At 36.8% G+C, this 65,214-nt stretch overlaps 2 protein-coding genes across 5 annotated transcripts; one reads left to right on the top strand and one right to left on the bottom strand.

The window, feature by feature from the left end:
- The first annotated feature begins 5,480 nt into the window (after nucleotides 1–5,480).
- On the top strand, nucleotides 5,481–58,892 carry erg (ETS transcription factor ERG). 4 transcript variants are annotated; one of them, XM_073829143.1, is made up of 10 exons: nucleotides 5,481–5,609; nucleotides 19,313–19,391; nucleotides 34,635–34,849; nucleotides 39,292–39,422; nucleotides 40,860–41,063; nucleotides 51,256–51,336; nucleotides 51,536–51,664; nucleotides 51,754–51,810; nucleotides 53,836–53,883; nucleotides 55,687–58,892. In XM_073829143.1, the coding sequence occupies exons 2-10, from the start codon at nucleotides 19,350–19,352 to the stop codon at nucleotides 56,208–56,210; spliced, it is 1,431 nt and encodes a 476-aa protein (XP_073685244.1). In that variant the 5' UTR covers nucleotides 5,481–5,609; nucleotides 19,313–19,349; the 3' UTR covers nucleotides 56,211–58,892. The 4 variants fall into 4 exon arrangements, with proteins under 4 accessions (XP_073685244.1, XP_073685246.1, XP_073685245.1 ...); XM_073829145.1 differs by lacking the exon at nucleotides 51,256–51,336; XM_073829144.1 differs by lacking the exons at nucleotides 5,481–5,609; nucleotides 19,313–19,391 and adding an exon at nucleotides 26,292–26,436.
- A 2,298-nt stretch (nucleotides 58,893–61,190) lies between these two features.
- kcnj15 (potassium inwardly rectifying channel subfamily J member 15) lies at nucleotides 61,191–62,237 on the bottom strand. The gene has a single exon (XM_073830241.1). It carries the CDS (start codon nucleotides 62,235–62,237, stop codon nucleotides 61,227–61,229), a length of 1,011 nt encoding a protein of 336 aa, XP_073686342.1. The 3' UTR covers nucleotides 61,191–61,226.
- Between the last annotated feature and the right edge of the window lie 2,977 nt (nucleotides 62,238–65,214).

Below are 65,214 nucleotides of genomic sequence, written 5' to 3'. Positions count from 1 at the left end.
CACCTTTCTTAAACATGTAAACAATATGGTAAATGCAATATTGACTTAAATGGAATGAGATGACTGGATGCTTTCAACTGATTTCCTATTGAACTGTCAGCAACTGAACTGCAACTATTTCAAATATATTGAATTAAAGGGATAGTTGACCCAAAAATGAAAATCTGATGTTTATCTGCTTACCCCCAGGGCATCCAAGATGTAGGTGACATCAATGTATCGTCACGAGCCTCAGGGTGTAATTTGGATTTGTCTGTGCATGTTTTTTTTGTTTTTTTTTACTTTTAAAGGTCTGGTGCCCATCCACTGCCATTATATGACTGACGGATTGCAGTGGTTTGAGTTAAAAATCTTGGTTTGTGTTCTGCTGAAGAAACAAAGTCACCTATATCTTGGATGCCCTGAGGGTAAGCAGATAAACATCACATTTTCATTTTTGGGTCAACTATCCCTTTAAGCTACAAACTCCATCATAATGCACAATGTTTCCTTCTAACATGTATTTTGAGCTTCAGCTTAATGGAGTGTTTTTTTACTAGTTAGCTGAAAACCTAGATTTGTTCCTAGATTTAGTTTGAATGTTATCTTCGAAATAGAAATATTCATATTTTATTGGCAAACATCAACCTTTTTCCACTAATTTAGGTTAATGTTTTAAAACTAGCAAGGTAAGCCTGTATTAGTACTGACAGTGTCGTGTAAAAATGGCTGAAGATGCCAAAAGCGGAGGAACAGACAAACTCATTCAAATTTAGGGAGTCATTTACACTGAAACCGCTCCTATTGATTCAACTTCAATCATTCAATTCTTGCGATGCAAAAATTCTTGCGAATCGCAAATCATTTGATTCAGATCAGCACTTTAGTGTGGTTTCGCGAATCATCAATCGGAACTTTGGATCGCGACACGCGAATCAATTGATTTAGATCGGGACATCAGTGTGGGTTCGCGAATCATTTGATTCAAATTGGAACTTTGGAGTGCAGATCGCGAATCATTCGATTTAAATCGGTTCTTCAGGTCGCAAATTAATTAATTAATTTGAATCAGATCGGGACTTCAGTGCGGGTTCGCGAATCATTTGATTCATATCAGAACTTCGGATCGCGAAACTCAAATCATTTGATTCAGATCAGGACTTCAGTGTGGGTTCGCGAATCATTTGATTCAGATCAGAACTTCGGATCACGACACTCAAATCATTTGATTCAGATCAGGACTTCAGTGTGGGTTCGCAAATCATTTGATTCAGATCAGGACTTCAGTGTGGGTTCGCGAATCATTTGATTCAGATCAGAACTTCAGATCGCGAAACTCAAATCATTTGATTCAGATCAGGACTTCAGTGTGGGTTCGCGAATCATTTGATTCGAATCAGAACTTCGGATCGCGACACTCAAATCATTTGATTCAGATCAGGACTTCAGTGTGGGTTTGCGAATCACTTGATTCAGATCAGGACTTCAGTGTGGGTTCGCGAATCATTTGATTTGAATCAGAACTTCGGATCGTGACACTCAAATCATTTGATTCAGATCAGGACTTCAGTGTGTGTTCGCGAATCATTTGATTCAGATCGCGACTTCAGTGTGGGTTCGCGAATCACTTGATTCAGATCAGGACTTCAGTGTGGGTTCGCGAATCATTTGATTCAAATCAGAACTTCAGATCGCGACACTCAAATCATTTGATTCAGATCAGGACTTCAGTGTGGGTTCGCAAATCATTTGATTCAGATCAGGACTTCAGTGTGTGTTCGCGAATCATTTGATTCAGATCGCGACTTCAGTGTGGGTTCGCGAATCACTTGATTCAGATCAGGACTTCAGTGTGGGTTCGCAAATCATTTTATTCGAATCAGAACTTCAGATCGCGACACTCAAATCATTTGATTCAGATCAGGACTTCAGTGTGGGTTCGCAAATCATTTGATTCGAATCGGAACTTCGGATCGCGAAACTCAAATCATTTGATTCAGATCAGGACTTCAGTGTGGGTTCGCGAATCATTTGATTCAGATCAGGACTTCAGTGTGTGTTCGCGAATCATTTGATTCAGATCAGGACTTCAGTGTGTGTTCGCGAATCATTTGATTCAGATCAGGACTTCAGTGTGTGTTCGCGAATCATTTGATTCAGATCGCGACTTCAGTGTGGGTTCGCGAATCACTTGATTCAGATCAGGACTTCAGTGTGGGTTCGCGAATCATTTGATTCAAATCAGAACTTCGGATCGTGACACTCAAATCATTTGATTCAGATCAGGACTTCAGTGTGGGTTCGCAAATCATTTTATTCGAATCAGAACTTCAGATCGTGACACTCAAATCATTTGATTCAGATCAGGACTTCAGTGTGGGTTCGCAAATCATTTGATTCGAATCGGAACTTCGGATCGCGACACTCAAATCATTTGATTCAGATCAGGACTTCAGTGTGGGTTCGCGAATCACTTGATTCAGATCAGGACTTCAGTGTGGGTTCGCGAATCATTTGATTCAGATCAGGACTTCAGTGCATTGGATTGCGACACCCGAATCATTTGATTCAGATCGCGAGTTCAGTGTGGGTTTGCGAATCTTTGATTCAGATCAGGACTTCAGTGTGGGTTCGCGAATCATTTGATTCAAATCAGAACTTCGGATCGTGACACTCAAATCATTTGATTCAGATCAGGACTTCAGTGCTTTGGATTGCGACACCCGAATCATTTGATTCAGATCGCGATTTCAGTGTGGGTTCGCAAATCATTTGATTCGAATCAGAACTTCAGATCACGACATGCAAATCAATTGATTCAGATTGAAACTTCGGATTGGGGATCACGAATCTAATTTAGATCAGCACTTTAGTGTGGTTTCACAAATCATTTGTTTTGAATCAGAACTTCGGATCGCGACACTCGAATCATTTGATTCAGATCAGGACTTCAGTGTGTGTTCGCGAATCATTTGATTCAGATCAAGACTTCAGTGCTGGTTCGCGTATCATTTGATTTAAATCGGAACTTCGGTTTGCGGATCGGGAATGATTTGGTTAATTGGGACTTTATAGTGGGTTTGCGAATATATTTGTCTGATTTCTTTTTTGTTAAACAGTACAAAACATCAAACAATTAAGGTACAGTTATAAAAGCAGGATAAAAAACAGAAAAAATAAAGAAAAAATACACAAATACAAATCCTCTAAAAAATATAACTATGGTTTTATTATAGTAAAAGTGTAGTAAGCATGTTTTTTCCACCTAGAAAGGGCACATAGAATGAATATAGAGCTTTGGTTAGTTTCCATGTACTTGTCTAGATAAACTTTGATTAAAGAAAAGACAATACATTTTTGTTTATGTATGTGAACTTTAGCTAGCAGGAAACACAAATAAATTAAGTTATATTTCCCTGTGTTCTCTTACGAGTAGTCAAACAATCCAATTCAATTCAATTCAATTCAATTCAAGTTTATTTGTATAGCGCTTTTCACAATACGAATCGTTGCAAAGCGCTGTACAAAAGTTTAGGCTACTACAATATATTTAGTAATTTTAGTATTTAGTGGTGAATACTGTATGTCAAGTCGATGTACATATGATATAAATGTTAAAATCAGTAACTGTTTAATCGAACAGATGATGAACACTAATTGCAATGATTATGTGCTGTGATCAAACTTGTAAGAAAATTATGTAGTGCTGTATGTTGTTTCAAGGCTGGCATCATCGGCGGTCCTCTGAGGGGTCGGCATCATCTCTTCTTCAGAATCCAGACTGAATCTTGTGTAAATCCTAGTTACCACGGGATGGAAATCCCGTGGCAGAAACAGAGAAACAAATAGAGAAATAATTAGCGTAGCTGCTGTTCCAACTTCCAACCAAACAAAAATGATGTGTTTAGCCCAAGCCGAAGAATATTAATGTGCATTTGATCAGATGTAACTGAAGTACAACGTTATGAGATACATTATGTGAATGCTTGGCTAAAGAGATGAGTCTTTAATCTAGATTTAAACATAGAGAGTGTGTCTGAACCCCGAACGTTATCAGGAAGGCTATTCCAGAGTTTGGGACCCAAATGTGAAAAGGCTCTCCCTCCTTTAGTGGACTTTGCTATCCTAGGTACTACTAAAAGTCCAGAGTTTTGCGACCTTAGGGAGCGTGAGGGATTGTAGCGTAGTAGGAGACTAGTTAGGTATGCAGGAGCTAAACCATTAAGGGCCTTATAGGTAAGAAGTAATATTTTGTAAGTGATACGGAACCTAACAGGTAGCAGTGTAGAGACCGTAAAACTGGGGTAATATGATCATATTTTCTTGATCTGGTAAGGACTCTAGCAGCTGCATTTTGGACACCTGTAGCTTATTTATTGAAGAAGCAGGACAACCACCTAGTAGTGCATTACAATAGTCCAGTCTAGACGTCATAAATGCATGAACTAACTTTTCTGCATCAGAAACAGGCAACATGTTCCGTAGCTTAGCAATGTTTCTAAGATGGAAGAATGCTGTTTTAGTAACATAGGAAATATGATTTTCAAAAGACAGGTTGCTGTCTAATATAACACCCAGATTTTTGACTGTAGAGGAAATAACAGTACATCCATCTAGTTGCAAGTTGTAGTTTAAGAGATTCTGTGTACTGTTTTTTGGTCCAATAAGTAATATCTCAGTCTTATCTGAATTTAACAGTAGAAAATTATTGGTCATCCAGTCTTTCACATTTTTAACACACTCTGTTAACTTTGCTAAGTTAGAAGTTTCATCTGGTCTTGTTGAAATATATAGTTGAGTGTCATCAGCATAACAATGGAAACTAATCCCATATTTCCTAATAATATTACCAAGGGGTAACATGTAAATTGAAAATAGTAGAGGACCTAGGACAGATCCTTGTGGCACTCCATACTTTACTGGTGATAGCTGCGATGACTCCCCATTTAAATACACAAAGTGGTAGCGATCGGACAGGTATGATCTGAACCATCCTAAAGCCTGCCCTTGAATACCTGTATAGTTTTGTAATCCAAAGAAAACATTTTTAAAACAGAAAGAAGTAGCCAAACTCTGAGTAGTGAGCTAGACACTCATGACTGGGCCATATTAGTGGACATGAAAAGTGGCAAGAAAAGATTGACTACTGAGTACTGAAAAACTATACTAAACTATACTACATACTGAAAACTACACATTATTTAAGTCTATTCTATTTATTAGGATATATTTATATAAAACTGTTATTATCCAATAAGTGTCCACCGAGAAATTGTTGAATATTTTATTTATAATTGTAAAATAATATTATTATTAATATTTAAATATATTCATTTATATTAAGATATAAAATGCTATGTATGTAAACCAAACCAAATTTAAATATATTGTACACTTGGCTCTGGAAATCGCGGTGTCTTGACTGACAGCTGTTCTGTCGATCATCCGTACGCAGTATGTACTGAGTGCGCGCGCGTGACGCCATGTTGTCCGTGTAGGCAGCGCGCTAGAGTTTGACACGCAGCCTCCGTCTGTTCCTCCGCTGATGCGCTTCACTTCAGCACAAACTACCGCCACCGACGCGAAATCAACCGACGACATGCTGAGAGATTCACGTCCACATTCACATGGTGAGTTTGCCACGGGTTTACTACTGCACTGCTGAAGTTTATGATTGTTCTTCTGCTCGTCAGACTTTTCTGTTCCTTTAGTTTCCTTTAGAGTGTTCGTGCATGTGGATATCAGTCTGAATTATTGACGTTACGATGCAAACAAAGGTACATAAGTTACAGTAGCACAGCATTAAATCTCAAAACGGCGACTGTCTGCGATCATGAGCTTCAGCAATGAAGAAATGCTGTTTGACAAAACAAAACTAAGTCGCACAGACTGACAGTTCAAGAGCAGCCTGAACACTGACCCCTGACCGGAGAGTTGAAGGGTCAAGTGATGCACTGAACTCACACACTTCAGTAGTCACCTTTGTGTTAGTATACATGTCCTGATATCAGCATTATGAGCTGAAATGCTTGTTTTCAGTGCAGTGGAGTTTGGCGGATGAATGGAACACTCTCTGTGTCCAGTGATAGGAAAAGCAGAAGCTGAAATCCGTCTGTCCGCAGGGAAAACTCTGTGTTTTACAGACAATCATGACTTTGAGTTTAGGCTTAGTAGTGTGTGACTCAGACGATTTCAGATGGACAGACTGTTTAATTTTTTATTTCTGTGTACTGAACCAGCTTATAGTGAGTTTCTGAAAGACGTCTCTTTTATTTAATAAAAAAATACAGTAAAAATTGTAAAATATTTTAACAATGTAAAACAACTGTTTTCTATGTGAGTATCTATTAAAATGTAATTTATTTCTGTGTCCAAAGCTGCATTTTCAGCATCATTACTGGAGTCCTCACTGTCACATGATGCTTCAGAAATCATTCTAATATATAATCTAATAATTATCAAAGTTGAAAACAGTTGTGCTGCACAATATTTTTGTGGAAACTGTTATACAGTTTCTTTTTCAGGATTCACAGATGAATGGAAAGTTCAAAAGAACAGCATTGATTTGAAATCTTTTGGAACATTATAAATGTCTTTACTGGCAGTTTTGACCAATTTAGTGCATCCTTGATTAATAAAAGTATTAATTTCTTACAGTCCCCGAAACTTTTGTATCATAGCAAGTAGAACAATTTGTTGAATTAATGTACGTTCAGTTTTGTGTTGGTTTACTGTAACGCTCCGCTAGTGTTTCTGTAACTCATCAGAATGGATCAAATATGAATGCAAATCTGTCAAATGAAAATGTTAAGTGCATTTAACATCTTAATATTTATCATTTAATGCATCTACAAAATAGTTGAATAGTATAACATTTAAAACAATAGTTGAAAAATAATAGATTGAATTAAACATGAACATTTGAAGCCCAAAAATTTTACAAGAAATTCATTTTCGAATTTGAAAAATCATTTTTTACAGTGTAGCATTATTTGAAATATTATATGAAGCATATTTATTGACTGACACTATTAAAAATAAAGGTGCTTTAAAAGGATCTTTACAGCGATTCCATAGAAGAACCACTTTTGGTTTCACATAGAACCATTCAGTCAAAGGTTCTTTAAAGAGCCATCTCTTTCTTGCCTTTTTATATTCTGAAGAACCTTCTTTTGCCATAAAGAACCTTTTGTGAAACAGAAAGGTTCTTCAGATGTTAAATGTTCTTTATGAAACCATTTAGACAAAAAGGTTCTTCGATGGCATCGTGAAGAGCAGGAGCAGTTTATTGTTCTGAAAGTGTAAACATGCATGCAGAATTATGGACAGCAGCGTTGTTTGAAATGTAATATTGAACATTATTATTATTAACAGTAATATTAGAGTGGTTTCAGTGATTGTCGTTGCTCCAGAGCTGGAGATTTCTGTTAGCGTGGTTCAGAGAGTAAATGATCTGCAGTGAATGAGAAGTGTGGCGTTGGTTGGTGATGTGGCTGATTCTGTCATTTATGAGCGCTTGAGCAGCATCTGCTGGACTCTCGTGTCTCTCTGTCTGCGTTTGGCTTCTGTAAATCAGACTAATCTAAAACAGGGAGGATGCTGAAATAAAATATTTCATCTATTTCCTCTCCATATTTTCTCCTTGTGATATGAATAATTCTCCTGCGCAGATTGATCTTCTGCTGCCGGCTTCAGCGTTTGGCTTCACGCCGCTTGCAAATGAATCACCGAAGCGGCTTTTGTTTGCCATTACCTCTCAAAGAGCCGCGACTGTTTGCGTTTAGATGGGATCCAGTGTCATATCTGACAGATCTCAAAGTCATAAAGCATCTGAATCTTTTTTCTTGTTGTTTTTGTCACAAAAGTCTGCTCCGACTGCAGCGCAGGAGACCAGAGACGATAATAAAATAAAATCAGTCCATGCAACTTAATTTATTTTTGTACTGCTTTAAAGTTTTTGTACTAAAGAAAACAAACAAAATCAATGATGCAAATTTAATCAAATATGTCAAGCGATAAATATCTGGGCTATTATTTGGATCAATTCAGTTCAGGTTTTGTTATTCATCTGATAGTGTCAGTGCAATCAATAATATTACTGATATCAATGGGCTTTTAGGTCATTCCATGTCAACTCAACCAGCTTTTACAATTTTTGGATCATTTGAAAAAATAATAAAAAGGTTATTTTTGAATTTGCTAATATTTATTTTGAAGAAAGATAGACATGTATAGTTATGAAAGCCAAAATATTATGGATGAATATTTACGGAGTAATCCAGTATTTTGTAGAGGGAGTTCAAAATGGCAAATTTCATCTTAGATTCAGAGCCAACTTACAGGAGGGTAAAAATGACTTCAGAAAGATGGCAACATCATAATGTTATTTGTACACAGAGATTGGTAGCTCTTTTAGTAAAATATGTTGACTTTAGCTATATTTAACAAAATGCAATTATTCTAATAGAGGGAAACAATATACAATTCTAATTTCAACATTATTTCTTCTTCTGTAAATAAAAGAAGTATCAGCTGGATACAAAGAGAAAAACATTTGGATTTCAACCCCTGAAAATGGGTACCATTCAACAATCTGGACATTAAGCCTCATTGAGATCCTCATATCTCTGAGACTGAATGATGTAGGGTCTTGAAAATTAGGATTCTAAAAGAACGGCTTTTAAAAAACTAGAATCTAAAATCATATTGTGATATCTCTAACACTTCTTGAGTTATAAGCACGCAAACTTTGGAAAAAGAGTATTTATTACACTCAGACTGGTATGTTCAATGCCGTTGTCTTGACAGAAAGAAATGAGATGCATCTCTAGTTTCAACATTATTTCTTCTTCAGACATTTATTTTTAAAAGAAAATAGGTATTGTATTTTTTCAAACTGATCCACATTTGGTTTTTGACCACTGAAAATGCCTTATTGAAATCCCAATATCTCTGGAACCGAATCTCATAGGGCATTAAAAATAAAGATGACAAAAGGAAAGTTTGTTAAGACGCAATATCTTAAAGGGCATTCAAATATCTTTAATACTTCTTGAGTTACAGACATGCAAACTTTGGAGAAAAACTCAAAAAGTGCTGTTTCCCCATTTTTGAATGGTCACCATTGGCACATAATGCAACAAAGATTGCTAAAGTCAACTTATTTTACTAATAGAGCTACCAATCTCTGTGTAAAAATTAGATTATGATGCTGCCATCTTTCTGAAGTTATTTTACCCCCCTGTAATTTAGCTCTGAATCTCAGCTGAAAATTGGCATTTTGACCTCCCCTCTACAAAATAATGGATTACTCAGTAAGTATTCATCCATGACATTTAATATTTTGGCTTTCACCACTATACATGTCTATCTTTCAGAAGAACAAATATTAGCAGGATCAAAAATTTGAGCCGGGGATTTTTTTTTATTTGGTTGATTTGACATGGAATGACCATTTTATTATTTTTTTGAAATGATCCAAAAATTGTAAAGCTGGTTGCTTGACCGTTACTATTTTTCCTAATTTTTTTGAGTGATTATCTCTGTTGGTATGGCAAAACCACTAGTTTTCTGTTGTTGTTTTGTTTGGTTTAACCACAGCAGCTGTCATTGCATAGCACACATTTTGGTTTTACACTGGAAAAAAGGATTTACTTTGAAACTATTTTCACACAGCTAGTAAATTTCACAAATAATTACAAATAAAATTTTTGAATAAAATTGCAATTAATAATTACAAATAAAAAAAACCATCAAGTATCACATTGAATTAAATGTGAAATTCTGAAGCACACTCTTAAAAATAAAGGTGCTTTCACAGCGATGCCATAGAAGAACCATTTTTGGTTTCATTCAGTGAAAGGTTTTTTAAAGAACAATCTCTTTCTAACGTTTTTATAATCTGAAGAACCTTCTATTGCCACAAAGAACCTTTTGTGTAACAAAAAGATTCTTCAGATGTTAAAGGTTCTTTATGAAACCATTTAGACAAAAGGCGTTCTTCTATGGCATCGTGAAGCACCTTTATTTTAAAGAGTGTTGGAAATAGTATTTTCTTGTAAAATGTTGTCCACTAGTCTTAGACTTTCTAAAGTCCAAATATAATGATCAAGATGACCTAAGGTTCCACTTTTAGGTTCTGTAGGCGTTATAGTGGGAAGAGTTGGAATCTCAATTCTAAATCTTTTTAGGGAGTATCTGTAGTGTGCATGCAGAACATTTCAGATTTGAGACTCTTTAAACATTTTAGACTTTTAAAAACTCAATTAAGTATAAATCTCAATAAACTAACAATAACAACCTAAAATGTCTTCAGCAAGAGCTCAGAAAAACACATGTAATCAGAAAAACACCGTAAATATATCCCAACTTTATTTTTGATTAGTAATATGCATTGCCAAGAACTTCATTCGGACAACTTTAAAGGTGATTTTCTCAATATTTAGATTTTTTTGCACCCTCAGGTTGCAGATATTCAAATAGTTGTATCTCAGCCAAATATTGTCTTCAGATGATGTATAAATCTCAATTTTAAGAAAAAATGGGCCCTTATGACTGGTTTTGTGGTCTAGGGTCACATAAAATAACACTGTCCTTCTCCATTATTAGTTTAAAGATTGATAAACATCAGTTTTGTTTAATCATTATTTAGCTGCTGATATAATAAAAGGATTCTGATGCTATTAAATGACAGTTCAGTGTTCTACAAAATATCTCAAATATACAAACGTTTGGAGTGACGTGATGGTGACAGAATGCTGATTTTGGATGCATTTTTGGATGTTTTGTTTGTGGATGTGGTGTAGTGTGTGTTTGTTGTTGTGTTCATTGAACACACCCTGACACATCAGAAACACGCAGCTACCGTAGGAACGCAGGAATGAGCTGCAGGCGTCCAGGGCGAGCGGCGGCGGCGGAGGAGAGGAATGAAGCGGTGAACCGCACTCGCTCGCTGCTAACTGGAACCGTGTGTGCGCATTAATGTGCGTGTTCACGTGAGTCCCTGCGTGACGCGCCTCGTCCAGCCGTGTTGTTTTTGTGTGACGGCCTGCAGTCAGCGTGCTGGAGACTGCGAATTAAACCGCCTGTAAATCTGCTGTTACAGACCATAAAAACTAATTTTAGATTTCCCTCTGTGTTTGTGTGTGTGTGTGTGTGTGTGTGTGTGTGTGTGTGTGTGTGAGTGTGTGTGTGTGTGTGTGTGTGTGTGTGTGTGTGTGTGTGTGTGTGTGTGTGTCTGTGTGTGTGTGTGAGTGAGTAAGAGTGAGTGTGTTTGAGAGTCTGGGAGTTTGCTTGCATGAGTGCGTGTGTTTGTGCATGTGTCCAAGTGTGCGCGAGTGTGCATGTGTTTGTGTGAGAGAGTACGAAGTTGTGTGTGAGTGTGCGAGTGTGTTTGAGTGTGTGTGAGTTAGGGGTGTGCAATATATATCGTCTGTGATAATATTGTAATTGTTAGGGATGCACCGAATGTTCGGCAACCGAAATTATTTGTCCGAAAATAGCAAAAAAAAAGCTATTTCGGTATAAGTGAAAAGGCTGAATAAATGATAGCGAACAATGACGCGATCAAACAGAGGCGTGCACTAATGCAGCAAACATTAGGGGTGGCACGGTTCACAAAACCCACGGTTCGATTCGTATCACGGTTTTAGGTCACGGTTTTTGGTTCTGTACGGTTCTTGTTTTTATTTTTTTTTATTTTAATCTTTAACACTCCAGAAGTATGTTTTGGCATATGAAATGTAGCTTGATTATCCACAATTTAGGATACATTATTAAAAAAAAAGTTTTATCATGTAATCATGCATTGCACAAACTGAATCGGACTTGACTTTAAGTACATTATTGAGACCATCTCTGAGGAAAGCTAGGGGAGATTTGATACAGCAATAGAGAAGACATTGATGACATGCTTTTCATTTATTTGGCAAAAACAGGACAATGTGCATCTCCACAGGAATTTATGTGCCTTTTTAGCACATAAAGATTGAACTGAAGAATTAACTTGCATGTCTACCAACACACTGGCGTGATGTCTTCTCAGATGAACTGACAAATTAGAAGTGTTGCCGTTTGCACACAGTCTCAGTTCGATCTATTCTTTTATTCCCGTCTACATCATAGGTAACATGAAATCCAAAATGTTCCCACACACCGGACCTGGCTAAGGGGCCGTTCACATGAAGCCTCTTTTGCGCACTCAAGTTTGTTATTCCAAATGTAGACGCGTGGTATGCGCTCGTAATGGAAGCGACGCGGTGCGACACGCTCGTTTTTTCCAGGCGCGTCCGCGCCGCATCGAGATAAAAACATCTCAACTTTTCAAAATTCCACAAGCTCACCGCAGACCATGTGACATGAACCAACCAATCAGCTTCATCCTCAAAAAAAAATTGAAAGCACAGCCAAGTTGGATGAACAGCGTATCATAGCTGGCGCATCCTCCAACTCCGGGCAGCCTTCCTTATCTCTCCCACTTGCCATTTCTACACGTGACGTAACCTGCAGCACTCCACTTTTACTGTCTCTATGTCTACACACAGCTCTTATTTCGCGCAAAAAGGACACAATAAGGGGGTCTTCAAAATGACCAGAGAATATTATTTTACTAACTTGTTGATTTTAAGTTAAATTGTGGTTTGTTGGTAGGCTATAATGTCTACTAAAACCTTAAAAATGTTCAGTGTTAAATAAATATTTTTAAATTGTTGTTTTGTAATTTATTTTTTTCTTTGAAAAGCAAGACAAAACAGTAAAAGCAAATATTGGCTATTTAATTTATGCAATGGTGAAAAAAATTGGCAAAATACATGGGGGAAAAACAAGAAAAAACATGTTCTGTAATCAGCCTTTGGCCTTCGGCCCAGTGTTTAATTTAGTTCGACTTCGGCCAAGAATTTTCATTTCAGTGCATCCCTAGTAATTGTTGTTTTAATGACGTGCGATTTGACATTATTGAGTATGCAAACATAACACACCTACAGAGTGCGCGCATACATTACAAGTCTATAAGTGAGGTTTAACTAGTGCATGTACACGTTAAAGTTTAACTGCATGATTCAGTCTATTAAAATGCATTTAGAATGATCACATAATTCAAGATATGGGGGCAGAAAATTCATATATATTGACATCATTTCCTATAGTTAATCAATATTTTGATTAACCTTTCCTTTCCTTTCAATATCACATGAAGAGCTGTTTTTCTTAAAAAATCAGCATGTTACAAATGTGATACTGCTTTTATACAACAGTTCAATAAACAAGAAGTTTAATGAAGAGACTTGTCGGCACCGATTGCCTTGTGGGCAGTGCGCCGACATACAGGGCCGTTGCGCTCCGGGTGTCCCGTGTTCGAATCCCGACTCGAGGACCTTTCCCGACCCTGCCCCCTGTCTCTCTCCCACTTCGCTTCCTGTCAATTCTGATCTGTCCTATCAAAATAAAGGCAAAAACGGCAAAAATAAATCGTTAAAAAAAAAAAAAAAATTAAGAGACTGTTTTAGACACCATATTGGCTGTTTTTTTTTTTCGCCAACAAAACCTACTAGCGGTTTTAATTTCACATTTAAAGTATCTTTTAATTTTTAAATAATTTCATATATCATTAAAAGTTTTATGTAAAATATCATTACTATTTATGCATTTGTAACTGCAGTTTAAAGCTTTCCATGTCCCTCTAAGCTGCATTAAACTGTGTGTAAATACATCTAAATGCCACTTCAGATGCAACTTCTGCAAAGATCATTTCGGTTGATACTGATTTCATTTGTATTATTATTATAATTGACTGATTACATGTAAGCATTCGACTAAAAAGATGATGCACACTTTAAAAAAAATGCTTCTACATTTTTTTTTTTTTGTGCTGCTAACTTTTTGAAGGGCTACCAAGTAAAAAAGTTAATTTCGAACCCTGGTGAGAGTGAGAGTGCAAGTGTGTCTGTGTGAGGGTGCAAAGTGCTTATTTTATATAACTGTAGTTTTTTTATATTATAAATAGTAATGTATTTTTGTGTTAATTTAGAAGTTTTGTTTGGGTGGAGATTTAACTTTCAAAGGGGTCATTGGATGCAAAACTCATTTTTCCATTGTTTGAACATTAGTGTGTGTTGTCAGTTTGTGAACACAACCGCCCTACAATGATACAAATCCACCCAGTGCTATTTTTTTAATCTTTAAAAGCAATATCACCTTTATAAAATCAGCTCATTCTCAGCTTCTTGTGGGTGTGACGACACACAGACAGAGGCCCCTCCCACGATAGTTGATTGACATAAGCACCTTACCTTAGCCCCGCCCTCACCGAGCTGAAACACTCTAATTGAGCGATTGAGGTGTTCTGTTGTTGGATGTAATGATGAACATAGCAGTCGTCATTTACTCCCGACATCTGAGCCGCTGAAGACGCAGAGGATAACGTTACTTTAGTTTTTAAAAGGAAAGCGCCGATCCCGATCTACATATGCGTCTATGTTCGTGCGAATCGTTCCTGATGCAGCTTCACTCACAGCAGAAGTGAGAAGAAGGGTATTTATGCATCTTTGCAAACAGCCTTTCTTAATAATGTGCTTGTTGACAAGTTTGCCGATAAACGCAGCTCAATGCGGCTAAAGGAAACATTACAGCTCATAATCCCACAGCAGAGAGGGGCGGGGCAAGCAGAGCTCATTTGCATTTAAAGGGAACATGCAATAAAATGAGCTGACAAGGTAAAAGGGTGTTTTTTTACACTACTATTGAGAATTTTGAATCAAAGTATATTATAGACTTTTCATTAAGACCCTAAAGAATCATATGAACTTGTGGAAAAAGGGCATCCAATGACCCCTTTAATGTTTTTATCTGACGATTCTCTCGAGCCGTATCTACAAACCAAGATCTTTCCATTTAAGAGAATTCACACTGAGAACACCCTAGTAACCGCTTCAGCATGATCTGAGTGAGCTGGGCAGGACTGTAGCTGTGAGTAAGAGGTTAACGGCGTGTGTCGCTGGTTGATCAGCGCTGCTTGTGTTGGATGAGTGTAAGTGGGTCAGACAGTAAACGGCAGCGCTGCTGTGAGTCAGAAGTCGGCACGTTTGGACGCATGAGTGTTTTTCCTGGATTGGCTCGTGCTGCGGCTCCATCACAGATTTGTTGTGATCTTCGGTGACAAAACCTCAGCTCGGTTTACTAACGGCGAGGCGCGGGACCCACCGCAGCCGGAGCGATGACGCGGCGCTCTGTTCTGGGTGAGCGGGATTATGGGAAACTCTTGGACCGTCAGGTGGATTTCACTCACAGATGAGCTCTTATTTTCCTCTAGTATGAAACCAGCGCTGCTGAGCATCTTGTTAGATCTGAATATTGTTCGCATAATAATATGGGGGTATTTATCTCCACTCTCAGACTGAACTCTGTGTGTGTTTGTAAATCTGACTGATTCTAACAGCTCAGGTTTCAATATTTATGTATGATTTAATGCTTCATGTTTGTTCAGAGTTCTGTGCGGTATGTACTAAATCTACACTAAAATTAAAACCATAGATACAAACATTTTCATTACTTGAAATGAAATAAACTCTAACTGAAAGAAAATAAAATATTTAAAAAATCTATATTAGTCAGTTGCCAAGGCAGCATTTCTAATTTTAAACTAGATAAAGTTTGTCAAGACCAACTTTAAGTTGGCTCGAAAAAGCCTGATCAGAAATGTAATGGTTTTCAGTCTAAAAAAGATAATATATAAGATGCATTTAAAGTAGTTTTAAAGCTTAAAGGTTGAATGTTTTGAAGGCAATACAGTCTGTCAGATGGATGGATAAATGGATAGCTAGCATGATTTAGCATGTTTTTAACTTATTTAGTTACTAACATGTAGCTAGCATGTTTCCAGCATGATTAGCATGTTGTTAGCATCATTAATAAGGCACTAGCCTGTTTCTGACATGGTTAGCATTTTGCTAGCATGTTTTTAGCATAATTAGCAAAGGCTCTAGCATGTTTTAACATGATTAGCATGCTGCTAGCATGATTAGCAAGTTACTAACATGTTGCTAGCATGTTTCCAGCATGATTAGCATGTTGTTAGCCTGTGTCTAGCATGATTAACAAGGCACTAGCATGATTAACATGTTGTTAACATGTTGTTAGCATGATTAGCATGTTGTTGGCATGTTGTTAGCATGATTAGCATGGCATGTTGTTAGCATGTTACTAGAATGATTAGAATGTTGTTAACATGTTTCTAGCCTGATTAGCATGTTGTTAGCATGATTAGCATGTTGTTGGCATGTTGTTAGCATGATTAGCATGGCATGTTGTTAGCATGTTACTAGAATGATTAGAATGTTGTTAACATGTTTCTAGCCTGATTAGCATGTTGTTAGCATGATTAGCATGTTGTTGGCATGTTGTTAGCATGATTAGCATGTCGTTAACATGATGTTAGCATTGGTAGCCTGATGTTAGCAAGATTAGCAAGTTACTAGCATGTTTCTAGCCTGATTAGCATGTCACTAACATGATTCTAGTTGCTAGGCTTGGTTAGATGGATAGATTTTAGTCTCAGAAGGATACTAATAAGTGTAAGTTTAAATAGCATTAGCTTTCTCAAGCCAACTTAATTAGTTTAATTTGATGTACTAAAATAATTCAAACTAAAATAATAATCAATAAAAACTATATAGACATAGAAAACTAAAAATGACAAAAACAGACAACAAAATGATTAAAACTTTAAAGGTGCCATAGAATGCGTTGAAACAATATTTTAAATTGTTCTCTGATATCTACATAGAAGGTATATGGTATAGGAAAGAGCAAAAAATCTCCAGAAACGGTTTTACAAGTTCATTTACAACCCTAGGATTTGTCCCTAGAATGAAATGCTCTGTTATTGCCTTATTTGTAAGCTTCATGAATAATAATGAGGAGCTCTGCTCTGATTGGCTGTTTCACAGAGCTGCTCAACTCACACAGCATTGTAAGGAAACACATGGAGGAAAGATATTTAATTATGGAGCTGGAGCTGCTATTAATATGCGGGGCATTGAAACTGCCATTTTGAATCCACAATAACTTTTTAGTTTCAGTTTTGAGATCGGCGATCACACGTGCTCTGTGTAACGTTATACTACAGTGACAGTACTCACCGCGCATTTGAGAAGTTCAGATGCTGTCAGCATCTAAGGCTCATCTTATTTTATTAGAATGCCTTATTTGTTTTCATTGTCTTTCTGAGTACAGACACCAACCATCCCTGCACTTAACATCTCCTGCACAACCTGGAACATAACATTTATTCCCGTGATCTGCCATTTTCGCTATTGTCCTCCCTTTGTTTTTTCACAGTAGCCTACCAGCAGAACTTCTGGTGACTGGGCGATGTAAATGTTGGGGGCGTGACTTTTAACGATCGGGACTGTTGCGTAACAGTCTGTTGTGTTGGATTTGACCTATTTTTCAGTGGTCTTTTGCGAACATCAGATTAATATAAGGAGGAGGAATCGATGGTGTTTGAGACTCATGTCATGTCCATGTACTGAACCGGTATTATTCAACTATACCAAGGTAAATGCAGTTTTCTATGGCACCTTTAAGTAATATTACAATTAGTACAGAAAATAAGACCAACACTGATGAGTGCTGTGGTGTTAACATCGAAAGTGTTGTGTGTACTGCAGAGTAGTGAGCCTAGTGAGTTAGTATGTTATTCCAGCTCTCGTCCAATCAGGAGAGAGGAACATCTGACCGCAGAGGCCAGCCCCGTTTGTGTGAGAATAAACAGACTGACGGCCAAACGCCACACACACACACACACACACACACACACACACACACACACACACACACACACACACACACACGTGGCTAATTTGCTGGAAATATGCTAAGTGGTGTAATTCTTTAAGGGCTATTAGAGACGTCTGATAAGACCACACACACTCTCTCTGTCTCTGTGTGACACGCGTGATGCAGGCGTGTGCAGCTGGAGTGGTTCCCGTCATGAGGTCACGGTGATGTCATGATTGCGGTTGTCTGGTCATTATAGTCTCGTCTTTCACGGGTTCAGCGCTGTATTTTTCTGCTGAAGTCTGGGGGACGTTCACTAAGATCCATCATGGGTCTAATGCTGATGTTTTCAGGAGCGTCTGTGCTGTAATTACAGCGGCTGCTGCTGCAGATGTGTTTCAGGAGGCTGGTGGATGCTGTTGTAGTTGTGACAGTAGTGTCACACGGAGTGATCATCTCTAGTGTCATTAGGTAATGTTTTGGAGCATGAATGCACTTAATTTCCAGCGATATTGTCAACTTGATTGCACAGGTACTAGGGCTGTGCAATATATCGAAATGATCAAAATATCGCAAATGTGCGTATCGCAATATGCATATCGCTACAGCTTGCATTTGGAGTCATGAAGCAAAAGATAAAGAGAAAAAGAGAAAAATAACTTTAGTAGCTTAAATAAGAATCCGTGAATTCATAGAGTTAAGATAAAGCTGTGTTTTATTTTTCCTTTTTATTAATCACTGATGTTAAAATGACACTTTCATGTCAAACACTACCGTTCGCTTTCAGAAGTTGTTGAAGGGGTGCTTTCTTCTCACAAAAAGATAAACATGTATGCTACTTATATTAGAATCAGAATGAGCTTTATTCACCAACTTTGTGAAGAAACAAGGAATTTGTTGTGGTTTTACAAGAGCTCTTCGTACAAACATACAGCAATGATGAACTTGCTTAAGTTTTTTTTTTTAAGCAGTACATTTGTGTTGAGTATGTGTATATCTCTATTATGCGTTTCCTGATTTATATGTAGAACTGCCTCTTTATAAAAGCTAAGAGCAGAATGTTTATAGACAAAGATAGAGGCGGAAAATTAAATGTATACCAATAAATAAATAAATAGATAAAATAAAAAGAAAAAAATGACTTTAACTGAAAATTGAGTGTTTACTATTGTCCTATTGCATTATTGACATTTTTTTACTGTAAAGCTGCTTTGACACAATCTGGTTTGTTAAAAGTGATAAGCTATGTTAATAAAAGTGCTCTTGAGATTTTAAATTCACAGATATTGGTTAATGGTCACTTTATATGCAGGTAAACCAGTGAATAAATTATTTATAAAAAAATAAATAGTATATTTTAGTACATATTTACATAATTATTTTACATTTTTATGATTTAATGATTAGATTTTCATTAACTTACAAACCTGTTTAGGAAACCCTGAACTAGATGAACTCCAATAGCTAATATAACTGCTATACTGAACACACACACTTGAAAAGAACATCTATCAGTATTGTTGCTGAAAGCGTTTATCCATCTGTGTGTGTATTTTAGGCTGCAGTGGTCAGATGTCTGATGTCTGTTGGAGGAAATGATCCAGACTGGAGCAGAACCAGAACCAGTCAAACAAAAGGTACACACACACACACACACATATATACACACATGTACATATATTTTGCCAGATTTTGTCAGTCCAAACAGGGCTCTACAGTGTATTTGCAACCCAAAACTACTGCGTGCAACTATAAAAAATATTTGGTAGCACCAGTGCGACTGCCTCCGCTGAGGGGAGCTTCAAAGGTTTCTACTAGGGCTGCACGATTTGGAGAAAAAATCTAATTGCGATTTTTCTGATCAAAATTGCGATTTGCGATTTAAAATGCGATTTACTACTATTTCATAAAAGAGCTACAGGTTTGATATGGTGGTTTTAACAGAACCAAAGAAAGACCAAGCATAATCACAAAGTATGCTACACTGTTCTACTGTTTATTTAAAACCTCTTAAACATTGTTGCCTTTTTTAAAATAAAGTTGTCAGTTATCATGACAAATTAAGAAAATAACTACAGTATCTTAAATAAAATAAAATTAAATTAACAATTAAAATTATATAATAAAATATTATTAAAATCTTAAACTTTTAGGAATCCAAACACACTGTAAACAATTTTACATTAGTAAAACACTGATGATAACCTACATTAAGAGACACTTTGTTGGGAAGTTGAGCCGCTGCTCCCGCTCATCTTTTCCAAATGGCGTTAACGTTATTTGCTCAGTACATGCAGTAGAGACCTGCACTCCTACGGGAGTATATAGCGGGACCCGAGGCAACCGACTGCGGCGCGGGACAAAACTTGATGGGCGAGTGCGGCTGTTCGGGACGCGGGAAAATAAAATGATTCGCGGGATCCCCGCAAAATAGAAATATCTAAAAAGCAAAATATTGTTATTCATCTATTGCACAAAAGCAGCAAGAACAACTAGTATACAACTTACAGCTATTATCAGTAAGCACAAGGATAGGCAGTCAGGTGTTTAAGTTAGAATCCACTCACTGCTAAAACATTCTTGCACAGTGCTGAATATTGCGTGCTCGCGAATTAAAACACACGAAATGTAGACATTGTGAAAGATTCATCGTGCATAATATTCATTGTGTTAGAGCTTTATGAGATCGCAAATGAACTGAGATGTCAACTTTAGCTTTGTCTGCTTGCACTCTGCTCTGGATACACACAGTAGCTCATGCTTGCTCTTCTGTTAAGAATAACAGTGGTTTGTGAATGTTGATGCTTAGCCTATATAACAAATATTTTATCGGGGACGTTTATGCTGGGGTTTTGTGAAACTTACGAGATGTTACAAAACTGTTTCATGTAAATTCAATTGATGTACTGAAAAAAACTATATAGGTTACTTTTATGCGGGCAGGAGCGGGACAAAACATGAATGTCGAGGTAGGAACGGACCGAGATAAACATATTTCTGCGGAGGCGGGACTGAAAAATCCGTCCCGTGCATGTCTCTACATGCAGTGTTAAAATGCCCCCGTATGGATGAGGTTAAACTCTGCATCAAACGTAATATAAGCATGAAGACGTAATATGCACTTGAAGTGACCTGTCAAAAACGACTTATATGCTTGTTACCACATTTGATAATAAATCGAAATAATCGCAGCTCTTGCGATTTGAAAATCGCACCCTTTCAAATCGCGATTTCGGTTTAAAAACGATTAATCGTGCAGCCCTAGTTTCTACGTATTTGTGCAATGTTGAATAATGTATCAGACATATCTGACCAATGCTTTCATAAACAAAGTGTAGAGAGAGCGTCAATAAGACATTGATTGTCCAGAGAGCTGAGTTGATTATAATTGAACAAATCAAACGAATGAATGACTCAGTAATTAAATCTGTGACTTGCTGCCACCTGCTGGCAGATTTACTTTCTTGAATTTTTCTTGAATATAGAAATATTAAATGCTAGCTGCTGCATTTTGGACCAGCTGGAGTTTGTTTATTAAGCGTGCAGAATTACCACCCAATAAAGCATTACAATAATCTATTCTTGAGCTCATGAACGCATGCATTAACATTTCGCCATTTGACATTGAGAGCATAGGTCGTAATTTCGAATTTCGGTTTTTGAGATGATAAAATGCAATTTGCAAATGCTAGAAATGTGGCTTTCGAAGCAAAGATTGCTGTCAAATAGCACACCTAGGTTCCTGACTGATGATGAAGAATTGACAGAGCAGTCATCGAGTATTAGACAGTGTTTAAGGTTATTACATGCGGAGGTTTTAGGTCCAATAATTAACACCTCTGTTTTTTTTTTTTTTTCCAGAATTTAGCAGTTAGAAGTTACTCGTCATCCAGTTTTTTATATCAAATATGCATTCCGTTTTTTCAAATTGGTATGAGAAATATAGAGCTGCGTATCATCAGCATAACAGTGAAAGCTAACACTGTGTTTCCTGATGATACACACACACACACACACACACACACACACACACACAGTACAGTAGTGAAGACGTTCAGACGCAGCTCTGTCTCTCTCTCGTGTGTGTGTGTGTGTGTGTGTGTGTGTGTGTGTGTGTGTGTGTTTGCTCATGTTCAGCATGTGCAGAAAACCTGCAGATCTCCAGACATTTGTTATCCAGCAGCCTCAGCAGGACCAGAGCCAAACAGTGACACTGACACACACTCTCTCTCTCACACACACACACACACACACACACACACACACACACACACACACACACACACTCGCGGGTGCTCAGGGTTCGTGGTGATCTGTCCGCTCAGATGAGTTGTGTGCCGCAGTGGGACAGGAGTTTCTCAGCGTGTCTGTCTGTGAGGCTTTGAACACAACATGATCTTCACGTGAGTCCATGCGTGTGTGTGTGTGTGTGTGTGTGTGTGTGTGTGTGTGTGTGTGTGTGTGTGTGTGTGTGTGTGTGTGTGTGTGTGTGTGGTTTGTTCTGAACTCTCTTGTGTTGTAGTTTTTCTCTGAAATCTGAAAAGTGTCATTTTATATGAGATATTATGATGTGTGTGTGTCATGTTGTGGCTGTAAAACATGTTTGACTGTGAAGCACCTGTTGCATGAAATGCTTGTAGTGATGATGGTGATGATGATGATGGTGATGATGATGATGATGGTGATGATGATGATGATGGTATGTGTGTGTGAAGCATCATTCTGAAGTTCTGCTGGAGTCTCATATTCAACAGCTACTGTCTGTCTGTCCATCCTTCAGTCTGTATCTGTCTGTCTGTCCGGTAGAGAGACGGCTCTCTGTTTTCTGTGAGAATGCAGGAATGCCGTTGTCCTGCGGGCAGATGCTGCTCTCTTCGCTTGTGATTTCCTGTAGCGTGACAGAGCTGTGAGTTTGTGTGTGTGTTTGTACCTACTTAACCATATAGAAGTGAGCTGAACTTGACAGAACCACATTTTGGGGGTAAATAAAGCTTTTTTTTTTTTCGGAAATTCAAAGTTTGGGATCAGTAAGACTTGTAATGTTTTTTTAAAGAAGTCTCTCCTGCTCATCAAGACTGTGTTTATTTGATCAAAAATACAGAAAAAACGGTAATATTGCAAAATGTTATTACAATATAAAATAATGGTTTTTATTTTAATATACTGTAAAATATCATTTATTCCTGTGATGCAAAGCTGAATATTCATCAGCTGTTACTCCAGTCTTCAGTGTCACATGATCCTTCAGAAATCATTCTAATATAATATAGAATTATCAGTGTTGGAAACAGCTTTGTTTAGGATTCTTTGATGAATAACAAGTTAAAAAGAACAGCATTTATTCAAAATATAAATATTTCTAATAATGTAAATCTATGCTATCACTTTTTATTAGTTTACCACATCCTTGGCGAATAAAGATATTCATTTCTTTCAAAAAAGGAAGAATAAAAATGTACTGACCCCAAACGTTTAAACAATAGTGTATATTGTTAGAAAACCTTTCTATTTTAAATAAATGCTGTTCTTTTTAACCTTTTATTTACCAAAGAATCCTGAAAAAAAGTTTTACAGGTTCCAAATATTAAGCAGCACAACTGTTTCCAACATTGATAATAAAAGTAATAAATCAGTATATTAGAATGATTTCTGAAGGATCGTGTGACACTGAAGACTGGAGTAATGATGCTGAAAATATTCACAGAAAACCGCTGTTTAACATTGTAATAATAGTTCACGATTGGGGATGTAGCGATATCAAAATCTCACAATACGACAATATTGTGAACAAAAAAGTGGTATGTATTGCAAAATAATGAAAAAAACCAAGTGACAAATTGGAAATTTTTTTTAAAATTGTGTACATTTAAAGTTAAATAATTCTATCTAATGCCCTTTGGGAGTTCAAAATTAGAGCTCCAACCTATTTTCCTAACTAAGAAAACTTTTGAATTTGAACTACAGTAACCACCAGCTGTCAGCAATTCATACTGCACTTTTAAAGGGGTCATCGGATGCAAAACTCACTTTACATTAATGTGTGTTGTTTGTGTAAACAACCACCCTACAATGATAAAAATCCACCCAGTGTATTTTTGTTTTAATTTTGAAAAGTAATATCCTTTAAAGGTAATAATACAAAAGTCCTTCATTCAAGAGCAGTGAGTAATTTTTCTCTTTGTATTTTTACGTTTTATTAATATTAAGCACAGAGACGGCAGAAGGAATATTATGTGTTGCCGCTTTAAGAGCCACACGGATCTAATATACTGTTACTCACGGATTTACATTCTCAACTGTTTATGATCATTTCAGACAGAACTGACAAGGGTTTACACGAATAATCATCAAGCGCCTCATTTTGAAATATTTCTGCGTGTATTTGAGCGTTTAAGCGCACCTTGAGCTAAAAGATACCTTCACATGTCCGTGTTCTGCTCCGTCTCTGAGCGCAAACACAGAACAGCACAAGTTCTCATTCTCGCTTTTAAAAACACAACATCAAAGAAACATTAATAAATTAAGCATGTCCTTTATTAAAGTCACGTTACATGTTTTGCTGATTTGCATGTGAAATTAGCATTTTATAGAGGAGCGAAAGCTAACTAAGAATAGATTTGGAACGGCATGGGGATAAGAGATTAATAACAAAATTTTAATTTTGAGTGTAGTAACCCTTTAAAAACTACACTTGGAAGACCTGGATGCTTGGAAGACCTATCGTTTCATATCGTCATGTGACCACGATAATATCGTGACACCATGATAATGATAATACTGTTACATAGTTACAATTTTTACTGTATTTTGATCAAACAAATGCAGCCTCGGTGAGCAGAAGAGACTACTATCATTAAAAATCCTAATTATTCCAAACTTAAGTGTGTGTGTGTGTGTGTGTGTGTGTGTGTGTGTGTGTGTGTGTGTGTGTGTGTGTGTGTGTGTGTGTGTGTGTGTGTGTGTGTGTGTGTGTGTGTGTGTGTATTAGGGCGTCTCTCCTGTGTTCAGTGATTTCATCAGACTGTAAAGCGTCTCACTGTAACTTCCTCATAATAACTGACGTTACTCAAGAGCATCTGAGAAACACAACACACACACCGCTGTTAAACTAGTAACTAACTGAAGCCTCTAACAGCACAGATCAGCTGTTCCTTAACAAAAAGAAGTATACTTCTATAAGTTATTTTAAGTATATTTTTAAGTAAACTATATGTAGTGAGTATACAAATATCAGTGTACTAGTATACTTTTAAGTGTACTATTTCAGTACTTGGAACTAAATTGGCCCACTTTCTAGTATATAAAAGTATATTTTAAGTATAACAGGTGTAAACTTTGAGTACACAACTAGTTTACATCTATGTTTGTAGTTTGTACTGCAAGTCTACTAAAAGTAAACTTATGGGTATACTGATAGTTTACTAATTAAATACTGTTTTATGCATTTTTAGTACACTTTGAAGTGTAGTCTCAGTTAACTACTAGTTTAGTAGTTTTATACTATGAGTATACTCGTAAGTTTTCTTTAAGTGAACTTTACATCATACTTTAAGTATACTACTATGTCCCTATTTATATATTAATTTGTATATATTTTGTTTTATGAATATCTGAACATACCAAAAAAAAGAACAGGGGATCTGCTTGTAAACAAAAACATTTTATTCTAGCTTCATGCATTCTTTTTTTTAAAACACTTGAATGTGGGTAAGTTTCATAAATAAGAAATAAAAACAAAATTTTTTAACAAAAAGCAAAGAAAAGACTGTTGATAATAATCCAAACGTAGATGGAGTTGATCAACAGCCCAAAGCTTAACAGTCAGTATTTCCTCTTCATGGGTGGACATTTTATTCCATAACGTTCCACAGTTTTCCATATCTATGGTTTTGATGCTGTTTTATGTCTGACGATCGTGTTAGATTACATCTGGAAGCATCTGTTGTTTCGGTTTCTTCTTCACTTGTGTTTTGGAAATTCTGTTCAGAAGATGTTTATAGCACATCTAGCGTATAACAATCCAAACACAGATTCTCAGAGCACAAGAAGAGCTCGAATATACTTAGACTTTTAGTAAAATAAACAATACTTTTTTTAGTATAATATAATATTTTTTAGTATGTAATTTTAAGTACATTTCTGAGAAGTATATTAAAAGTAGACTGAAAGTGTTTTAAGTTTGAAAAGTATACTAATAGCACACTTGAATAAACTTTTTTCGTAAGGTGTGTGTCACAGAGAGTGTGTTTGCAGTGCATTATGGGTGTGTGACAGATGAACACACCTGAGGAGAGTGTGTGAGGTCAGAGGTCAGAGCCTCCATCCGTCTGTCCGTAACACACATCTGCATCCTGTCTGTCTCACAGCACCTGTCTCTCTCTCACGCGTCTGTCTCTCGGTCTCACTCACATCCAGAAAAACATCATTGTTTCAGTTCAGCTTATCTCTGCTCTCCCAAATATCCTGTTTCTTCGAGCTGCGCGTCCAGAACCAATAGAAAGCTCTTCCTGCTGCGGGCTGACTTCACTTCCAGCTTTAGCACAATCTCATCCGCTCCAAACCGCGCTCCGCAGAACCGCGACTCACACGCGCCGCCGCCGCCGTAAACACAGACACAGACACACAGACACGGGAGCGGCGTGAGGACGGCCGTCCTGCTCCACCATGGCCAGCACCATCAAGGTAAGAGCCGCTCCTCCACACTAGTTAGTGGACAGCAGAACGAGCGCCGACGGGTGACACCCAGACAAACCAGAGCCAGATTACGCTTCTCTCCGCTCAGTTCTGCTCATCTTCTGAGAGTTTGTGTGGAATTTCGCTGTTTGTGGAGATTCTTGGGTCAAATCTGTGGCTGGTTGCATGAATTGCTTTGACTAGTCGTACAAGTTCATTCTTAGTGTTTTTAAGGCTTTTACAGGGTTTCCGTAAGCCTTGAAAAGTCTGTTTTCACCCGTCCACAAATTAAGGCGAGACACTGCAGGTGAATAGAGTAAAAAAATTAACTAATAGTTATGACCTTATTTAACCAGTTGATTGATTACTTTGATAATTACAAACAATTTTTGTATTACAAGTTTTTTTGAAATGTTAGGTTTAAATATGCAAATGAGCATTGTTTAATAAAATATGCACTAATTTGCATACATTTCTAGTAGAAAAATCTAAACACTGGATGAAGTCAGTTTTGAAATTCTTGTTTAATTTTTAAAGTCAAATGTTTTTACAGAGGATTTTGGGATTTCATTTTGTCACTCAATAATACAGAAAATACTTAGAACAGGCCAAAAACTATATATATATATATATATATATATATATATATAATTTTTTTTTTTTTTTTTTTTTTTTGGGGGGGAATAAAATTTATTACAAATTCTACATGAACAAATCCCTCTATAAAAACCTTCAGGATATAGACAGGAATAGAAATGTAAAGTGTGGTGTGTGTAAGTGCTGCTGAAGTGGAGATTTATGGCTCAGTGTAGGAGAAAAAACTCTTGGCCTTTAAAAATCTGTATTATAATTGAAATCTATTGACACAAATAGATAAAGTGCTATAAAAGAAACACTTAACAGTGTCTTTTGGGCGTTTTCTTTCCACTAGTCTGAAAAAACACTTTATGAAAAACCAAAAAGGCCAAAATCTCAAACTTGACAAGTGCATGAAAAAACTGTTTTTGCCTGCAGTGTCTGTCCTTAAGGCCTTAAAAAGATGTTAAATCAGAGCAGAAAGTCTTAATTTAAATGTTGCATGACTTTTTCAGTATTTCTGTCTTGTTTTCTAGCCCAAATGTAAAGATAAATTTACTAAAGATGCAAAATGAAGATTTGAAGTCTTGTCCTTGTTTTCCTTTGAATCAAGTAGATTTTTTGAGCTGATCAGCAGATGTTCTTGTTCTAATCATAAACTCACTTTATTTTGTTCAGTTTCTTAAAAAAAAGCCTTCATATCTTCTGTCTAAATTGCGTTGTCTTGATTTAAGATGTTTGCACTGAAAAACAAGGTAAAAATACAGAGAAAGACTTTTTTTCCTTTTGATCAAAAGATACAGTGAAAGATGTTTCCATATTCTAGTGTTTGTGAGAAGAGATATTTTTTGCACAATGAATTACAAATTAATGGAGATCTGTAGGAAGTTGTGTGTTCAGAGTTGTCGTATTGTGTTCCATTCAATTTATTCTTTTAAAATTTCTTTACTTGGTCTTAAAAAGTCTTACATTTAGTTTTATAAATTTTGGAGAAAACCCTGTTTTATTTAGTTGCATAAAAATTCATTTGTGAACAAAAAGTTCACAAGGACTAGCTCTCACACCAGTGTGTTTGCTGAAAAGTTGTTTATTTTTGCTATTTTTACACTTGTGATTGTAGAGTTAATGTTTCATTTTTCTTGACTTTTAGTTGAATATTTTCTTCTGTTCTCTCATTTATTTTGCAATGCTTTAGTTCAGTTCTGGTTAGTAATGTTTTATCATTTTCCCTGTGCTCTTCAACTGGTTAAGGATGATCTATGATGCTTTATTTTATTTAGAAATAGTTTTTCACACACTATAGTTTTCATACTACCATTCAAAAGTCAATTAATTTTTTTTTTAAAAGTGACAAATTAAAAGTAACAACAGACATTTATAACATTACAAAAGACTTCTATTTAAAAAAAAAAGTTGACAAAAAAGGTAGACTGTCATTTAGTTTCCTGGAATAGTTTTTGTCACTACAAACTTCGTAAATTTTGTAAATTTGTCTGTGTAATATATGACCACAAAACCAGTAAGTAGCACAGGTATATTTGTAGCAATAGTCAAAAATACATTGTACGGGTCAAAATGATTGATTTTTCTTTTATGCCAAAAATCATTAGGATATTAAGTAAAGATCATGTTCCATGAAGATATTTCGTAAATTTCCTACCGTAAATATATCAAACTTATTTTTTGATTAGTAATATGCATTGCTAAGGAACTTCATTTGAACAACTTTAAAGGCGATTTTCTCAATATTTAGATGTTTTGCACCCTCAGATTTTCAAATGGTTGTATCTCAGCCAAATATTGTCTTATCCTAACAAACTACACATCAATTGAAAGCTTATTTACTCAGAAATTATGTATAAATAAATAAAAAATTGTCCCTTATGACTGGTTTTGTGGTCCAGGGTCACAAATAGTATTTAGTTTGGAAGTGAAGTTTGGTTTCTTTTGTTTCTAAACTCCATAAATACACAGATGTGAAGATGTCTGTAAAGATATCTAAGGGATAGTTGATCCAAAAATGCGAAGAAGAAGATCATTTGAGTTTTGGTCAAGTCAGTGGGCTCAAATGTTCTTCGAAACATTTCCACTGTTCCACTGAAGAGAGAAAATCCCAGCGTTTTGAAACATCAGGAGGAGAGTAAATGATGAGCGATGTCTCTTTAAGGTCCAGCGGGTCAGAATGGAGTGGTCACGTGACGGCGGCGGCGGCGCATGTAAACACACGCGTGTTTGACTGTAGAGTAGATGTTTGAACACGCAGTCCGTGGAGAGATGATGATGATGAATAGATGATTCGCACAGATGTGATGTGAATGTGAAACCCATCAGACGCTGATCTTCGCTTTTGTCTCCGTTGCTCTTTATGCTTTCTTCAGATTTCTGTTCTGCGGGTCGTATCCGATTTTATCCGCGACAAATGTGCGCTTCTGTTGAACACTGTAAATCTTTCTGTTCCTGTTTATAAAATTATTCTGATTTATTTGAGCATTTATTTAGTTTGTCATTTCAGAAATAATGAGTGGGTTCAAACAGGTTTCCAGAGCACTCCTGCCGTCTGTCAGTCAAGCAAATAGCCCCGCCCCCAACCTGTCTTATTTCAGGATCATTTACATATTTTGCTTTAAACTATATTTTTATATTTTCTGCTTTCACGTTAATTTTGGTTAAAGTTTTATTCATTTTATTGGGTAACTAGAAAAAAAAAAGTTTGTCCAGACAAACGTTAAGTTGGCTTGAGAAAGGCGGACCAGAACATTTGAAAAAGTTTTAAAAGTCTTAAAAAGTTTTAAGTTTGATTGCTTTCGGTCTGAAATAGTTTAAAGTTTGAATGTTTTGAAGGCTATACAGTCTGCCAGAGATAGATGAATAGATAGCATTTTGTTACTAACATGACAAGCCTAACTCTGCTTCTAGAATGATTGACATGTAGCTAGTATGCTTAGCCAGTTGTTAGCATGTTTTTATTATGATTAGCAAGTTGCTAGTGTGTTGCTATCATATTTTAGCATGATTAGCAAGTTATTAGCATGTTTCTAAGATGATTAATACGTTTCTAACATGTTTCTGTCATGATTAGCTAGTTGTTAGCATGATTAGCAAGTTGCTAGTCTGCTTCTAGCATGATTAACAAGTTGCTAGCATGTTAGCATGATTAGCAAATTGCTAGCATGTTGTTAGAATGATTAGCAAGTTGCTAGTATGCCGTTAACATGATTAGCAAGTTGCTAGCATGCAGTTAGCACGATTAACATGTTACTAGCATGTTTCTAAGATGATCAATATGTTTCTAACATGTTTCTGTCATGATTAACAAGTTAGCATGTTAGCATGATTAGCAAGTTGCTAGCATGATGTTAGCATGATTAGCAAGTTACTCGCATGTTTCTAAGATGATTAATATGTTTCTAACATGTTTCTGTCATGATTAGCAAGTTGTAAACATGTTTTTGGCATTATTAACATGTTACTAGCATGATTTGCAAATTGTTAGCATGATTAGCAATTTGCCAGCATGCCATTAGCATGATTAGCAAGTTGCTAGTCTGCTTCTAGCATGATTAGCAAGTTACTAGCATGTTGTTAGCATGATTAGCAAGTTGTTAGCATGCCGTTAACATGATTAGCAAGTTGCTAACATGTTTCTAAGAAGATTACTACGTTTCTAACATGTTTCTGTCATGATTAGCCAGTTGTTAACAAGTTTCTAGCATGATTAACATGTTACTAGCATGTTAGCATGATTAGCAAGTTACTAGCATGTTTCTAAGATGATTAATACGTTTCTAACATGTTTCTGTCATGATTAGCAAGTTACTAGCATGATTTGCAAATTGTTAGCATGATTAGCAATTTGCTAGCATGCCATTAGCATGATTAGCAAGTTGCTAGTCTGCTTCATGCATGATTAGCAAGTTACTAGCATGTTGTTAGCATGATTAGCAAGTTGGTAGTATGTTGCTATCATATTTTTAGCATGATTGACATGTTACTAGCATGTAAGCATGATTGGCGAAGTAATTAGCATGTTAGCAAGTTACTAGCATGTTAGCAGGTTACTAGCATGTTAGCATGATTGGCGAAGTAATTAGCATGTTAGCAAGTTACTAGCATGTTAGCAGGTTACTAGCATGTAAGCATGATTGGCGAAGTAATTAGCATGTTAGCAAGTTACTAGCATGTTAGCAGGTTACTAGCATGTAAGCATGATTGGCGAAGTAATTAGCATGTTAGCAAGTTACTAGCATGTTAGCAGGTTACTAGCATGTAAGCATGATTGGCGAAGTAATTAGCATGTTAGCAAGTTACTAGCATGTTAGCAGGTTACTAGCATGTAAGCATGATTGGCGAAGTAATTAGCATGTTAGCAAGTTACTAGCATGTTAGCAGGTTACTAGCATGTAAGCATGATTGGCGAAGTAATTAGCATGTTAGCAAGTTACTAGCATGATTGACATGTTACTAGCATGTAAGCATGATTGGCGAAGTAATTAGCATGTTAGCAAGTTACTAGCATGTTAGCAGGTTACTAGCATGTAAGCATGATTGGCGAAGTAATTAGCATGTTAGCAAGTTACTAGCATGTTAGCAGGTTACTAGCATGTTAGCATGATTAGCAAGTTACTAGCATGTTAGCAGGTTACTAGCATGTTAGCATGATTGGCAAGTTACTAGCATGTTAGCATGATGAGCAAGTTACTAGCATGTTAGCATGATGAGCAAGTTAGTAGCATGTTAGCATGATGAGCAAGTTACTAGCATGTTTCTAGTTGCTATAGATAGATAGATGAGTTTAAATGAGTGTAAATGGATTATAAATATAGGACATAGAAGGGAAGTTTGAGTCTCAAGGGATTATTTTATTTTTATTACTGCTTTTATTTAGTTAATTTTATTTTAGTTGGAGCTGCTTTTATATCTCAGGTTAATCTAGTTCTGTTGTTTAAGTGATTTAATTTAATTTAACATTTGTTTTATTTCAAGTGTTTTTTATGGTTTTATGATAACACTGGCACAAACTCTCGTCGCTGGTTGAGGGTTCTAACTCTTCGAACATCAGGAACAATCGCACACTTCATCTGTAGATGGGGTGGAGTGTAGGAATGGAAAGAGCGTTGGAGCAGCGTTGTTTTAGCGTTGCACTGAGGTTAAAGTTGTGTCGCTCCCGCGGCGTTAACGATGGGCGTCTTCCTCACTCCGCGGCGTCCATTAGAGGCCCTCGCGAATGCCGACGGATGGGCTTTTTCCTCTTTTCCATTCCCAGCCCCTGTTATCCCGTGCTGTCAGGAATGCAGGAAATAGTGGCAGAGCACTTCCTGTCTGTGGCTGTGTGTGTGCGCAGCATGAATGACCCAAACGCTCATTGAGCTTCACGTAAACCTGCGAAAGACCGCTTTTATTCTTTAGAATGTGTTTTGTTGACTTTTCTGCTGTTTAAAATACTCAGCCTCTCTCTTTCTGTTTATCGTTGGACTGTCAATCACTGCAGTGCTTTCCTCTGATTGGCCGAGAGCTTGTAGTGGGTGGTGCATGTGTTGATGAGTTCTGAGAGTCTGTTGATGAAGATGATGATGTCTGTTGGTGGAGATGAAGGGTGAGGAGGTGTTAGAGGTGTTGGAGTGTGTTTCTGTCTCAGGTGAAGGTTGCTTTGACCCGTTCGCTCACTAATGGGCTTCACAGCTCTGTTATCAGTAGCTTGCAGATTCATCTGGTTTCCGACATCATTTCCTTTTCCTCCTGCTGATCCCAGAGCTGCGCTGAGGAGCGGCCGCGTGTTTCTCTGTCCTCCGAGTCTCATGATAGTCTCCCGGTTTCTGTTTGGATTCTGCTTTAGTGTTTAACCCTGTTTGAGCATTCAAGCCTCTAAATGATCAATCTATCATGTCTTCTGTTGTCTGATTGATAGTTTAGACATATTATTGGAGATATAGAGCGAACACTGATATTTACATCATTCTATGTCAGTGTCTGCTCTACTGTTATAAAGATCTCAGTGATTTACCTTACAAGCAGCAGAATTTCATCATAAATATCAGCATCTGCCATAAATTCATATTTTTGCTCAGTTTGAGTCTCTGAATAACATTGAGGTGTTTTGTCCTCCATATTCTCACTGTATCAGACTATATGCAACCCAGTCTTAAGTAGCACAGGTACACTTGCAGAAATAGTCAAAAATACATTGTATGGGTCAAAATGATCGATTTTTCTTTTATCCCAAAAATCATTAGGATATTAAAAATCATGTTTCATGAAGATATTTTGTAAATTTCCTACTGTAAATATATCAAAGCTTCATTTTTGATTAGTATATGCATTACTAAGAACTTCATTTGGACAACTTTAAAGATGATTTTTTCAATATTTAGATTTTTTTTTACACCCTTAGATTCCAGATTTTCAAATAGCTGTATCTCGGCCAAATATTGTCCCAACAAACCATAGATTGTGTGTTTGAACGGAAATGCCCATTGGCTCAGTTGTGACTTGTTTTAGACCATTTTTGATGAAGAAATAGAACAAAATCAGTCAATACTGTTATAGTCAGACAGTGTAGGTCATCTAATCTTATAGAACAAAAATATATTACATTGATTTTACTTTAAAAAAAAAAAGAAACATTTCAGGTGTTCGGTCACTTTTGAGTGCGAACAACACAAGTGTGACTCACAAATGAACGACAAAACACGGTTAAGCTGAAAACAACGAAAAAACAAAGAAAGCACTAGTTTATCAATAAATAATTCAAACGTTAATGCAGTCTACTTTCCATTTTTTCCTGATACATTATATAAGCTGGTTCGATGTGGCAAGCCTTTTTTGTGTGTGCTTGAGTTAGGGCTGGGCGATTAATCGAAAAATAATCGAAATCGACATTCAGAACCTATAATCGTTAAAATTTTTCCAGGAAGATTATTTCAATTACTTTCCCTTTAAAAAACACAAGCGCTCCGTTCCGTTATTCCGCCGATATGTCGATGGAGAGCTTAAACAGTATTTATACAGTAAAAAGTATTTACAGGATATACAAGGGTAATTTTATTTAGAGGAGATACTGCTTATTTTCTACTTTTAATATGAAAAACATTAAATTATTTATTTTGTTTCCAATAGTGCAAGTTATTTATTTTCACTAATTTAAGAAAAATGTGACTTCGTTTTAAGCAATGCTTGCTTTAATTTCAGTTGTTCAACACTGATGTTCAATTAATAATCATAGATCGTAGATAGTGTGTTTCCTTCAATTATTTTAAAATCAAGTAATGCACCCTTCATCCAAAAATCTCTCGCTTGTAATATGTGAACATATTTACTGTACAAAACTTGTCAGTGAACTATGAGGGCAAAAAAATAAATATTATATAAATATAATTAAATATAATTTTATTAATAAATAAAATAATCGTTCATTAATCGTAATCGGGTTAAAATGTTCAATTAATCGAGATTTTGATTCTAAGCCAAATTGCCCAGCCCTAGCTTGAGTGCTTATTAGACTATGTTCAATTAAAGGCTCATTATTATGATTTATATGGTTTGTGAATAAACATGCAACTAATAGTCGACTAATGCTTAAAACGAATGACTACTAGTTGAAACTGTCTCTCTGTCTCTGTGTGTGTGTCCTGTAGGAGGCGCTGTCGGTGGTGAGTGAGGATCAGTCTTTATTCGAGTGTTCGTACGGAGCGTCTCATTCTAAGACAGACATGACGGCCTCTGCTGCGGGCGAATACGGCCAGAGCAAACTCAGCCCCAGAGTGCATCAGCAGGACTGGCTGGCTCCGGCCACCGGACGCGTCACCGTCAAGCTGGAGTGCGGCGCGGGAGCACAGGTGAACGGATCCAGGTGAGACGCACCTGCACACCAGACTCTGTGAGTGTTCAGACAGATGGAGGCGCAGCTCTGGATCACGTCCGCGGTGATCGTCCTCTGAACCCGTCGAGACATGTGGCCGCGTGGCGCCTCTCCACGATCAGACAATCACAGTGATTTGGTGGAAAGATGATGATCCAGTGATCTTCTGCCCAGACTGTTAAACCCAATGAAAGAGTCATTGATCATCATAATGTGTTCCTCACCAGATGGAAACCACCTTCAGATTTCTCTACCAATAAGACAAAATGACTGAGGCATCAGAGATCTGTAGAGGGTTTAGTTTTTTAGTGTTTATTTTTTTAAAAATGCATTTTTTTTAGTGTTATTGTTTTAATTAAGTTACCGGCCATTCATAACTTCTACTAGCCAAAAACAAAAACAAATAAACAAACAAACAGATTGAGGCTGTCTACACCAGACGTTGCAAATCATTTGGTGTCAGTACTAGGAGTGTGATAGACAAAAAATAATATCTCAATATTTCCTGGGATTTTTTCGATAATGGTATTGATAAAGATAATTAGACAATATTATGTGGACAACTGACTCCTGAATTCTTTGATATTCTTCATAATCTGTGGCCAGTTCACTGCAGTGATAGAAATTCATCTTTCCCAAATTGATTTTTACCTTTATAAACCATTTTTTTTTAAAAGTGTGCATCACCTTTTGAGTAAAATTCTTACATTTAATCAGTCAATTATAATAATACTAATAATACATTTAGTCTGTTACTAAACAAATGAAATCAGTATCAACAAAATTCATCTTTGCAGAAGTTGCATCTGAGGTGCATTCATTTGTTTAATGAAGCCCAGAGGAACATGGAACGCTTTAACCTGCATAAATATATAAATGCAGAAATAATGTTTTGATATTTTAAACATAAAATGATATTATTTTAATAATGAAAAGATACTTTGAATGTGAAATTAAAAGTCAGTGTTAATAAGTGAGTCATTGCGATTGAACCGAATCATTTAAACGAATGATTCATTCAGGAATGAAACACTGTCATGTTGCTCTGAGATGCAAAACAGTGCTGTGGCTGTGTTTGGAATGATTTTTGTTGGCGAAATAGAGCAAAAGCAGCCAATATGGTGTCTAAAGCGTACGTAAGTCTCTTATTTATTATTGAACTATAAAATCAATATCACATTTGTAATCATGCTTATTTTTAAGAAAAAGGCCCTCTTTGTGTGATATTCTAACTATATCGATTTTCTGCCCCATATCTTGAATGATGTGATGGTTGTTAATGCATATTAATCGACTGATTGCTGCAGTGAAGAACGCTCTCTAAATGCACACGCTTCACTAAATAGGTTTAGACTTCATCACACAGTCCTGAATGAGTTCATTTCTGGACGAGTGTTTGGTTTGTGTTTTGCAATATACTCCATAATGTCATCATCATGTCTCACGAGTTCAGTATTTGTGCTAAACCTGACCAGATTTGTCTTGCGTGGACTTCCCCAATAAATTAATGAGTGAACATGACCAAATGTAATCCGCCAATTTGGCTAGTGATTGGACAGCGTTACCCGCCACAGATGATTTCACCCACATTTGGCGAGTGTTAATTTCAGCCCCTCTGGAGTCTTCAGCAGCAGGTCTGGTTGTTGCTCCTGCATCAGCAGCGTTGGCCGTGTTTTATGGATGCGTGTGAGACCGTCGCGTGAACTTTCCGTCTCCTCGAGCCCAACAGTTGGTCGACACATGAGCGAACGCGTCTGAAGCCCCTGGCTGTTGATGTGGAGTTTGATGGCACATTCCAGCACAATCCCTCACATCTGTGTCCTCATGTGAGAATCATGAGTGATGAGTGAAGAAACGCACTGGACACATTCAGAGTTACCCTCATCTGCTGACGCTCCTCCAGCATTCGCTTTCTGTTTACTGCTGCTCTTACTTAGATTTTGTCTTGTTTCCAGCCAATATATCTCAAAATTCTTAAATCAAGAAGGATTTTTTAGACGAGTAAAAATTATTGTCTTGTTTTCAGAAAAAAACAAGTCAAAATTAAGTGAGTTTATGCTTAGAACAAGCAAAGTAATCTGCCAATGGGGTAAGCAAAAAAAATATTATTTCAAATAGAAAACAAGATTATTTTTCTTACCCCATTGGCAGATTATTTTGCTTGTTCTAAGCAAAAACTCACTTCATTTTGACTTTGTTTTTTTTTTAAACAAGGCAATAATTTTTACTCGTCTAAAAAATCCTTTTTGATTTAAGCATTTTTAGATATTTTGGCTGGAAAAAAGACAAAAAATCTAAGTAAGAAAAGCATTTGCAGTGTTCAGCTTTGTTTTAGTTCATTTAAACAGAACAGTGTAACAGAGACTTAGTTTGGGTTTAGTAAGATGTGTTTAAAGTCACTTTTGCTTATCAAGGCTCGATTTATTTGATCAAAAACAGTAAAAATGTGAAATAATTAAATGTTTTTATTAAATAGCTGTTTTCTGTGTGAATATCTGTTAGAATGTAATTTATTTCTGTGATGCGCTTTACTGCATTACTGCATCATTACTGCAGTCTTCAGTGTCACATGATCCTTCAGAAATCATTCTAATATACTGATTTGCTGCTCAACTAACATTTATGATTATTAGCAATGCTGAAAACACTTGTGCTGCCATTTTGTTTTTCAGGATTCACAGATGAACACAAAGTTCAAAAGAACAGCATTTATTCGAAATAGAAATCTTTTGTGACATTATGTCTTCTGATAAATTCCTTCATTAATAATAGTGTTAATTACTTTTAGAAAAACTTTTTTACTGACCCCAGATGTTTGACTAGTAGTTTATATTTGCAGTTGAGGTTAAAAGCTTACATCCCCCTTTCAGAATCTGCAAAATGTTAATTATTTATGTTTTTTGTTTAGTGATAGTTGTTCATGAGTCTCTTGTTTGTCCTTAACTGTTAAACTGTCTGCTGTTCTTCAGAAAAATCAATTCTTTGGTTTTCCAGCATTTTTGTGTATTTGAACCCTTTCCAGCAATGACTGTATGATTTTGAGATCCATCTTTTGACACTGAGGACAACTGAGGGACTCATATGCAACTATTACAGAAGGTTCAAACACTCACTGATGCTCCAGAAGGAAAAAAAACATGCATTAAGAACCGGGGGTGAAAACTTTTGAACAGAATGAAAATGTGTTTTTTTTTTCTTTTCTTTTTTTTCCTTATGTCGTTTTTTTGTTGTTGTTGTTTTTTTTTTTAGCACTGCCATTCAGAAGCTACAGAAGATACATGTTTCCCAGAAGACAAAAATGTACCCTAAACTTAATTCCGAAAGTTTTCCGGCTCTTAATGCATGTTTTGTCCTTCTGGAGCATCAGTGAGTGTTTGAACCTTCTGTAATAGTTGCATATGAGTCCCTCAGTTGTCCTCAGTGTCAAAAGATGGATCTCAAAATCATACAGTCATTGCTGGAAAGGGTTCAAATACACAAAAATGCTGGAAAACCAGAGAATTTTCTGAAAAAGAGCAGACAGTTTAACTGTTCAGGACAAACAAGAGACTCATGAACAACTATCACTAAACAAAAAAACACAGCTGTGGATCATTCAGGGAACAACACAGTGTTAAGAAACCAATGGGGTCACTTTTATAAATTCTCTTGTGGACTATATGTGAACATCTTTTATGTGAAATATCTTATTCAGGTCAGAGCTAAATAAACAATAACATGCGTTTTGTATGATCCCTCTTATTTTGCTAAAATAATTAACATTTTGCAGACTCTAAAAGGGGATGTAAACATTTGACCTCAACTGTAATTTTGTAGATCATTTCAGAGTCTCTTTACTTGAACTGAAGGTTCTGAGGCTTTCAGAATCAAAATATTAGCATTCTGAGTTTAGATTGTTCTTCTTGTAAGCACTTATATTCAGGGAAAGTTACTTTTAAAAGTAATGTCTTACAATATTGAGTTAGTCTCTAAAAAAAGTAACTAATTACGTTACTTAGTTACTTTTATGGAAAGTAATGCGTAACGTTACTTTTGCGTTACTTTGTAAATCTGGGCAGGGCTTTCTTGTTTGTTTTTAATATAAAAAGTTCTATTTTTGTCAAATGTAAAAGAAGACTGATTTTGAGGAATACTGCATCTGTTGTTTTAGTGAGTGAGATGAATTAATGCATGTTCACATTTATTCTAGAACTAAAGTCACATCTTACTCTCAATTTCTCTCAACATGAGGACAGGAGAGCTTTTAATCAATAAATGGGGGGAAAAGTAACGAGTTACTTATTTGAAAAAGTAACTCAGATATTTTCTTGTCAATTAAAAAGTAATTTGTTACTTTACTAGTTACTTGGAGAAAGTTGTATTATTACATAACTTGTGTTACTTGTAATGCGTTCCCCCAACACTGCTGATATTTTCTTTGTGTGTGTGTGCAGAGGTTCTCCTGATGTGTGTCCTGTGGTGAAGGGTAAGGTGTCTCCAGTGATGTACAGCAGTTATATGGAGGACAAACACGCGGTGCCGCCCAACATGACCACCAGCGAGCGCAGAGTGATCGTTCCTGCAGGTGACGCACAACTTGTGTTTGTGATTGAGTTTTTCACCTCACTGATGACGAAAGACAGCTGCACTGTTTCTCATGATTTGAGTCAGAGATTCTCTGTAACTTCCTGTTGAGCTGCAGTCGTGAGCGTCGCTAATACTTAATAACAACATCCTGTTTTTCCCACTCATGCGACGGGACAATAGACAGCGCAAGAATGTGCAGTAGCGGCGCAGACGGGACATGAGTGTGATCATAATGATCTGACGCAGATTCACCATTACACCATTACTTCTAGCACTAGTCAGGATTTACGAGAAACGTTCAGAAGGGATGTTGAACTGGAATTAAAATTAAAGCGAAAGTTCAACTAAAAATGAGAATTATGTCATCATTTGTTGAACACAAAAGAAGATATTGCTGGTAGCCATTGACTCCCAGAGTAGGGGGAAAATACTATGGAAGTCAATGGGTACCGTCAACTGTTTGGTTCCTGACGCTCTTCAAAACATCTTGTTTTGTGTTCAACTAAAGAAAGAAAACTCATACAGGTTTGGAACAACATGAGGGAGAGCAAATGATGACAAGATGATCATTTTTGGTTGAACTACAATATCCCTTTTAAAATGACAGGAAGAGGAATTCAATCACACTGCAAAAATGCTTTTCTTGCTCAGTTTTTTTTTGTCATGTTTACAGCCAAAATATCTAAATATTCATAATACTAGACAAGTAAAAATTGTTTTCAGAAAAAAAATTATTTGAAATAAGATTTTTAAACTTACCCCATTGGCAGATTATTTAGCTTGTTTCAAGCAAAAACTCACTTAATTTTAACTTTCTGAAAACAAGATCATTTTTACTTGTCTAGAAAATCCTTCTTGACTTAGGAATTTTTAGATATTTTGGCTGTAAACATGACAAAAAAATCTAAGTAAGAAAAGCATTTTTTGCAGTGCAGTAATCAAGTAATAATTATCCTTGGAAAAAAAAGCTTTAAGATAAAATATAATATACAAATAGGGATTAAAAATGCTTTTTTTGTCAAATATTTTGTAGTGTGAAGTCTGATCTTTTGAGAAAAGGGTTACTAACTTTGTCAATTCTTTCTTTCTTTCTTTTTTTTTACATTTTTACTAAACTGTCCCATTAATTTGTCCTATAGTGTGACAGCAAAAATTACGGAAAAAAAACCACTCTTAATACTATACAAATAGGTTGACAGAGATTGATTTTCATTGTTAGACACTTATTTTCATATGGTGTTATTTATTTAATATGAAATATGAACATAATAACACTGCAGCTTTAGTAACAACAAGTCCTTGTAGGACAAAGAAATGTTTAAGGATTTACTGCATTTTAAGAAACAACATTATATTTATTTTAATTTTGTAGGACAGTGAAAATGCCACGTCACGTTAACAACCCATATATAAATATGCATATATATGTCTGCAGATCCGAGCCTGTGGTCGGCGGATCACGTGCGTCAGTGGCTGGAGTGGGCCGTGAAGGAGTACGGGCTGCCGGAGGTGGACGTGTCTCTGTTCCACAGCATTGACGGGAAGGAGCTCTGCAAGATGAGCAAAGACGATGTCCAGCGTCTGACCAGCAGCTACACGGCCGACATCCTGCTGTCTCACCTGCACTACCTCAGAGAGAGTGAGCCACACGTGTTTCAGATCACACACGCTAGCCACACGCTTCTCCTGTCACGCATGATTGTGTGTCTGCTTCATCACTTCATCATGATCACTGACCTCTGACCTCACGTTCACATTCACTGCTCTGACCTCTGACCTCACACTTACACCACTCACTGGACGTTTCACACGCAATAACGTGCATTAATAATTCAATAGTTGAAATAATAATTAACTGTTAAACCTGCCCTGCTTCCCCCTAAAATCAAATGATTTTTTTCCCTTTTTTATTATATGAAATCATTATATTTTAGTTTCTTTTTTAAAAGATATTTTATCATTTCATAAAGATATTTTTATATTAGAATTTCATATTTTTAAATTAAGTTTGATGTGTCACAGTGTAAAATACGACTGTTTTAGTGCCAAGGGAATAAAGTCGAAATACTACGAGATTAAAGACGTAATATTACCAGAATACAGTCGAAAGACTACGAGAATAAAGTCAGAACACTGTGAGAATAAAGTCGAAATATTACGAGAATACAGTCGAAATACTGCGAGAATAAGGTCGAAATATTATGAGAATGAAGTCGGAATACTACGAGAATAAGGTCGGAATACTACGAGAATAAGGTCGGACTACTACGAGAATGAAGTCAGAATACTACGAGAATAAGGTCGGACTACTACGAGAATACAGTCGAAAGACTACGAGAATAAAGTCGGAACACTGCGAGAATAAAGTCGAAATATTACGAGAATACAGTCGAAATACTGCGAGAATAAAGTCGAAATACTACGAGAATACAGTCGAAATACTACGAGAATACAGTCGAAAGACTACGAGAATAAAGTCAGAACACTGTGAGAATAAAGTCGAAATATTACGAGAATACAGTCGAAATACTGCGAGAATAAGGTCGAAATATTATGAGAATGAAGTCGGAATACTACGAGAATAAGGTCGGACTACTACGAGAATACAGTCGAAAGACTACGAGAATAAAGTCGGAACACTGCGAGAATAAAGTCGAAATATTACGAGAATACAGTCGAAATACTGCGAGAATAAAGTCGAAATACTACGAGAATACAGTCGAAATACTACGAGAATACAGTCGAAAGACTACGAGAATAAAGTCGGAACACTGCGAGAATAAAGTCGAAATATTACGAGAATACAGTCGAAATACTGCGAGAATAAAGTCGAAATACTACGAGAATAAAGTCGAAATACTACGAGAATACAGTCGAAATACTACGAGAATACAGTCGAAATACTACGAGAATTAAGTCGGAATACTGCGAGAATACAGTCGAAATACTACGAGAATAAAGTCGAAATACTACGAGAATAAAGTCGAAATACTACGAGAATAAAGTCGAAATACTACGAGAATGAAGTCGGAATACTACGAGAATACAGCCGAAATACTTCAAGAATACAGTCGAAATACTACAAGAATACAGTCGAAATACTACGAGAATTAAGTCGGAATACTGCGAGAATAAAGTCGAAATATTACGAGAATACAGTCGAAATACTACGAGAATACAGTCGAAATACTACGAGAATAAGGTCGGAACACTGTGAGAATAAAGTCGAAATATTACGAGAATACAGTCGAAATACTACGAGAATACAGTCGTAATACTACGAGAATACAGTCGAAAGACTACGAGAATAAAGTCGGAACACTGCGAGAATAAAGTCGAAATATTACGAGAATACAGTCGAAATACTGCGAGAATAAAGTCGAAATACTACGAGAATACAGTCGAAATACTACGAGAATACAGTCGAAAGACTACGAGAATAAAGTCAGAACACTGTGAGAATAAAGTCGAAATATTACGAGAATACAGTCGAAATACTGCGAGAATAAGGTCGAAATATTATGAGAATGAAGTCGGAATACTACGAGAATAAGGTCGGACTACTACGAGAATACAGTCGAAAGACTACGAGAATAAAGTCGGAACACTGCGAGAATAAAGTCGAAATATTACGAGAATACAGTCGAAATACTGCGAGAATAAAGTCGAAATACTACGAGAATACAGTCGAAATACTACGAGAATACAGTCGAAAGACTACGAGAATAAAGTCGGAACACTGCGAGAATAAAGTCGAAATATTACGAGAATACAGTCGAAATACTGCGAGAATAAAGTCGAAATACTACGAGAATAAAGTCGAAATACTACGAGAATACAGTCGAAATACTACGAGAATACAGTCGAAATACTACGAGAATTAAGTCGGAATACTGCGAGAATACAGTCGAAATACTACGAGAATAAAGTCGAAATACTACGAGAATAAAGTCGAAATACTACGAGAATAAAGTCGAAATACTACGAGAATGAAGTCGGAATACTACGAGAATACAGCCGAAATACTTCAAGAATACAGTCGAAATACTACAAGAATACAGTCGAAATACTACGAGAATTAAGTCGGAATACTGCGAGAATAAAGTCGAAATATTACGAGAATACAGTCGAAATACTACGAGAATACAGTCGTAATACTACGAGAATACAGTCGAAATACTACGAGAATAAGGTCGGAACACTGTGAGAATAAAGTCGAAATATTACGAGAATACAGTCGAAATACTGCGAGAATAAGGTCGAAATATTATGAGAATGAAGTCGGAATACTACGAGAATAAGGTCGGAATACTACGAGAATAAGGTCGGACTACTACGAGAATGAAGTCAGAATACTACGAGAATAAGGTCGGACTACTACGAGAATACAGTCGAAAGACTACGAGAATAAAGTCGGAACACTGCGAGAATAAAGTCGAAATATTACGAGAATACAGTCGAAATACTGCGAGAATAAAGTCGAAATACTACGAGAATACAGTCGAAATACTATGAGAATACAGTCGAAAGACTACGAGAATAAAGTCGGAACACTGCGAGAATAAAGTCGAAATATTACGAGAATACAGTCGAAATACTGCGAGAATAAAGTCGAAATACTACGAGAATACAGTCGAAATACTACGAGAATACAGTCGAAAGACTACGAGAATAAAGTCAGAACACTGTGAGAATAAAGTCGAAATATTACGAGAATACAGTCGAAATACTGCGAGAATAAGGTCGAAATATTATGAGAATGAAGTCGGAATACTACGAGAATAAGGTCGGACTACTACGAGAATACAGTCGAAAGACTACGAGAATAAAGTCGGAACACTGCGAGAATAAAGTCGAAATATTACGAGAATACAGTCGAAATACTGCGAGAATAAAGTCGAAATACTACGAGAATACAGTCGAAATACTACGAGAATACAGTCGAAAGACTACGAGAATAAAGTCGGAACACTGCGAGAATAAAGTCGAAATATTACGAGAATACAGTCGAAATACTGCGAGAATAAAGTCGAAATACTACGAGAATAAAGTCGAAATACTACGAGAATACAGTCGAAATACTACGAGAATACAGTCGAAATACTACGAGAATTACAGTCGAAATACTGCGAGAATAAAGTCGAAATACTACGAGAATAAAGTCGAAATACTACGAGAATACAGTCGAAATACTGCGAGAATAAAGTCGAAATACTACGAGAATAAAGTCGAAATACTACGAGAATAAAGTCGAAATACTACGAGAATAAAGTCGAAATACTACGAGAATACAGTCGAAATACTACGAGAATAAAGTCGAAATACTACGAGAATAAAGTCGAAATACTACGAGAATAAAGTCGAAATACTACGAGAATAAAGTCGCAATACTACGAGAATAAAGTCGAAATACTACGAGAATAAAGTCGAAATACTACGAGAATAAAGTCGAAATACTACGAGAATAAAGTCGAAATACTACGAGAATAAAGTCGAAATACTACGAGAATACAGTCGAAATACTACGAGAATACAGTCGAAAGACTACGAGAATAAAGTCGAAATACTACGAGAATACAGTCGAAATACTGCGAGAATACAGTCGAAATACTACGAGAATACAGTCGAAAGACTACGAGAATAAAGTCGAAATACTACGAGAATACAGTCGAAATACGGCGAGAATAAAGTCGAAATACTACGAGAATAAAGTCGAAATACTACGAGAATACAGTCGAAATACTGCGAGAATAAAGTCGAAATACTGCGAGAATAAAGTCGAAATACTACGAGAATAAAGTCGAAATACTACGAGAATAAAGTCGAAATACTGCGAGAATAAAGTCGAAATACTACGAGAATAAAGTCGAAATACTACGAGAATACAGTCGAAATACTACGAGAATACAGTCGAAATACTACGAGAATTAAGTCGGAATACTGCGAGAATACAGTCGAAATACTACGAGAATAAAGTCGAAATACTACGAGAATAAAGTCGAAATACTACGAGAATAAAGTCGAAATACTACGAGAATGAAGTCGGAATACTACGAGAATACAGCCGAAATACTTCAAGAATACAGTCGAAATACTACAAGAATACAGTCGAAATACTACGAGAATTAAGTCGGAATACTGCGAGAATAAAGTCGAAATATTACGAGAATACAGTCGAAATACTACGAGAATACAGTCGTAATACTACGAGAATACAGTCGAAATACTACGAGAATACAGTCGAAATACTACGAGAATTAAGTCGGAATACTGCGAGAATACAGCCGAAATACTACGAGAATACAGCCGAAATACTTCTAGAATACAGTCGAAATACTGCGAGAATACAGTCGAAATACTGCAAGAATAAAGTCAAAAATACTGCAAGAATGAAGTCGGAGTACTACGACAATACAGTCGAAATACTACGAGAATACATTCGAAATACTTGGAGAATACAGTCGAAATACTACGAGAATACAGTCGAAATACTGCGAGAATACAGTCGAAATACTGCAAGAATAAAGTCAAAAATACTGCAAGAATGAAGTCGGAATACTACGACAATACAGTCGAAATACTGCGAGAATACAGTCGAAATACTGCGAGAATACAGTCGAAATACTGCGAGAATACAGTCGAAATACTGCAAGAATAAAGTCAAAAATACTGCAAGAATGAAGTCGGAATACTACGAGAATACATTCGAAATACTTCGAGAATACAGTCGAAATACTACGAGAATACAGTCGAAATACTACGAGAATACAGTCGAAATACTACGAGAATACATTCGAAATACTTCGAGAATACAGTCGAAATACTACGAGAATACAGTCGAAATACTGCGAGAATACAGTCGAAATACTGCGAGAATACAGTCGAAATACTGCGAGAATACAGTCGAAATACTGCAAGAATAAAGTCAAAAATACTGCAAGAATGAAGTCGGAATACTACGAGAATACATTCGAAATACTTCGAGAATACAGTCGAAATACTACGAGAATACAGTCGAAATACTACGAGAATACAGTCGAAATACTACGAGAATACAGTCGAAATACTTCGAGAATACAGTCGAAATACTGCGAGAATAAAGTCGAAATACTACGAGAATACAGTCGAAATACTTCGAGAATACAGTCGAAATACTACGAGAATACAGTCGAAATACTACAAGAATAAAGTCAAAAATACTGCAAGAATGAAGTCGGAATACTACGAAAATACAGTCGAAATACTACGAGAATACAGTCGAAATACTACGAGAATAAAGTCAAAAATACTGCAAGAATGAAGTCGGAATACTACGAGAATACATTCGAAATACTTCGAGAATACAGTCGAAATACTACGAGAATACAGTCGAAATACTACGAGAATACAGTCGAAATACTACGAGAATACAGTCGAAATACTTCGAGAATACAGTCGAAATACTGCGAGAATAAAGTCGAAATACTACGAGAATACAGTCGAAATACTTCGAGAATACAGTCGAAATACTACGAGAATACAGTCGAAATACTGCGAGAATACAGTCGAAATACTACGAGAATAAAGTCAAAAATACTGCAAGAATGAAGTCGGAATACTACGAGAATACATTCGAAATACTTCGAGAATACAGTCGAAATACTACGAGAATACAGTCGAAATACTACGAGAATACAGTCGAAATACTACGAGAATACAGTCGAAATACTACGAGAATACAGTCGAAATACTTCGAGAATACATTCGAAATACTGCGAGAATAAAGTCGAAATACTACGAGAATACAGTCGAAATACTTCGAGAATACAGTCGAAATACTACGAGAATACAGTCGAAATACTGCGAGAATAAAGTCGAAATACTACGAGAATACAGTCGAAATACTTCGAGAATACAGTCGAAATACTACGAGAATACATTCGAAATACTACGAGAATACAGTCGAAATACTTCGAGAATACATTCGAAATACTGCGAGAATAAAGTCGAAATACTACGAGAATACAGTCGAAATACTTCGAGAATACATTCGAAATACTGCGAGAATAAAGTCGAAATACTACGAGAATACAGTCGAAATACTGCGAGAATACAGTCGAAATACTACGAGAATAAAGTCAAAAATACTGCAAGAATACAGTCGAAATACTACGAGAATACAGTCGAAATACTGCGAGAATACAGTCGAAATACTGCGAGAATACAGTCGAAATACTGCGAGAATACAGTCGAAATACTGCAAGAATAAAGTCAAAAATACTGCAAGAATGAAGTCGGAATACTACGAGAATACAGTCGAAATACTACGAGAATACAGTCGAAATACTACGAGAATACAGCCGAAATACTGCAAGAATAAAGTCAAAAATACTGCAAGAATGAAGTCGGAATACTACGAGAATACAGTCGAAATACTGCAAGAATACAGTCGAAATACTACGAGAATACAGTCGAAATACTGCGAGAATACAGTCGAAATACTGCAAGAATAAAGTCAAAAATACTGCAAGAATGAAGTCGGAATACTACGAGAATACAGTCGAAATACTGCGAGAATACAGTCGAAATACTGCAAGAATACAGTCAAAAATACTGCAAGAATACAGTCGAAATACTGCAAGAATAAAGTCAAAAATACTGCAAGAATGAAGTCGGAATACTACGAGAATACAGTCGAAATACTGCAAGAATACAGTCGAAATACTACGAGAATAAAGTCAAAAATACTGCAAGAATGAAGTCGGAATACTACGAGAATACAGTCGAAATACTTCAAGAATACAGTCGAAATACTACGAGAATTCAGTCGAAATACTGCGAGAATACAGTCGAAATACTACGAGAATAAAGTCAAAAATACTGCAAGAATGAAGTCGGAATACTACGAGAATACAGTCGAAATTCTACGAGAATAAAGTCAAAAATACTGCAAGAATACAGTCGAAAGACTACGAGAATAAAGTCGGAACACTGCAAGAATAAAGTCGAAATATTACGAGAATACAGTCGAAATACTGCGAGAATAAAGTCGAAATACTGCGAGAAAAAAGTCGGAAAACTGCGAGAATAAAGTCGAAATACTTCGAGAAAAAAGTCGGACTACTACGAGAATAAAGTCGAAATACTGCGAGAAAAAAGTCGGACTACTACGAGAATAAAGTCGAAATACTGCGAGAAAAAAGTCGGAAAACTGCGAGAATAAAGTCGAAATACTACGAGAATAAAGTCAAAAATACTGCAAGAATGAAGTCGGAATACTACGAGAATACATTCGAAATACTTCGAGAATACAGTCGAAATACTACGAGAATACAGTCGAAATACTACGAGAATACAGTCGAAATACTACGAGAATACAGTCGAAATACTACGAGAATACAGTCGAAATACTTCGAGAATACATTCGAAATACTGCGAGAATAAAGTCGAAATACTACGAGAATACAGTCGAAATACTTCGAGAATACAGTCGAAATACTACGAGAATACAGTCGAAATACTGCGAGAATAAAGTCGAAATACTACGAGAATACAGTCGAAATACTTCGAGAATACAGTCGAAATACTACGAGAATACATTCGAAATACTACGAGAATACAGTCGAAATACTTCGAGAATACATTCGAAATACTGCGAGAATAAAGTCGAAATACTACGAGAATACAGTCGAAATACTTCGAGAATACATTCGAAATACTGCGAGAATAAAGTCGAAATACTACGAGAATACAGTCGAAATACTGCGAGAATACAGTCGAAATACTACGAGAATAAAGTCAAAAATACTGCAAGAATACAGTCGAAATACTACGAGAATACAGTCGAAATACTGCGAGAATACAGTCGAAATACTGCGAGAATACAGTCGAAATACTGCGAGAATACAGTCGAAATACTGCAAGAATAAAGTCAAAAATACTGCAAGAATGAAGTCGGAATACTACGAGAATACAGTCGAAATACTACGAGAATACAGTCGAAATACTACGAGAATACAGCCGAAATACTGCAAGAATAAAGTCAAAAATACTGCAAGAATGAAGTCGGAATACTACGAGAATACAGTCGAAATACTGCAAGAATACAGTCGAAATACTACGAGAATACAGTCGAAATACTGCGAGAATACAGTCGAAATACTGCAAGAATAAAGTCAAAAATACTGCAAGAATGAAGTCGGAATACTACGAGAATACAGTCGAAATACTGCGAGAATACAGTCGAAATACTGCAAGAATACAGTCAAAAATACTGCAAGAATACAGTCGAAATACTGCAAGAATAAAGTCAAAAATACTGCAAGAATGAAGTCGGAATACTACGAGAATACAGTCGAAATACTGCAAGAATACAGTCGAAATACTACGAGAATAAAGTCAAAAATACTGCAAGAATGAAGTCGGAATACTACGAGAATACAGTCGAAATACTTCAAGAATACAGTCGAAATACTACGAGAATTCAGTCGAAATACTGCGAGAATACAGTCGAAATACTACGAGAATAAAGTCAAAAATACTGCAAGAATGAAGTCGGAATACTACGAGAATACAGTCGAAATTCTACGAGAATAAAGTCAAAAATACTGCAAGAATACAGTCGAAAGACTACGAGAATAAAGTCGGAACACTGCAAGAATAAAGTCGAAATATTACGAGAATACAGTCGAAATACTGCGAGAATAAAGTCGAAATACTGCGAGAAAAAAGTCGGAAAACTGCGAGAATAAAGTCGAAATACTTCGAGAAAAAAGTCGGACTACTACGAGAATAAAGTCGAAATACTGCGAGAAAAAAGTCGGACTACTACGAGAATAAAGTCGAAATACTGCGAGAAAAAAGTCGGAAAACTGCGAGAATAAAGTCGAAATACTACGAGAATACAGTCTAAATACTGCGAGAATAAAGTCGAAATACTTCGAGAAAAAAGTCGGACTACTACGAGAATAAAGTCGAAATACTGCGAGAAAAAAGTCGGACTACTACGAGAATAAAGTCGAAATACTGCGAGAAAAAAGTCGGAAAACTGCGAGAAAAAAGTCGGACTACTACGAGAATAAAGTCGAAATACTGCGAGAAAAAAGTCGGAAAACTGCGAGAATAAAGTCGAAATACTTCGAGAATACAGTCAAAATACTGCGAGAATACAGTCAAAATACTGCGAGAATACAGTCGAAATACTGCGAGAATACAGTCAAAATACTGCGAGAATACAGTCGAAATACTACGAGAATACAGTCGGAATACTACGAGAATACAGTCAAAATACTGCGAGAATACAGTCAAAATACTGCGAGAATACAGTCGAAATACTACGAGAATACAGTCGGAATACTACGAGAATACAGTCGAAATACTACGAGAATACAGTCGGAATACTACGAGAATACAGTCGAAATACATGCGAGAATCTTGTAGTAATATTTCGACTTTATTGTAATTTTGATTCTTGAAATATTATGACTTTAATCTGGTAATCTTAGACGTGGCACTTAAATGCCGTCGTAGTAAAACATCTTAATGGTTTAAATGTAAAATATAAATTTTGTTGTTGATTTTGGGGTGAAACATGAAGAGGAGATCAGTTTGGCTTTTGACTTCTTTGATATGCATGAGATCTGAGAGAGACAGACGTTCCTGTCTGCAGCTCAAACACTGTTTTGATCTGCCTGTCTGCCGTCACACACACACAAACACACACACACACACACACAAACAAACACACACACAGCATGCGTCTGTCTGTCTTCATCAGTGTCTCTGTCAGCATCATGTCACAGGATGTTTGTTGAGTTGTTTTATCTTTGTGTCATGAATGTTTTGTTTCTCAGCTCCACTTCCTCACTTGACTTCAGATGATGTTGACAAAGCCTTGCAAAACTCCCCGCGGTTAATGCATGCTCGCAATACAGGTAAGCAGCCCTGCAGCCCCGCCCCTGGCTCCGCCCCTGGCCCCGCCCACACCGCTTACACACACACACAGACTACAGTAGTGCATGTGGCGCTGCAGTTCCCAGCTCTTCTGCATGTGCTGCTGATGCTGAATGAGATCAGATGGTCAGACGCAGACGTCTCTCGTGCTGATCTGTCTCCTGCTCATGTGTGTCTCAGGAGGAGCCAGTTTTATCTTCCCAAACGCCCCCGTCTACCCTCCAGACGCCACCAGAGGACCCAGCAGAGCAGACGTGAGTTACGACGGACGCCGCTCTGGATGGACTCAGCCCGTGTCTGCGGCTAAAGGTCGGTCAGAGGCGCATATGCTGCACGCCTTACACTGATCGTGCTTCATGTTTAATTTTACGTTCTGAATATGTGTGTTTGTTTATTAGTTTCTCAGAGTTCTGCTGCCATCATGACCAAAACTGAAGAACAGAGAGCTCAGTTAGGTGAGAGCATCATGGGAAACTGCACTACCTAACCTCTTCAACAATGAGTTTTATTTGTATGTTTTGTGTTTCCAGTTTAATTTTAGTTTTAGTAATGTAGTTTTGTTATTTTTATTAGGTGGTTTTAAATGTCTAAACAATTTGTATTCATTTTATTCAGTTTTAGTTTTAATTATTTTAGTACACACCGCAAAAAAGCTTATCTATGTTACTAGTCAAAATATTTTAAAAAAGTCTTAAAAAAGATGCAATTACTAGATAAACAAAACGACATCAGATATATAATCTTATTTTAAGCAAAGTGCACTTAATTTTTTTTTCACCTGGAAACAAGATTAAATATCTGTTGTCATTTTGTTTATCTAGTAAATGCATCCTAATTTAAGAATTTTTAGATATATTTTGACCAGAGACAAGACAAAAATACTAAGTAAAATAAGCCTTTTTTTGCAGTGCATCAAGTCAAACTAAATGAAAATGAGAAATATACTGATACACATCTGATTTCTTTCCTAACTGTTTACAGTCAAGTTCGTAATCGCATTGAATGTTATTCTCAGCTTATTGAGCTTAATAACTCTTTTGAACATCAAGCACGTCCCATATTTTTTTCCTTATTCATGCATGTTTATCACACTAAATACTAGGGCTGGGACACGATTAATCGCGATTAATCGCATCCAAAATAAAAGTTTATGTTAACATACTAAATGTGTGTTTACTGTGTGTATATATAATGTATGTATAAATACACACACAAACATGTATATTAAAGAAAACTGAAAATAAAAATTAAATTAAAATAAATAAAATATTTATAATTCTATATATAATCTAAATTAAATACAAATATAACTATCCACACATATAAGTATTTTTTAAAGGCTTTACATGTATGTGTGTGTATTTATATATACATAATAAATATACACAGTAAACACACATTTAGTATGTTAACATAAACTTTTATTTTGGATGCGATTAATCGCGATTAATCGTGTCCCAGCCCTACTAAATACTGGGGGTAAATAATGGACTATGCAGGATCGTAAGTATACATTATTTTGTTGATTTTGCGTTGGATAGCAGAAATACAAAAAAAGTTTCATTTAGGAATAAATACACTTTAATATAAGCACAAGTCAACTTGCATGGTTTGCTCGCAGATTTAGATTTAGTCACAGTAAACGGCTTAAACATCAGTGTGAAAGAAGACACACAGGTTGCCAGGTTGTGCATAAATTAAATAATCCACCAAGGTTGCCAAGTCTGTGGTTTTACTGCTGATTTGAGCTACTTTTACACCTTTGCTGCAATATTTGGACGGAAAACCGCATAAAAAACAGGAATGGGCTAGTTTTCATTAGCAATTAGACCAGTTTCTTTTTTGCATGCCTGGCAACCCTGTAAACTAAAATAAAAAATAAATGCACTTTCACATAAGCAAAAATCAACTTGCATGGCTTGCTCGCAGATTTAGTTACATCAGTGTGAAAGATAACATAGCATGTGCGAATGGTTGCCAGGTTGTGCATAAATTAAATAATCCACCAAGGTTGCCAAGTCTGTGGTTTTACTGCAGAATTGGGATATTTTTACACCTTTGCTGCAAATTTCGGATGGAACCCGCGTAAAAAAACAGGAATGGGCTAGCTTTGATTAGCAATTAGGCTGGTTTTGTTTTGCATATCTGGTAACCCTGCTAACCACTTGGCAGAAAGTATATCGATTTCAGTGGAAAGATTTGATTGGGGGATTTAAACAATTTAAATATTTAGCATTTAAAGACCTATAATATTTAAAGATCCTACAATTCTCATCAAGAGTGACATTAAAACATATTTAGGCTTCATATTAAGAAATGCGCAAATTACAATTTTTATATCAGTAAGTCTCGAGCGATACGTCAGCAAATATGTTAATAGGCTTGAACTATACTTGGTGTAAAATAAATGTATTTTAAATCTATTACTGTTTTACTCGGGTAGGATGGTCTCTGATGTTTGTTTGTCATCTCCTCTGTAGATCCGTATCAGATTTTAGGGCCGACAAGCAGCAGGCTGGCCAATCCAGGTGAGAGTCGAAGTTGTCAAGTGTAAATGTATTTGTTTTAAAGCCTCTTTACCAAAAATGATGATGGTAATGTTTATAACATCATAATATCTTTATGCATTTGTCTGATTAGAGCTGGATGATAGTATAGTTACATTTTGTTACAATGTAAAATACTAGATTTGCTATATAGTATATATCACTTAATGTGAGTCTACTGTATGTATTCAGATTAAGTCGGATATACTTACATATCTAACTTTATATAAACAGCTGTATGATTAAAAAGGACTGTCAAGCAATTAAATCTATTTTTAAGTTTTTAAGTTAATTTCATGATAATGTGCTAATTAATTAATTTGGGCTGAGAAATTACCCCCTAAAAGATCATTATTCATTATTATGTTAAATGAGAAAAGCACTACGTTTTGCATTATTACGTGCTATTTAACTATTTAATAATGCAAAGTTGCTTTGACATTATCTGTATTGTTGAAAGCACAAATAAATAAAGGTGACTTGACTTGATATGACTTGACATAGAAAATCAAAATTATAAATTTTTCTTTTATGCCAAAAATCATTAGGATATTAAGATCATGTTTCATGACGATATTTTGTAAATGCCCTACCACAAATATATCCAAACTTAATTCTTGATTAGTAATATGCATTGCTAAGAACTTCATTTGGACAACTTTAAAGGTGATTTTCTCAATATTTAGATTTTTTTGCACCCTCAGATTCCAGATTTTCAAATAGATGTATCTCAGCCAAATATTATCCTATCCCAGCAAACCATACATCAAAAAAATGTTAAAAAAAATTTACTCTTATGACTTTTTTGTTTTGTGGTCCGAAATGATTTACTAAAATATGAAATGATACTATATTAAACTGAAACAAACAGTAGGTGGCAGCAAGTCATCTTAATGAGTGAGTCATTGAATCATTCATTCATTTGATTCATTCAAACAGCTGATTGACTCAGAAACAAACCATGTAACTGTCTTTATGAATGACTCACTGAATCATTGACTCACTTTTGTTCAAACAGGTGATTCATTCACAAACTAAGCAAGTGACTTGTTATGAATTGACTCACTGAATCACTGACTCATTCAAAAACATGGATTCATTCAGTAATGAATCACCACTGAGTTCTGTTATGGCTTTGATTTGGAAAATTGGGAAAAAAACAGACAATATTGACAATATTGAGTCCATTGATGTATGGTTTGTTAGGATAGGACAATATTTGGGATACAACTATTTGAAAATCTGTAATCTGAGGGTGCAAAAAATATCTAAAAATTGAGAAAATCACCTTTAAAGTTGTCCAAATGAAGTTCTTAGCAATGCATATTACTAATCAAAAATGAATTTTTTGAAATATTTTGATATATTAACACTAGGAAATGTACAAAATATCTTCATGAAAAATAATCTTTACTTAAAGGTTGTATCAGCGATTTCTAGCCTAAAACATAAAGTGTCAAATTCAGCTGAGCTTTCTTCACGATCCGCTCGCTGCCTGCCCCATAAATTGTCTGTGAAAAAAACGCATCTCTCTGGTCAGCCTAGGGTCCGAGAAATGCCAAAAAAACAATCGGCACTACCAACCTTTCCACAGATAAGCAAACAGCGTTCCAACCAATCAGCGTCAGGGGTTTGGTGTTGTGGACTTTCCTACTGGTGTAGGGATGTGAGGGAGGCGGAGCGAAAGTCCACAACACTTTAAACACAATAAATTGTTGTTCTGAAAGTGGACTACTCCTTTAAGGCAGTCGTAGTGATGAATAAAGTTGACATGTGTGTGTTCAGGTTCTGGTCAGATCCAGCTGTGGCAGTTCCTCCTGGAGCTCTTGTCGGACAGCTCCAACTCGTCCTGCATCACGTGGGAAGGAACCAACGGCGAGTTCAAGATGACGGACCCGGACGAGGTGGCGCGGCGCTGGGGCGAGAGGAAGAGCAAACCCAACATGAACTACGACAAGCTGAGCCGAGCCCTGCGCTACTACTACGACAAGAACATCATGACCAAAGTGCACGGCAAACGCTACGCCTACAAGTTCGACTTCCACGGCATCGCCCAGGCCCTGCAGCCGCACCCGCCCGACTCCTCCATCTACAAGTACCCCGCCGACCTGTCCTACATGAGCTCCTACCACCCGCACCCGCAGAAGATGAACTTCGTGTCGCCGCATCCTCAGGCCATGAACGTCGCCTCGTCCGGCTTCTTCGGCGGCCCCGCTCCCTACTGGAACGCTCCTGCGGCGGCGGGCATCTACGGCGGGCCCCGACACCCCGCCGCGCACATGCCCTCGCATCTGGGCTCCTACTACTAGACCGACATCTCAACACACCCAACTGGAGAAAGCAAACCATGCCGGAGATACACTTGGCGTATTACACAGGAGACCGCCTGCGAGCCGTTGGCAGATCCAGGAGATGAGCGGGAATGTGAAAGTGTAAACGGGCTGTTAATGAGCCGCTGCATGATCAAGTACTTATTTGTCTATATGTTCACATGTGCCTTATTGTACAAAACATATCAGAGAGAGTTCAGAAGGTCTGAGAAAGAGAGACAGAAGGTGAGAGGAAGACAGGCGAGACAGGATTGAGGTATGTGAGATGATGAAGAATTACAGCCGTTCACATGAAGGATGATAACGTAGGGCTGCACGATAGCGGTTAAACTGATTGTTTTGCTAAAAAAAATATAATTCACAAAAAAAAAAAAAAATTATTTCCTCAGGATTATTGCAATTTTACATAAGCACAAATCAACTTTGCTTACAGATTTAGTCACAGCAAACGGCTTAAACAACAGTGTAAAAGAAGACATAGCACATGCACATGGTTGCCAGGTTGGGGAGAAATTAAACCACTAAGTCTTCAGTTTTACTGCAGAAATAGGCTACTTTTACACCTTTGCCGCACTGTTTGAATGGAAATCATTGTAAAAAACAGGAACAGGCAAGTTTTGATTAGCAGTTAACCTGGTTTTGTTTAGCATACCTGGCAACCCTGTAAACCACTGGGCAGATTGATTTCAGAAAGCTTTGATTGGGGGATTTAAGCACTTGACATCTGGCAACCGCAACTATAAACACTCGTGGAGGCTTGCTACTAATGCAAGATAACAGCTATGTCAGAAATTAAGTGTTTCCAGGATACATAACTTACACAATTAGGCTTAACAAAATTGAGGGATGCAGAAAAACTGATTATTTTGCTAGAAAAATATAATCACTAATCAAATTATTGCACTTTTGCATAAGCACAAATCAACTTTGCTTGCAGATTTAGTCGCAGCAAACGGCTTAAACAACAGTGTGAATGAAGACAGACAGTATGTGCATATGGTTGCCAGGTTGGCCACCAAGGTTGCCAAGACTGCCGTTTTACTGCAGAAATAGGCTATTTCTACACCTTTGCTGCACTTTTTGGATGGAAACCGTGAAAAAAAAAACGGAATGAGCAAGTTTTGATTAGCAATTAGGCCGGTTTTGTTTAGCATATCTGGCAACCCGGTAAACCACTGTGTAGTAAATGTATTGATTTCAGGGGAAAAATTTTATTGAGGATTGAAACACTTGACATCTGGCAAACACGACCATAAACACTTGTGGAGGCTTGCTACTAATGCAAGATAATGTCCAATAAAAATGAAGTGTTTCCAGTACACAATTAGGCTTAACAAAATTGAGAGAACCAGAAAAGCATCATGCAGCTCTACAATAATGATAAAGTTTTTAAAAACTATACATTTAAAAGAGTAACAAGTCCATGCACACGTCAACTTGCATGGTTTGCTCACAGATTTAGTTGCAGCAAACGGCGTAAAGAACAGTGTGAATGAAGACAGACAGTGCATGAGCATGGTTGCCAGGTTGGGTAGAAATTAAATAAACCACCAAGGTTGCCAAGTCTGCCGTTTTACACCTACACCACACTATTTGGATGTAAACTGTGTAAAACAAGAATGGGCTAGTTTTGATTAGCAATTAGGCCGGTTTTGTTTTGCATACCTGGCAACCCTGTAATCCACTGGGCAGCAAATGTTTCAATTTCAAGGGATAGCTTTGATTGGGGGATTTAAACACTTGACATCTGGCAACCGCAACCATAAACACTTCTGAAGGCTTGTTACCAATGCAAGATAACAGCTATGTCCAATAAAAATTAAGCGTTTATAGTATGCATAAGTTACACAATTAGGCGTAACACAATTGAGAGATGCAAAAAAGCTGATCATGTTTAAAATACAGTTCATCATGCAGCCCTACAATAATCATATAGTTTTAAAAAACTATACATTTAAAAGAATAGCGAGTCCATGCCACAACTATAACAACAGCGGCACAAATGAACGATATCATTGAAATGAAAATGTTGATATAGTTATCGTTCTTGGTGTGAACAGGCCTCTTGTCATATTTATCAGTATTATGTCAGTCGTATGGCATCACAGATTGATATTTGCCTTAAAAACTATGCATTTTGTAGAAAACTGGAAGCTTTCAAGATGTTTTCAATGACCTCAAACCATTAAGAGACGAGGTGCGTTTATATGAAGCAGTGCCTTACAGAGAGACAGATTTACCAAAGATAGCAGTATTTGTATTATTATTAATTATTATGACGATGTTCCGAGTCGCAAACGCTGTGCGTTTGTTAGATTGAAGTATACGATTCAGTGTTACGATTCTTTTTATATAATAGATATATAACTTATGCATTTATACACTACGAGTTGATCTCAGCCAGCCAAACAGACATTTAATCACAGATGATGAGATACGGAGCGAACACCAAACACACATGTGGTGGTTTACGGTGAACACGCGTGTGTTGGTATCGCTGGACTGGCGCGGCACACGGCTCAAACCGACTGAACTCAGATCAGATCAGATCGGTCACACATGCCCTGATGCTCTGAGATTGTTGACAAAGGGAAGAAAACATATATTTGGATAAATTATATGGTTTTCTACTGAAGCATTTTAATAAACTATTTTCAACAATGATGTTCTTATTGTTTTGAGTAAAGAAACACCTTCATTGTCTGATGGATCTTCAGAAACAGAGTGTGTGTGTTGTGGAAACAGTCTCTGTTCCCTCTCTTTTTCTCACACACACACACACACACACACACACACACACACACACACACACACACACACACAAACACACACTCAAACACACACTCTCTTTCTCTTACTCTCACTGACACAATGCAATCTCTAGCTCCTTATACCGAAACCTAACCTTTACCCAATTACAACCTGATCTCTAAAACCAAGTCTTGACCCTCAAACAGGCCTTTAAAGGGGTCTCAGAGAGGTAGGACTGGCCAAAATGTCCTTACTTTACAAAATTGTCCTCACTCCGATGGTCTAAAACTCAAACCGGCCCTAACAAACATAGCTGTACACACACACACACACACACACACACACACACACACACACACACACACACACACACACACACACACACACACACACACACACACACACACACACACACACACACACACACACACACTGTTGTCATCTGAGTGTCTCTGTTGCCACAACAGTGTTGAACTGTACAATCATTTTAAGACAAAGTATCTTTCTCTGCAGAGTTTGTTGGATTTAAAACACTAACACTAGAAATGTGTCACATATTTATTTCTGGAGGAACATAGATCAAATAGTTTTCCTAAAACAATTACAGAATGTGTGAAATGGATTGAAATACATAGAAGAAAAACAATTCAGTTGATTGGATGGTCAAAGTGCACAATATATGTGACATTTGTAGCAATAGCCAAAAATACACTGTATGGGTCAAAATTATAGATTTTTTCTTTTATGCCAAAAATCGGACAGAATAGAATCATGTTCCATGAAGATATTTTGTAAATTTCCTACAGTAAATATATAAAAATGTAATTTTTGATTAGTAATATGCATTGCTAAGAACTTCATTTGGACAACTTTAAAGGCTATTTTTTCTATATATATATATATATTTTTTTTTTTGTACCCTTAGATTCCAGATTTTCTAATAGTTGCATCTCAGCCAAATATTGTCCTATTAATGGAAATCTAACTTACTCAGCTTTCAGATTATGTATGAATTTTGATTTTAAAGAAATTGACCCTTATGAGTAATTTTGTGGTCCAGAGCAATTGATGGTGGAGTAAATTAATATAGTCTAATTATTAAGACAAACATTCATTTATTTATAATAATGTCACTAATGAATCATTCCCAACAAGACCAGAACATGAAATAATTATATAGTGTCATTTGGAAAGACATCTCTTCTGCTTGATTTATCTGATCAAAAACACATTAATAACAGTGAAATATTATTACAATTTAAAAATACAGTTCTCAATGTGATTATATAGTAAAATGTAATTTATTCCAGTGATCAAAGCTGAATTTTTGTGTAAAGCGTGATGAGTAAGATGGATACTTTTATTGATCAAGGACCCATTAAAATGATCAAGAGTGACAGTAAAGATTTCAATTTCAAATAAATGCTGTTCTTTTGAACTTTCTATTCATCTGTGAATCCTGAAAAATAAAATGAATCATGGTTTCCACTAAAATGATAATAATCAGAAACGTTTCTTGAGCAGCAAATCAGCATATTAGAATGATTTCAGACAGATCATGTGATCTGAAGATTGGAGTAATGATGCTGAAAATTCAGCTGCGCATCACAGGAATAAATTACAATTTAGCACATATTCACATAGAATACAGCTGTTTTAAAACATAAAAATATTTCACATTTTTACAGTATTTTTAATCGATGAAATGCAATCTTGGTGAGCAAAGAGAAATGTTAGCTGAGCGGCAAATCAGTATATTAGAATGATTTCTGACAGATCATGTGATCTGAAGATTGGAGTAATGATGCTTCGCATCACAGGAATAAATGACAGTTTAACAGATATTCACGCTGTTTTAAAACTAAAAATACTGTAAAAATGTGAAATATTTTTATATCAAACAAATGCAGCCTTGGTGAGAAAAACAAAACATTTTCTTGAGCATCAAATCAGCATATTAGAAGGCGATTTCAGAAGAATCATGAGACTGAAGACTGGAAAATTCACTTAATTACTTAAAATACTGTGACTGATCATTCCCAACAAGACCAAGATGATAAATGAAGTAAATAAAGTGGTTTTGATCTAAAGTGAGTTGTGTCGTATTCCACAGAAGAATCCAGCGCTCCACGTTTCAGCTCCAGATGAGATCTGGATCGCGGTCAGGACGCTGTTCCAGAATGATTTAAGGTGATTTTCCAGCTCATGGTTCTTCAGCACATTCCTGACACTCGTCTGGTCTCTTCATTCCCGCCTGTATTCCTCCTCCAGCTGGAGCTTCTCCGTGTTGTTGTGGAACATCTTTGGCTCTCCGCAGGCCCGCACCTCGTCGAAGAAGCCGAAGTCGGCGGCCAGTTTTCCGGCGGAGGTGTCGGACAGCAGGGGTTTGAACTCGTAGCCCCACAGGATCTCCTGCGGGATGTAGGAGGTGCGGCTCTGGCAGGTGGCGGCGGTGGACTCCATGGTGCCGTTGAGGGTCACCAGCAGCTCGAAGTCTTGTTTGGGCAGGTTGTCTGCCGTGAGGTTCCTCAGAGGGCTTCTCTCGTCCAGCACGTGGTAGAAGGTGAGCGGCAGCAGCAGGAAGGGACACTCGCCGCTGGAGTCCAGCCGGAAGTCCACGGCGGTCTGATGGACGAGGGTCTTCTCTCCTTCTTGCGTGACGTGGGTGGACAACAGCTTCCCCGAGAGCTGACACTGAATCAGGAGGCTGTTCCTCATGTTGGCCACGCGCACCATCAGACGCCGGCTCCCGTCCCGCTCGCGCACCACCGCCGACCGGCTGAACTTGATGGTTCCCGCGCGCTTCTTGGGTCTCGCCAGCTTGGCCAGGAAGGCGCCGGTCACGAAGATCTCAGCCAGCCCCGTGATGACCAGCTGAGCCACCAGCGTGAAGATGGCCAGAGGACACTCCTCCGAAATGTGCCGGAAGCCGTAGCCGATGGTGGTCTGGGTCTCCAGAGAGAACAGGTAGGCGCCGCTCAGCGTGTCCACGTTCATGACGCACGGCGTGTGATTGGAGGACGGGTCGGCGTGGAAGTCTCCGTTCCTCAGGCCGATGAGGTAGAAGACCACTCCGAACACGAACCACGTGGTGACGAAGGTGGAGGCGAAAAGCGTGATCTTATAACGCCACTTCATGTCCACCACCGTGGTCCAGATGTCATGCAGGAAGAGCTTCACCATTCCTTCCACGTGATCGATCTTCACGTTACTGCGGCCGTCTTTGGACACCACACGCCGCACGTTATCCGCCATTCTGCAGGAAGAGAAAAGACATGAAAGTCATCCTTCACCGTCTTAAAAAGTCTTTAATTTGCTCGTCGACAAATGACAGCATTAAAAACGATCTTAAATCAGAGCGGAAATTCTTAAAGGGGTTATCAGATGCCCATTTATCACAAGTTGATATGATTGTTTAGGGTCTTAATGAGAAGTCAATAACATACTTTGGTCAAAAGTTCTCAATGGTAGTATAAAAAACAATATTTTTTTTAATTTTTACACTATTTTAAAATCAGCCCTTTTTAGACGAGCTATTCTGCTGCATGTTCCTTTAAATGCTAATAAGCTGCTTGCCCCGCCCCTCTCTGCCGTGGGATTATGAGCCGTAATGTTAACTTTAGCCGTATTTAGCCGCGTTTAGCACATTATTAAGAAAGGCCGTTTGCAAAGATGCATAAAAACCCTTCTACTCACTTCTGCTGTGGGTGAAGCTGCATCAGGAATGATATACACGAACATAGACGCATATGTAGATCGGGATCGGCGCTTTTCTTTCAAAAACTAAAGTAACATTAATCCTCTGCATCTTCGGCCGCTCAGATGTTTGGAGTAGATGACGACTGCTATGATCATTATTACATCCTCAATCTGAGATATTCTTGTCTTCCTCTGCATCTGAGTCACACAATGGCGATCAGAGTCGGACTGTTTCAGCTCGATGAGGGCGGGGCTGAGGTGAGGCGCTCATGTCAATCAACTATCGTGGGAGGGGCCTCTGTCTGTGTGTCGTCACACCCACAAGAAGCTGAGAATGAGCTGATTTTAAAAAGGGGATATTACTTTTAAAGATTAAAAAAATACCACTGGGTGGATTTTATCATTGTAGGGCGGTTGTGTTCACAAACTAACAACACACAATAATGTTCAAACAACATGGAAAAGTGAGTTTTGCATCTGCATTAAATTCATAAAATGTAGCATGAACTGCAAGAAGTGAAACATCCTTACTTCAAGATTTATTTCCTGGAGATGCATAAACATATAGTCTTGTTTTCTGTGTTTGAGTTTATAATTAAAACAAGCAAATATCTGTCAATGGGGAATGAAAACGTTTTTTCCCTTTAAATGAAATTGATTCTTTTGACTCCGCTGACAGATATTTATTTTTCATTTTGATCAGTTTGGCATAAAGACTTGTTTTATTCATTTTGCATCTGCATCATTTTGTAAATGTATCATGATTTGCGAATCTTCAGACATTGGCACTGAAAAACATGACAAAAAATATTTTATATATTTGCTAAAATACATTAAATAAATGCTTATATATGCTAAAATACATTTAAAATATATTTACATGACTATATTTTCTACAAACATATTTCTGGCCTTATTTTATATTTTTGAAAATAGATTTTTAAAAATATAACTATATTAAATCATTTAAAAAATATATATATATTTTTTGCCCTCCATATATTTCCATTTTTGTGAACAGTACCTATTTAAATTAAAAGAATTAATGGATAAAGACTAAGACCGGATCTTAGGAGCAGGGATCACAGATCTTTTGATTTACACTGGGACTTCGGAGTGCAGATCGAAACTTTGGAGCGGGTTCGCAAATTATTTTGCAAAGTGAATGATTCGCACCCCGAAGTCCCAATATGAAATGTGAATCATTATTTAATTTATTTTATATCTGAATCATTCTGTAAATGTATCATAATTTATGAATCTTCAGAGATTTGCACTGAAAAACAAGACAAAAAAGTTTTTTCAAAAATATTTTAAATACATTTCAAAATATACCAAAAGAAAAAAGACAAAATATTTTTGCTAAAATACATTTTAAATATATTTACATAACTTTATTTCCTACAAATATATAAATATAATAAATCAGTTTAAAATATGTTTTGCCCTGCACATATTTCCATCCAAGAATATACATTCACATATTCACAATGAATTAATAAATTAATGAATAAAGACTACATTTAGGCTACTGTAAGATTAGAAATGTATTTTCTTGCCCCTGAAATACATTTTGAAATTTATTTTGGTAACTTATTTATGTATAGTTTATTAAAATGATTTTCAATTAAAAAGTAATGAAGATTGACTGGAATTTAATGAACATGTTGACATATTGTACTGTGTTCCTTTCAAAATGTTCCTCACATTTTCTTTACTTGTTCTTAGGAAGTCTTAAATGTACCTTCATAAAGCCTGCAGTAAACAAACATGCTGCTAGCAACCCAAGGTCATGGGTTCGATTCCTCGAGAAAGCAAGATCTGATTGAAAATATCTTGAATCCGATTTAGACAGAAGCATGTAACGACTGTGTGAATGTCAAATAAATGAGATCTCCATATCAGAGCATTCAATCACAGTTCTCCTTCAGGTCCTCCTCTTCAGTCTTTAACTCTGACAGACGAAGCATTAGATGTTTTTTACTCTTTGCACTGAAACCTTAAGACTTCAGAGCGGGTTAAACTCAGTCCTGTTGTTGGTTAATCAGCAGTCATTCAGAGTTGTAAATTAACAGAGCAGCTCAAGTTCACAAGCACACGCTCATACAGGTGTACATGAACAGATCTACAAATACAGACGTGTCTTTGATCTCTGTTAAGATGCAGTGAGTTTGTGTTTGCTCTGTTAGGCGTCTGCTGCTCCGGCCGTCTCAGGTGTGAAGCTCTTACCTGTAATCTGAAGCTGTGGACAAACGTGTCGCTCCTCGGTTGTCCTTGTGTTTGTGTTTGAATGATATTGAGGAGAGTTAATGAGAGTCTGAAGAAGGAAATTACAGTGAAAGCGTGCACCGGTGGAGCCGGTTCTCTCACTGACTCCTCCTCCGTTACAGTCCATCATGTGCTCGCTCAACTGCTGCTTATGTTTCTGTCCCGTTTCTGACTGTTATGAGTCCAAACACGCTCATGTTCTGCTCATGCGGCCCTCAAACACACCGATCCTTCACTTCATCTGTCTGTCAAATAAACAAACACA

The sequence above is a fragment of the Garra rufa genome, chromosome 23 (assembly GCF_049309525.1).
Source record: "Garra rufa chromosome 23, GarRuf1.0, whole genome shotgun sequence".
Classification (NCBI taxonomy): domain Eukaryota; kingdom Metazoa; phylum Chordata; class Actinopteri; order Cypriniformes; family Cyprinidae; genus Garra; species Garra rufa.
Note: the sequence above shows the minus strand (reverse complement) of the source record. Positions and strands in the feature narration are given on the sequence as shown.

Bases quoted from the DNA above. Each gene is read 5' to 3' on its own strand.
- erg (XM_073829143.1), top strand. From the start codon at position 19,350: ATGATCCAGACTGGAGCAGAACCAGAACCAGTCAAACAAAAG. The intron at 19,392-34,634 runs GTACACACACAC...TGTGTCCTGTAG, and splicing joins CAGAACCAGTCAAACAAAAG to GAGGCGCTGTCGGTGGTGAG. The intron at 51,337-51,535 runs GTAAGCAGCCCT...TGTGTGTCTCAG, and splicing joins AATGCATGCTCGCAATACAG to GAGGAGCCAGTTTTATCTTC.
- kcnj15 (XM_073830241.1), bottom strand. From the start codon at position 62,237: ATGGCGGATAACGTGCGGCGTGTGGTGTCCAAAGACGGCCGCAGTAAC.